Genomic DNA, 72089 nt, shown 5'->3' on the forward strand with positions numbered 1-72089 from the left:
TTCAGAAAAGTGTGGTCGCCTCTATGAGATGAAATTCTATATTCATTATTTGCAAAATTTTGGTATACAAGAATGGCCCTGTCCCTGAAATCGGAAAAGTGTGGTTGCCTCTATGAGATGAAATTTTATATGCATCATTTGCAAAATTTTGGTATACAAGAATGACCCTAACCTTGAAGTCGAAAAAGTGTGGTTGCCTCTGAGATGATTTCTTTATTCATCATTTGCATAATTGGGGTATTCAAACCCTATATAAGAATGACCCTGGCCCTGTAATGAGAAAAATGTGGTTGCCTCTATGAGATGAATTCTTTATTCATCATCTGCAAATTTTTGGTACATAAGAATGACCTAAACCCTGAAATTGAAAAACTGTGGTTGCCTCTATGGTACACTGCCACGTGAAATCGAAAAAGTGTGGGTGCCTCTACCAGATGAAATTCTATAATCATTTGCAAAATTTTGGTATACAAAGATTGGCCCTGTCCCTGAAATCGGAAAGTGTGGTTGCCTCTATGAGATAAAATTATATATTCATCATTTGCAAAATTTCGGTATGCAAGAATGATCCTGTCCCTTAAATTGGAAAATGTGCTTGCCTCTATGAGATGAAATTCTATATTCATCATTTGCAAAATTTCGGTATACAACAATGACCCTGACCCTGAAATCGAAAAAGTGTGGTTGCCTCTATGAGATGAAATTCTACATTCATCATCTGCAAAATTTCGGTATACAAAAATGACCCTGACCCTGAAATCGAAAAAGTGTGGTTGCCTCTATGAGATGAAATTCTACATTCATCATCTGCTAAATTTCAGTATATAAGAATGTCCATGTCCCTGAAATCGAAAAAGTGTGGTTGTTTGCCTCTATGAGATGAAATTTTATATGTATCATTTGCAAAATTTCGGTATACAAGAATGGCCCTATCCCTGAAATTGGGAAAGTGTGGTTGCCTCTATGAGATGAATTTCTATATTCTTTATCTGTAAATTTTCAGTATATATGAATGACCTTGGCCCTGAATTCAGAAAAGTGTGGTTGCCTCTATGAGATGAAATTCTATATTCATTATTTGCAAAATTTTGGTATACAAGAATGGCCTTGTCCCTTAAATCGGAAAAGTGTGGTTGCCTCTATGAGATGAAATTTTATATGTATCATTTGCAAAATTTTGGTATACAAGAGTGACCCTGAACTTGAAGTCGAAAAAGTGTGGTTGTCTCTGAGTATTTCTTTATTCATCATTTGCAAAATTGGGGTATTCGAACCCTATATAAGAGTTACCCTGGCCCTGTAATGGAAAAAGTGTGCTTACCTCTATGAGATGAATTCTTTATTCATCATCCGCAAATTTTTGGTACATAAGAATGACCTAAACCCTGAAATTGAAAAACTGTGGTTGCTTTTGAGTTGGATTCTTCATTCATCATCTACAAAATCTGGGTATATAAACCCTTTAAGGTTGACCCTAACCTTATAATAGAAAAGTGTGGTTGCCTCTATGAGATGAATTCTTTATTCATTCATCTGCATAATTTGGGTATATAAATCCTACAAGGTTGACGTTGACCTTGTAATTGAAAAAGTGTTGTTTCCTCTATGAGATGAATTCTTTATTCATTCGTCTGATAATTTGGGTATATAAATCCTACAAAGTTGACCTTGAACCTGTAATCTAAAAAGTGTTGTTGCCTTTATGAGATGGATTCTTCATTCATCATGAACAAAATTAGGGCCCTGATCCTATAAAAGGAAAATTGTGGTTGCCTTTATGAGATGAATTATTTATTCATCATGAGCAAAATTAGGGTATATAAACTCTATAAGGTTGACCCTGACCATTTAATGGAAAAGTGTGGTTGCCTCTATGAGATGAATTCTTTATTCATTCATCTGCATAATATATAAATCCTAAGAGGAATTCTTTATTCTTCATGAGCAAAATTAGGATATATAAACCCTATAAGTTTGACCCTGACCATGAAACGAATAAGTGCATTTGTCCCTATGTGATGGATTCTTTATACATCGTCTGAAAATTAGGGTATATAAATCTCATAAGGCTGACCCTGAAAACGGAAAAGTGTGGTTGCCACTATGAGCTGAATTCATCTGAAAAATTGGAGTATCTATAAGGTTGACTCTGACCCCCTAAACAAAATTTTTGGTTGCCTTTATGAGATGGATTCTTTATTCACTTAAAAATTAGGGTATATAATGATGACCCTGACCTTGAATTCGGAAAAGTGTAGTTGTCCCTTGGAGATGGATTCTTTGTTTTAAAAAGAGATGTTAATTTTGAGCCCCAATGACCCGAAACCAAGCTGCATGTTTAAATCTTTGTTGCATGACTTCAAATCAAAAGGCATGTTTTAAGGTATATAAACCCTTTAAGGTTGACCTTGATTCTGAAATCGAAAAAGTACAGTTGTCTCTATGATGGATCCTTTATTCATCTGAAGTGTACAGGCCCTATAACATGATCCTTGCCCTAAAAATGGAAAAGTCAGCTGTCTGTATGAGAGAGATTCTTTATTCATCATTGAGATATATTGATTTTGGCCTGAATGACCCTAAATCAAGCTTCATGATTAAATTTTTATTGTGAGATTTTAAATCTAGATACAATGCTTTCCTGACCTAATGAAAACTATAATATAAAATGTATTATTGATGTCACCTAGATGGTAGGTATGATATGATGGCCCTGAATGCATTTTTTATATGAATGAAAATCAGTGTAAAAATTTTGTTGTTATGCACCCCAGATGGAATTACCAAATTGCGAATTTGGGTTTGATTCACTTGTTATTACTTGAATAATTAGATGGGGCAAAGGTATGAGACATTGCATTTGATATACTTAGTTTGCTAGAACTTCAAAATAAATTGTACTTGTGACCTTGCACTTTTATTGTCAAAATCATGAATAGTGGTTCTTGAAAGTGTATATTCTTTGAATTTGATGTAGACTACCTTAAAGACTCCTTCCTTGAATCTTGAATCTTGAATGATGACAATTTCCAGAACTATGGGATTCGTGAAAACTTTGTTTATTGTGACTTACGAATGTAACATCTATCTTGCAGTTTTTTTATCATAATTGTTTGTATTACTGTATGGAATTTGATGTGGTGGTGGCTCTTAAAACATAATTCAACTGTTGTTCTAACTCTCGGAACTTTCCTACTAGTTCACAACAGCTTTTGCATTTCAAGTCGCACATATAGAGAAACCTTCACTTGCAAACACTTTTAGGCGTCAGATTTTTTCCACTCGTTATTACAATTTATACATGAGTTATACTTGGATATTAATTATGAGTAGCTCAAACTTTCTTTACCCTTGGAAGGCATTTGTTAGAGGATAAATTTTTTATTTTCTAGGAATCATAGGTCGAAAAACTTAGTTTCCCATGTTTGATATCTATTTTAAAAGAAATAAAATTCCTAGGAAAATTCCATGTTTGATAGTTCTATGGAAGTTAAACGAAACATTGATGTTTTAGTTCTCTGTGCTTTTCATTTTTTATGGATGCCATTCAGGTTTTTGTCAGGGATATTTTCTTCTATTGCATTTTATGCCAAATAAAAATATGTCGTGGAAGGAAATTATTTGTGGTTCTAATATCTTATATATGATTATTATTCACAATAAGAAAAGCCTTTTACCCACAATAAAGTTTGTAAGGAAGTCCTTTTTGTGACATCAAATACTTATGGGCCTTCTGGGTTTCACTATTTCTATTGTTATAGTCTGGTTTTCATTGCTTACACATAATTTTTTCTTACGTTTTTGTGCTTTTACTCTGGCTTGTAGCAGCAACGGTATATAATTTGTCGCATTCTGATTGCTTATAATATTTTTTTTCCTGAATATACTAAGTAACATGTGGATTGGTGTTTAATGGACAGGTTCAGAAGTATCATATTAAAACAATGGAGTTATCTTTTAACAAGGTCGATGGAACTATGATAGATGGGGTGGATTTGATTCAATATCAAGCTGCAATGCAAAGCCTCCAGGTGTTGAATTGTGGGCAGTTCTTGATGTCCCTGTACATTAGGTTGGCGCATCTTGGAAAAATTTAAGCCATTCACTATCAGGTCTCTTTTGTGCTTCAATCAACTTCGTGGAGTCTTCTACCACTTATTCTGCTCCTGAATTGGCATTTCAATCAGCTTTGAGCAGTTTAAGATATGGTACACTGCCACGTGAAGCTGTGTGCACTGAGAATCTTACACCTTGGTTGAAACTCCTTCCTTGTTGAGATAAAGCTGGACTCTCTTCCTTATTGGAGAGACCATCTATTTACAGAAGCTTTTACCACTCTCAGCGGTTGCACTTGACAATGTCCACAGATCATTTAGATGGGTCAAGATCAGGAATTAATCTAGAACAAACAGTTACAGTTGTACTCCAGCCTAATGATCAGAAAGCAGGTATGAACCATGTCAGTGAAACAAAGATACAATACAACCAAGCTGGTCCCTGAGTTCTATATTTGGAAGAAAAATCAGTGGAAGATGTGTTCTTTCCAAGTTGAGTAATGTTTAACTTCATGCTGAGAGAGATCTAGTCTCTCAACTTGATAATCTCTAGAAGAGTACTGCTAAATTTGCTGTTAATGACACAGGTCCTGAGGATTTTAGAAGGAATGCTGGCTTTGAATTATCTGTTACTCCCAAAAGGGTGCATGCAGAAATGGAAACGAGCTCCTCAATTCTGTATGAATATTCAATCAAAGAATACACAGAGACTGAACAATTTGATTTAGGCCTAACGTGGAAGCATCCAATTGTTTGGTATAGCCCACATGCACCTTTATATGCCAGTAGATTTTCGATGGGAAGTGGGAATGAAAGGGGTGCTATTGCAATATCCTTGAAATTGATCCAGGGACTTGTTGCAATCAATAACGTTAAAGAGAGGTGTAAGTTTCAAGCTAATGTTCTCCAAATTGTGCCTTTGGTATGTTAAGGTATATATTATCATACTTTGCAATTAGTAGTTGATGAAAGGCCTCAAGCACTCACAGATTTTGTTGAGAGAATGCGTGTTTCGCCTTCCGAAGACAAAGTATCACCCGGGGTGATGGAGATGGTTCTCCAATGTCATTGTGAAATGAAGTCAGCTGTGTATTGAGTATAGTGTTTGATAAGGTTTGATCAAATTTTTACTTTCCATTTGTACTTTAGTAGTTCTTTTTCCTCTCAATGTTTGCCTCACTTTTTTTTTTGTTGACATTGAACTGTGTAAGTTAATGTTTGTAAACAACCTCAGAAATCTTAATAAGGAACTCATTGTATTATATGAAATAGGAGGAATCATATGAAATATCAATTTGATTTATATTTATAACTTTTTAAAGTAGTGATGGAAGTGAGTGAGCCAGGCCAAACTCTGGCCCTGCTTGAGTAAAGGTGAACTGCCCTTTTAGCTCATGGGCTTCCCTTAAATTGTCCAGGACAGTAAAATATAAGCCTGTTTAACCTTTCCTCTTTTAGGCTGCTATGCTCATATGGGCCTTGTTGACCCATTTATAACATACAGCTAACTACATGTCACCATGGCATAAAAAGTTGATAGTAATGTGGTATCGGAAGCCTTATGTGATATGCTCACTTTAGATTATTTTAGGATGGATGAATAGGAAATTGGTTTGTTTTTCATATCAAATTGGATTTTGACCTGCTTTTGTTTGTCTGCATAGGGCTTCTTACACATTGATGAATACCCTCCAGATGTTAATCAAGGATTTGGCATTCCATCAGCAATAATAAGCTTTCCTGACTTCCATGATGGTTTGCAATTTTCTGATAAATCTCGAAGCAAGTCACCACTGTTGTTTACAGGTTATTTGAATCTCCACTCTTTCTGCTTATAACACGTATACATATGGTATTCGTTAGTCATGCCTCTAACTATCTGGATTTGTAATGCAGGAAAAGAGTCTTGTTCTCTCTTACACAGAACTTTTACTTGTACCCTTGACGACTCCTGATTTCGGTATGCCATACAATGTCATCACAATTACATGCACAGTTTTTGCTTTGTATTTTGGATCTTTGCTAAATGTTCTCTGGAGAGGAGTTGGAGAGGAGGAAAGACTTTTGAAAAACAAAGGTAAACCTTAGCTCATGACGACTCCTGATTTCAGTATGCCATACAATGTCATCACAATTACATGCACAGTTTTTGCTTTGTATTTTGGATCTTTGCTAAATGTTCTCCAGAGAGGAGTTGGAGAGGAGGAAAGACTTTTGAAAAACAAAGGTAAACCTTAGCTCTTGTATTATCTGCATCCTGGGACACAAGTAATGAAGTAATTCAATTTTGTACAACAATGAGCAATCCCCAAGCATGGTGCTATTGTAATTAACAAAGCATTCTTACCTTAACAGCCATAAAAAAGAAAGCATCCTCACCTTTTAAGATTCACTTTTCACTTTGTTCTCTCTCTGCATTAGCTTTCCAGATTGTTGCCTAATACCTTCACTGAAATTAATGATCACATGCACTTATCACAAACTAGACATGAAAAATTCATTAGCAAACTAAATAGTCTACATGATTTTTTTGTGTTCTAGTGGTCCTCTTATATGAATGTCTTTGTGTTGCTAAAGTATATTAATAGAAACATGGTATCTTATCAGAAAGGATAAGAGATTTAAACTTGTAGAACTTTGAGTGTTTGGACTTCCCAATACCCAAAGGCCCCAGTTCTCTCACAAATGACAAGATTAATAGGCAACATGCCTTATTTGTTAAACCAACTAACCTCACTAATGGGTATCCATCATATATAGACTTAAGTCTGGTGTGGAGGATTTAATCTAAATTTTGATTTGTAAGAGTAACATGTACTTTTATATCATAAATTTTAATTGTTTACAGGCCTAGTGCTATGTATTTTAGCCACTGCCTTCCCTCTCATTCTTTTGTTTAATTATTCTTATTCAGCTGCTAACGTCTTTGTTCTTCTACCTGTAGATGCCAACAAAGCAGTGTTCCTTCACCAAGTGTTATCTAAACTATATCTGCCAAGCTTAGAGGCAGACCATTGGAATCAACTATGCCCTCTCCCTTGTCATCGTCCTTTGTTAGTCTAAAATTGTTCTTAGAGTACTACTGGTTGCAGGAATTGTCGTTGCATGGCAATACTATTCATAATGATATCTTCCAACTAAGTAGTTTTACTTGTACTATAGTCTAATTGCATGTATTTTCATGTACAATACAAACCTTCCAGTGCCCAATGTGCCTTTACTTTCTGTTAATATATCATCTTGGTACTCTTATTCCACTTTTTTAAAGTGGGTTCATGATATTAGCTTTATAATTTATGTATGCATGGTTTAAAACTATTTTTCAGGATGGTAGCACAACACGGTGAAGAGTTGATGTAGTTAAGAGGAGCTTACTATCATAGAATCTGAATATCCAATGACTGAAAGTGAGTACGTAAGCCTACTTGGCCTTCTAAAATCAAGCACTTGCTCAGTCCTTCGAATACTAGAATACAAAATATGCTTATTCTCTAACTTTCCTTGAATTTTCTTTATTTTGTACAAGTATATAATTTTTCCTGTCTACTAGTTTATAGTTTGATATTTAAAATACTCTCAGTTTCCTTGGATTTTCTTTATTTTGTACAAACTTCCTGTGACAAGCTCTGTTTGGGAAAATTTATGCAAGTTTTCAAAATAAAGGGGAGTTTTGTGAAGTAATGGCATAAATTCAAGGGAGTTAGGACTTAGGAGTAAACTAGGAGTAATTTGTAGAAATTAGTTTTAGAGCATTCTAATATAAAACCTTTCTTATTAGCATGTAAATGTCCAGGTACTTTTAACATACAACATTTGCTGGTTTGTGTTAGAAGTCTTTGTATCACTTGGTTTTTTGTTTTTTATTTTCATTTTACTAACTTAACGGGAAGACAAAATCATATATCTTTAATTATGGGGGCTTTTGGAGACATTTTTGAATCTCCACTAGCACATTTCTTCCTTCATCTTTTCTTTATATTTTTCCTCTCAAGTTTCTCAATTTTTTTTCCTTTTCAACTTCTTCAGGAAGTATCCTGTCTCTGCCCCCTCTTCTCTCTGCCAACATGTTATGTGCTAGGTGAAGAAACAACCTTTCCTTCAGCTCTTGCATTTCACATACATCTGGCACAAGATACAATCATACAACTTCTCCCGTGGATATTGTGCCTTTTTTTTCCAGCAGGTTTTAAGATACCCCATCTATACAGTTGGAATATCGAACACCTCTAGTTGAGCATTCTAATCTCTGCAGTGAAATACTGGTAAAAATTGTTTTTATTCATAAATTTCTACTCAATTTGGTTCCTCAGTTCACATTTTAAGAAGTGATAATGTTATGCACTCTTAATTTAGCTATACACAATAATATCTGTAAGGATCAATTATTCTTGAATTGATTTTTTAAAAGTTTAATTAATTGAATATTATTTTAAGTATATAATGTTTTGTTTATCTATTTTTATCTTTGTATTTTTTTTTTCAATATAGTCACTTATAGAGAGTTGGAGTAGTTTTTAAAGAATCATTGAGGCCATTTGCATCAATTGCGAATAAAGGCTGCATGTTAAATAGACCAATTTGATTGATGAATTTGATTCATATTATATTTATTAGTTCTTATGGCAATTGAAATTCTATATTCATCATCTGCAAAATTTCGATATACAAAAATGACCTGTCCTTGAAATCGGAAAATGTGGTTGCTGCTGAGATGAAATTTTATATTCATCATTTGCAAAATTTCAATATATTAAAATGACATTTCCCATGAAATCGAAAAAGTGTGGTTGCCTCTACGATATGAAATTCTATAATCATTTGCAAAAATTTTGGTATACAAGAATGGTCCTGTCCCTGAAATCAGAAAGTGTGGTTGCCTCTATGAGATGAAATTCTATATTCATCATCTGCAAAATTTCGGTATGCAAGAATGATCGTGTCCTTGAAATCAGAAAAATGTGGTTGCCTCTATGAGATGAAATTCTATATTCATCATCTGCTAACACTGTTTACTTTCACAAGTACATGAACTTCAGGAGAGCTTATAATAATATCCCAGGTATTTCTATAAATGGGGAGTGGATCCAGCAACCTAAAGCAGTGAAAAATGAAGCTGCCAACTTCTTCCATAATAGATTCACTGAGCAGATGCTTTCTAGACCTACCTTGGATGGTGTTCACTTTAAATCTATTTCTCAGAGGCAAAAAGATCAGCTGACTGCCCCATTCTCTGACCAAGAGATCAAAGAAGCAATGTGGAGTTGTGGAGGGGATAAATGTCCTGGGCCTGATGGCCTTAACTTCAATTTTATTAAGGAATTCTGGGATGTGCTGAATCCAGAGTTTAGAAGATTTGTGGACGAGTTCTATGCTCATGGTACCTTTTCTATAAATTGGGAGTGGATCCAGCAACCTGAAGCAGTGAAAAATGAAGCTGCCAACTTCCTCCATAATAGATTCACTGAGCAAATGCTTTCTAGACCTACTTTGGATGGTGTTCACTTTAAATCTATTTCTCAGAGGCAAAAAGATCAGCTGACTGCCCCATTCTTTGACTAAGAGATCAAAGAAGCAGTGTGGAGTTGTGGAGGGGATAAATGTCCTGGGCCTGATGGCCTTAACTTCAATTTTATTAAGGAATTCTGGGATGTGCTGAATCCAGAGTTTAGAAGATTTGTAGACGAGTTCTATGCCCATGGTACCTTTCCTAGAGGCACCAATGCTTCCTTTGTGGCTTTAATTCCCAAAGTGTCTCAACCACAGTCCCTAAATGATTACAGGCCTATATCCTTGATAGGCTGCATGTATAAACTGATAGCTAAGCTTCTATCTAATAGATTAAGGTCTGTTATGGATGACCTCATTGATGAAAAGCAGTCGGCTTTCATCAAAGGAAGACATATCCTTCATGGTGTCTTGATCCTTAATGAGGTGGTGGAGGAAGCAACGAGAAGCAAGAAGCCAGTAATGATTTTCAAGGTGGACTTTGAAAAGGCCTATGACTCCGTGTCTTGGTCCTTCTTGGATTATATGTTGCTTAGATTGAGTTTCTGCCAAAAGTGGAGAGGATGGATATCAGCTTGTCTTCATTCAGCAACCATATCAGTTTTGATTAATGGTAGCCCATCTAAGGAGTTCAACCCCTCTAGAGGTTTGAGGCAAGGAGATCCTTTAGCCCCCTTGCTCTTCAACATAATTGGGGAAGGACTCACTGGTATGATGAGGGAAGCAGTTCAAAAAAAAATCTCTATAGAAGCTTTCTAGTTGGAAAGAAGAAGGAACCTATTAATATACTGCAGTATGCTGATGATACTGTTTTTGTGGGTGAGGTTGATTGGCAGAATGTTCATACTGTAAAGGCCCTACTTAGAGGCTTTGAATTGACTTCTGGATTGAAGATTAACTTTGCTAAAAGTCAATTCGGGATAATAGGAGGTGGAGCTAACTGGGGTTTGGAAGCAGCTAATACCCTGAACTACAGGCAAATGAACTACCCTTTTCACTATTTAGGCATTCCTATTGGTGCCAATCCTTCCAGTCTGCTGGTTTGGGAGCCTCTCATCACTAAATTCAAAGCAAAATTATCAAAATGGGCCCAGAAAGATATATCCATGGGGGGAAGGTCACACTTATTAATTCTGTTCTCAATGCCCTTCCAATCTATCTTCTGTCCTTTTTCAGGATTCCCCAAAGCATTGTCCAAAAATTAATTTCCTTACAAAGGAAATTTCTATGGGGAGGAGACAATACTCATAATAAAATTTCTTGGGTTAAATGGCTTGATATTTGTCTGCCCAAGAATGAGGGGGGATTGGGTATAAAAGATATTTCGAAATTCAATGTAGCCTTGATGGGTAGATGGATATGGGCTTTTGCAGCTGGTCAGCAGCAGCTTTGGGTAAGAGTTCTAATCTCTAAATATGGTGGATGGCCTGAGTTCCAGCATGATACAGACAAGAGGGGATTTTCTCACTGGTGGAGGGATCTTAGAAAGCTATTTCACCAGTCAGATCACAATATCTTCAAGCACCACTTGAGTTGGAAGGTTGGATGTGGGGAAAGAATCAAATTCTGGACAGACAAGTGGCTAGGGGAAGACTATACCCTTGAGTAGAAATATAATCAGTTTTTTTTTATTAGTAGGCAGCAAAATTCTCTCATCTCAGACATGGGTGAATTTAATCATGATAGCTGGGAGTGGAACCTTAGATGAAGGAGAAACTTATTTGATCTCATGAAAGTGATTTAGCTGTGCAGTTTATGGAAGAAATCTGCTCTGTCCCTATACAACGATATATCAAAGACTCTATGCTGTGGTTGGCTGAACCCCATGGCCAATATACTACTAAATCAGCATATAGCTTGTGTATTAACCCCAGTACAACAAGTGCAGATGGGAACATTTATAAGACAATTTGGAAGTTGAAAATCCCCCCTCGGGCAGTGGTGTTCTGTTGGAGGCTTCTTAAAAATAGACTTCCCACCAAGGCCAATCTTTTGAGGAGAAATATCAGTATGTAGGAAGACATTTGCCCTTTGTGTGGAAGTGTTCAGGAGGATGTGGGTCACTTATTTTTCAATTGTACCTTGACAAGAGGTTTGTGGTGGAAAGCTATGAGTTGGATCCGGGTTGTAGGCCCCCTTCCAATCACACCGAAGTGTCATTTCATTCAATTCTGTGAAGGATTTGGGGAACCTAAGAATCATAAAACAAGGTATGGGTGGTGGATTGCCTTAACTAGCTCTATATGGCAACATAGGAACCAGCTGATCTTCCAAGGAAAACCTTTTGATCCCTATAAAGTCATATGGACCATGCAATCTTTTTAGTTTGGTCCTGGATGAAGGCTAAAGAAAAAGACTTCACCTGTAGTCTCAACCACTGGTCTTCCAATATAATGACTTCCTTTGTTTAGGATGTCTTCATATTATAATTAGGTTGGGTGGTTTTTGGAGGGCAGCACTTATGTGCTTTGTAATCTCTTTTCAGTACCTCTGGTACTGGTTTGATTTTATAATATATATATATATTTTTGCCTTCAAAAAAAAAATCATCTGCTAAATTTCGGTATACAAGAATGTCCTTGACCCTAACCTTGAAATCGAAAAAGTGTGGTTGCCTCTATGAGATGGAATTCTATATTCATCATTTGCAAAATTTCGGTAGATAAGAATGACTCTGTCCCTGAAATCGAAAAAGTGTGGTTGCTTGCCTCTATGAGATGAAATTCTATATTCATTATTTGCAAAATTTCAGTATACAAGAATGGCCCTATCCCTGAAATTGGAAATGTGTGGTTGCCTCTATGACATGAAATTCTATATGCATCATCTGCAAAATTTCGGTAACCAACCCTAACAGATTCTAACCAATTCTAACAAAATATAGCTTTAAATATTAAGGAGGTGCAGTTAGTTAAAACTAACTACCATTACCACTATATTATGACAACTTATCACTAGATGGGTGATATTAGCAAAATCTAACATCCCTTACAATTAGTTTACAAAACTGTTTTCACAGTTGATTGACAACATACTCTAATACCCCCCCCCCTTCAAACTCAAGGGGGAGAGTTTTCAGGAGAAACACTCTTCACATTGAGTCTTCATATTGAGTTTGGCTCAAATAACTTCAAATTCTGATGCAGAAAGAGGCTTAGTGAGAATATCGGCCCACTGATCTAGAGCTGAAACATGGGCAATCGTAAGCTGCTTGACTAGAATCTCCTCTCTTATAAAAAAAGACATCAATTTTCATGTGTTTGGTGCGATTGTGAAAAATTGGATTAGGTGCAATAAAAATTGCACTCTGAGTATCACAAAAAATAATAGGAGTGGTGAATGATACTTACAATTTTGTTAGCAAAGTATGAATCCAAGTTAATTTAGTGGAAGTATGAGCTATATTGCAATACTTAGCTTTTCTACTAGACCTAACAATGACTTTCTGCTTTCGAGACCACGAAGAAATTAAGTTTGGACCAAGGAAAATAGCAATCCCTGAGGTAGAGTGTCTGTCATCCACATTAGATGCCTAGTCAACATCACAGAAAGCTCGAATAGCTAAGGGTTTTGTAACAAATGTAGGTTAAAAAAGCAAACCATGAAACAAAGTGCCCTTCAGATACCTTAATATCCTTTTTGTCACTTTCCAGTGAGAATTCAAAGGAGCAGCCATAAATTGGCAAACTTTGTTGACAACAAAACTAATCTCAGGTCTAGTAAGGGTAGCATATTGTATTGCACCAACTACAGACTTGTATAAGGTTGGATCATGAAAGGCATCAGCACCATGTCAAGACAACTTGCAGTTGGATACCATTGGAGAAGAAATAGAGTGAGCTTCAGCCATGTTAGTGTTGTGAAGAAAATCTCTTATGTATTTGCTCTGAGTCATAAGGATAGAATTGTCGAGCAGATACTTGATTTCTAGACCCAAGAAATAGAGTGAGCTTCAGCCATGTTAGTGTTGTATCAGTGAAGTTGAACTACCTGTTAGAATAATATCATCTACATAGACTAAGAGATAAACAACATGCATTTGTTGGCAAAAAAATGAATAAGATGAATCACTTTTGCTCCCAATAAAACCAAACTACAATAGAGTAGATTTTAGCTTGTCAAACCACTGCCTTGGAGCCTGTTTTAAGCCATAAATGGCTTTGTTGAGTTTGCAAACCAATGACTTATCTGCAACTTCAAAACTAAGAGGCTGAGTCATGAAAACAGTTTCTTCAAGTGACCCATTCAGAAAAGCATTATTTACATCAAGTTGAAATAATTTCCACCCATGAGACAAAGCTAGAGTAAGAATGATCCGAATAGTAACAGGTTTGATCACAGGAGAAAAGATTTCATGAAAATCCAAATCATGAACTTGATGAAATCTCTTGGCTACCAATCGAGCTTTGAACCTGTTAATGGAACCATTAACATTTTCCTTTACCCTGAAAATCCATTTACAGCCAATAGCTTGCCTATTAGGAGGTAATGGTACCAAGTCCCAAGTGGGAGAATGTAATAATTTTGGTCTTAACATTTTGAAAAATGAAAGACTCCATCAGTTTTGGAATTGAGAAACCAATTTGAATGGCTACTAATGAGTGGTAATGACCACTAATGAGTGATAAGGGCTATTAAATACATACTTGATGGTAGAATGCCTAGCACATGTATTTGGTCCCTGAGTTCATCTCTTCCAATTCATCTGATACACCATCTCACCATCTAGAGAGAGAAAGAGAGAGAGCTTAGAAGGACCAAAACAAGACAACTATTTCATGGCAATGACTGGAGGTATGATTTGATTTTTGTTTTTCTGTAACATCACATGTTAAAAAGTTTAGTATAACAAAAATAACTCAAATGGTTAAACAGGGAAGTAAGTCATCCACTTTGACTCAATTACCCAAACATTATATATTAATTTAGTTTTGAATCTAATATTAATAATATTATTTTCTTTCATCAATTTAATAAAATTAGTTTTGTAGAAGGATGTTTTTTTATCAATTTATTAGTTTGAAAAATGCTATAACAGACAAGGGCTTAGCCAAGAAAGTGACCCACCCAATTAAATTGTGACATCTGTCATTTAACTGTTAATTAGTTTTAACTTTTCTAAATATTTTTTCTTCCAAATTTATCCTTTTTACTTTGCACAAAGTCACAAACACCGTGCTTGCAGTAGATGTTCTTTCCAAGCTTTAACATGTCTTAGATCCCTTCATTACTATGCAGCGAGAGCATTATGTGACCAGCACCGAGTGCTATGACAGAAGCAAATACAACGACCTCAATATCATGATGCAACGTTGCAATAGATCGACTTGTTGCGATGCAGCCTTGTCAACGGTTTGACTGGAATGCAGTCAGTTATGAGAGAACAAAAAAAATCCATTGAGGCACTCTCCGTCTTCAACGGCCAACATCACGATATTGTTGAAATGCAGATCACCAGCGGGGAAGAAGAATCAAATTGGCCAAATAAAAGGGGGAAAACTTTATGAAAACCAAAAAACGGTCAATAAGGATTTCAAGATTTTGGTGAGATTGCGCCAGTTGTAGGGTGGGTGGAGGGGTGAGGCCAAAGGTGAAGAAATGCCAAATTTGGAAAAAGAAAGACATTTTACAAGTTAAAAATAATTAAAATTTGATAGACATATATCACATTTTGAAATGGGTCGTTCACTTTTTTCGAAGTAACTCTTTTTTTACATGCCGAAGACGATACATATTGAGGCGTGGGGAATACTTTTTTTTTCTTATATTGGACAGCTTTAAGAGTTTTCAGCTACTTCCTTTGTTTCTTTCTAATTATAAATTTTTTTAAAAAAATTATTTTTATTTATCTATTGTTGGTAAATTTTAAGATTATATTCGTTATTTTTTATCAATTATGTTCTTACTTATCTTCTAATCTTTAATTAATTAATTTACACATATTTATTGTGAAGTGGAAAGAAAAATGAATAAAATAGAAAATCCTATAATTACTCTTTTTATAATTAAAGAAATTATATTTCTTAATTTTTTTTCATGACAACTTAAAAGACACATGAAAAGTAATGGAGGGAGTGTCATGTACTAATGTTTAGTCATTTTTAGTGTCACACGTGTCTTTTTCTGTAGCCTTCTCCCGTCTTGAAGTCTACTTTCATTTCTTCCATTTTCACCAACTTGCTTTTTTTGTTTGGTTTCTTTCTTCTTCATTTTTGTGGTTTGTGTCTTGTATCCTCACTTCCAGTTTTTGCTTTTATTTTTTGTTGAGTTTCCAGCTACTAAGTTTTTCATTTTGTGATTTTGTTTTTGTTTCGTTCATACTTGCAGGAGAAAACCCATCTCTTCCTTCTCGAGTTTTCTTCAACTTGGTGGTAGTGCAACGTAACGACGAAGAAGCATCCAGCAGGTAAGGTTTTTTTTTTTTGCTTTGTTGTTATGTATGTTTGCTTCCTTTTGGTAGTAACATTGATCTAGCCTATTGAATGTTATTTTCCTATTGAATGCTTTTTTCTTCATTATTTTGTTGGTTTTGTTGTTCCAAGTTACTCCATGGTTTTGCGACCTCTCCCATGAGGAAGTATCCAACATACTGACATTGACTCATATCTGCACATCAGCAAAGGTTTGTAACTTTCAATCTTCATAGATACTTGAGATTCAACATTTTTATCCCTAAAGTTTCAATTTTTTTGCAACAAGCAAAAAAAACTGAAATAGATTCACGGGTAGTTGAGATTCAACATTTTTATCCTTAAATCTCAATTTTTTTTAAAACAAGAGCAGAAAATTAGTTGTTGCTTTGTTCAATGGGGAAAAAAATGAAGTTTTGAACAAACACATGTCTTCTTTTTACTCTCTCTTAATTTTTGTTATTTTTTTGTTTTGATTAATTATTGTTATTATTATTATTAATCTCCATTCCTTTCTCAAGACCTCACTCTTCCATTCCACCCCTCCCCTGCAACGTAAACACCACAATCATTGGGACTCCGTTAGTTTCTCTCAATCCCCTTCGCTTTATCTTTTCGTCATTTGATTCAACAACTTCTCTTGATTTATATCAATTTTTGTCTCTTTTAATTAGTGGGTCTCACCACCCCAAATTTGTGTTTCTTTTTTATTTTGTATCCATTTTTTGCAATTTGAGAACTTTTTGTGTAATTCAACAATGTTATTTTTATTAAATTAATGAGAAGGTGTGGGGGTTCGATGTAATTTGTTTATGTGAAAAGTGTTGTTTACATGTTTTGTTGCTGAGAACTATTTAATTGCAGAGAAGGAGCAACCATACGTCCAAAAGGTTTAGAAGGGTGCAAGCAAAACACAGAGTAATGGACAGTATCAATGAATATGCAGAATCCCTCTTTCAGGTTCATGATGCCTTTCTCAATTATTATTATTATTATTTGTCTTTCTTCTTTGCAATTTTGCTTCTTTGTTGTGACTTTCTTTTGCATCATTTTTGTCTCGAACCTTTGTGGTGAAACACATTTTTTAGTAACACGGTGACTGATATTGATTGTAATATGTGTAATGTTCTTGAAAAATGATCATTTTTGTCTTTAGGGGTCTAGTTTTATGGATAAGTTTTGTGAATATGAATAACTTCTTACTATTTTGTGTGTTGCTCTTAACTTTGAGAATGTATATGTACTGAGTGTGTCGCATGCAAATTTAGGGAGTGCCACATACTAATGTTTAGCCATTTTTAGTGAATTCCTTTTTAAATGAAAAGAGGGCAGTTGATGAATCAATATAACAGTTAGTACAATATGTGGATAATTAATGCATTTAATGATTAATGTTCAACATCGAATGTATTTAATGTTGAGCGTTAAATACGTGAAAATGCGTTAAATGTATTTTGAAATTAATTTTCAGAAAGCAATTAATTCTTGAAATTAATGCTTTTCAATCCCTAATGTATACAATCGTCTAGAAATTCTTGAAATGCGTTTAATTTTTAAATTGGTCCTTTCGCGTGATATGCTCCAAATTACAACAGGACAAAAATAAAATAACTTTTTTGGTGCGTAAAAAATATATTTGTAAACTTGAAAGAGATGTTATAATTTTTATTAATGCGTCGTTAATATATTAGTTCCTAAAGTATTAAAAATGGTCTCTCCCAATTATTGATTTTCTCTTTCAAATTAATCCCTCAACGTTAATTAAAGATATCAATATAGAGAATAAGGTTATATTTGAAAAAATATTTTAGTTAGATTCTAACTTGTTTATCTATTTAGTAAATAATTTGTTTAATAATTTCTAATATTTTTTGAAATATTATTTAAAATAATGTTTTTAAAAACTCCCGCTTCTAGCTTTTAACTTTATATTTTTTTATCATTAATAGATTTTATTATTTTTTAGTTATTTTAAATTTTTTATTTCAACAACTAATTTTATCAAATACTTATAATTTAATAAATTATAGTTTTTCAGTTTCTAATTACCAACTTTCACCTAATTTTATCTATCATAATCTAAATTGATGAATTTTCAATACATTATATCAGGGATTATTTGTATAATTTTATTATTTTAAGAACTATTTAAGAAAGAGGATGATACTTGATTTATTCTTGTTAGGTTTATCAATTTATGTGGTGTGTGCGTTGCATTATAAAAGCCAAAATACCCAACATTATTATTCTCAATCCAATATGTTAGGAAGACTAGTAAAAAACACGTGTGACAACGTACAAACGATATTTTTAAATTACGATAATTATATGTAAGAAGCTTTCATCTACTTGATTAAGAAGTGACCAGATTCTTCCAAAGTTGCCTAATTATTTGATCTTGTTACTTGGTATTGTATATTCTTCATCTGTGATCATATTTTAATCTCAAAAAAATGTAATCTTGATTATTTTTCTCCCCGGTGATTAGGAAGAGAAATCCCAATCATCAGGGTGCGTTTTTTTCCAATTGGTGTGAAAAGCAGTGATTGTTGTTGTAGCTAGTAAAAAATCATTCACGACAATATAAACAAACACACAAATTTATGTCAATGTCACAAGACCCAGTTGCCTTTGTTGATCTGTAATGTACTTTGCAATGAGCGTTGCAAGGATCATTTTCTAGGTCACAATAATCATTACGCAATATTAAATTCTCACAATGTACATGTTCAGGTACCACCGCCATGTGCACTTGATTTCCTACACCATACAATATATTCAGTCACATACATAAATTAATCTAGTGAAAAATCACTGCATATATACAACTCAGAACTGAATATCTTAAATTTGTGTGAAGTATTGCTTACCAGAATCAATGAGGAGAAGAAGCAGTAGGACAGAGAAATAAAAAGGAATTTTCATTTTCTTGATTTAGAAAACAGTGTTCGCTTAGCTTTCGATAGTGAGTAGTGACGCGTATGAGGTACATGAATAAATAGAAATGCAATCATATCATACAATTAATTATATTAGATATAAAAATTAATTAGGGGTACTCTGGTACTTTTACCTGAGTGTTGACATAAATGAATAAGTTTCCTTTTGCCTTGTAAAATAAAAGGTTATTAAAATGAGTATATATTTTAATTAAATTAATCATCGCTTAAATTATTAGTTTTTAAATATATTTTGATTTTATATAATATATTAATCAATTTATTAGATTTCATGGAGTGTTTTTTTCTTAATTATGGTTTTTTTAAATGGTATTTTTTAGTTTATAATCATAATTTTATAATAATTATGATAAATATGTATTATAACGTCAATAATAAATTGTCGTGTTACTTTAAATGCTAACGTAGTAAATAATCGAGAAATTTACCGTAATGATTAATATTTTTTTTATCATTATTTTATAATAATGATTAAAACATAAGAATGATCTCTTAATTTATTTTTTTATTTTTAAATTTATCTCCTAAAAATTAAAATGGATGGTAGACTTTTGGTCCAAAACTGCATAAAATAAACCGAACTCCAATAAGGCTATTGCTATTTACATTCCCCTCTATAGTAGTGTACTCCCCCGGCCCTTTTCATTTTTTATCCCCAAACTGCCCGCCAAAATTAAATTATGTGCATCTAACCTTTAAAAGACACTGATCAAAGCAAAAATTTTAAAACTCAAGGAATCAAATTGAAAAAATATATAAATAAAACCAAAATTATACTTTTTTAAGAAAACTTAATTATACTTTATCATTATAAAATTATTTATTTATATAAAATTATATAAATAACATAATTTTTCTTCTTTCTTACAAATAAATCGTTGTTGTTGTGAAGAAAGAAGATCAGCGATTTGAAAAAATAAGTGAGTAACTGTGCTTAGACAAACTAAAACAAATATGTTGTAATGTCAAATTAATTTTAATAAAAATGTATATTTATTATTATTCTTTTTAAGTTTAAAATTATGTTTTTTAAATAATAAAAATATTACCCACATTGTTCTTATCGATTTTGACAGAACTTTGTAACAAAAATTCTTCTCCTTATACTCCGCCCAGTACGATTGTGAGGGTGTACTTGTGAGGACACTTCAACGTTTAAGTTAGCAGGTATAGAGGTAAGAGCACATATCCTAAGGAGGTTGTATTAGAGTTAGTTTACTTGAACCTTGATAATTCATTTTTTAGAGGTGAAATTGAATGATATATATGATCTCAGTTTCCCTCTCAAGATAATGTAAATAGAAAAAATATGATTTTATCTTATCGTTCATCTAATAATAGATAATATTAGATTTTAGGAGATATTTTTATCTTTCTGGTAGATAATGTAAATAGGAAAATATTTGATTTCATCTTATATTTCCTCTAATAATAGATAATATATGTTTTAGGAGATATCTCCATCTTTCTAGTAAAAGATAGAGTTTCCTTCTTACCTTAATTATATCTGTCAAATTTTATGTATCTCGCTTAAGCTACTCGGTTGGCCATAGAGTATGGAGGCTTGTTGAGTCCACATAGTACGTACATCTGACTATGAGAACTTTGTAGAAAATTTTAAGTCCTCTATTCTCATGTCGCTATCAACCAGTCGAATTTGAGTACACATATTGATCTTATAATAGTCAAGTCTAAGAGGGATCCTAATTTCCTATGAGCCAAGTATTACCTTAATTTTAAAGGAAAATGAACGAGATAGTTATCTTCTATTAAATTCATTTGATTGAATATTTGAAGAGACATGTTATCAACGTTACTTTTTAAGTTTTAAATTATATTTTTTAAATAATAAAAATATTACCCACGCATAATTTGTTTGTGCATCACAGGTGATGTGTGTACTAGTTTTTTCTTTTTATAAAAGAAATCCCACTTTTTGTTAAACAAAACTTTGGTTCTGATTATAGTTATTTTATATAAGCGTGCACTCTCATTTAACTTCAAAATTATATTTAAAAAAATTATTTTATTTTCTTAAATAAATATTTGTTGAAAAAAATTGAGTCCTATTGGTGCAAAATATCACTGAATTTAATAAATAGTTATAAGTAGACTTATTCCCTTAAAATGAATCTCCTTAATGCTAAAGGAGTTAATTCCACAGCAAATATCTTGACCTTGACAACCTTTACAGATTCTTTTGTTGGTAGACAATCTTTTTTTTTTTTGACAAAAATATAATGCACCTTTTTTGGTCAGTAAATAATCTAGATTTAAGTAATCATTGATTGGCTTATCGATTTATATATGTAGCTCGTGCATGGCATAAAATAAGCCAAAATACCTAACAAACTTAATAGAATAAGTTGTGCATGAAGACTAATTAATTAACGAACGAGTGTGACAACGTACGAACGGCATTTTTAAATTATGAGAATTGTAGTTAACGAAGCTTTCACATATAGAAGTGGGTACAGTTTCAATTCTTCCAAAAAGTTGCCAAAAGCTGGTTCACCTACTTGATTAAGAAGCTGTGACCATTCATGCATGATGATTGTACAGATGGTTGACCATGATTATATATAATCCTTCTCAATCCGTGAATGAATTCAACTCAGCAATTGATAATGACCAGTCATTATTGGTAAGTGGTAACACGAACCATATATATATATACACACATGTTGAGCAAAAGGGCTAACCACTGGCAATTTTAACCAAGCTCATCAAATCATCGTATGTAGGGCAAGTCATATTAGAAAAGGCAATGCACGATGTTGGTGCTAAGATTCTGGACATAAATTAGAATTTAGTTAGAACTACATGTATGTTATGCTTCTCCCCTAGCAAATCAATATCATGTGTTTAGGAATGGTTATTTAGCTAGGTTTCCATCAGATAAGGACAAGCATATAACACTAATAAACAAGATTTCATGCAAAGCAAATTGTTGCACCTTCCAGGACCAAATAAATGCCCTAGTTTAGTTGAACAAAACGTCAAACCGATTGGCCTCTGTTATTATAAATTTTTTAAAGGGAAAGGATATCAAGAGTTTTTTTTTCTTCTTTATTTTTTCTTTTATGTATCATTTATAATACATCATGCATGAAAAAGTAACAATTTTCCTTTCTCTATTTTTTTTTTAAGAAATTCAAACCTGACTGGTTCGGGTGAAGATAAGACAATAATACCAAACTCGTGAGTATTTTAATGTTTACGTGAAATATAAAAAAATATAAATTATATAAGAGTTTTTTTATAATTAATTGAAATAAAATATAAATTTATAAATTAAAATATTTAAAATTAAAATCATGTATGATTAAACTTAAAAGAATAAAGTTAAAAATGACTTGTTATTTTTCGAAGAACAATAAACTAAATTTTTTAATTACTTTTTGAAAGAGTGAAATATTATTCATATAAAAGAATAAATTACTAAATTTCAACTGCACTTAAGCAATTAATTATATATTTGAAAAGTAAAGCCAATCTTAAATAAGTTATATTATTTTGCATTAATTTTTTGAATTAGAGAATATTTATAATAATGTGTGTGACGAGTTTATTTTGGTAGCTTCTTACTTATTTTTATAAATTATTTTTTAACTAGCTTATAATTTATAAACTTCTAGTTGCTGTTGTTTTTTGTTTTTTTATCTCTCTAACATACTTGAAATTATTTTTTTACTTTAATTTTTATTTTATATTTATATCATTTTACATTATTAATTAAATTTAAAAAAAAACAGCAATATTTCATTGACAGATAGCTAGGCACACAAGACGTGTTCCCAGCCTAAAACACAGCACAAGATACGTCAGTATTTAGTAATTCTATTAGAAGTTATCCCGGGCTAAGAAACTATAACATAAGATTTTTCACACACAATTCCTGGTATGAGGAAAAGACTATACCCCAGCCATATAATAATCCTCATCACCCTCCCAACACCAGAAACACAACAAAACAATTAAAAATAATGTGTCAATTACATAGCAATCACAGTAGAATCTTTTTCATTCTCAAAATGTACGTGCGATTAATACCTTTACAATATTGGAGAAAAATGTTAACAAAAGAGCTATTTTTCATGATCTATATAAAAAATAAATAAAAATTGTGTGCACCATTAATTTATGACAGAGAGATTTTATATTATTGTTCATGATCTGCCAAAATATTGGTACAACAGAAATAGAAGTAAGAAGTCCCTACAATATTATTAAATAAATCAGTAGGTGCGTAGACTGTTGTTGGATTGTGTTTTTAATCCCAATGAATGATACAAATCAGGACTTGTTTTCGTGTGCGAAGTTTAGGACACGGGTCATCATTTTGCAGAGATTAGGTCAACTATTCAGACGATATGATGTATAAAATAGCAAAATGTACAACAAGAAGGGTACAATATCTTGTGCCGTCTATAACCACTTGCATCAGGAAAATGAGTTAAGCCAAGAAGATACCCACTCAATCTTGTGGGCATGTGGCACCCCACTTTCATCAAATTAACTTCAAATAGGCTGGTATGAATTCAGATTGATGTAAAAATTTGATGTTCTTTTATTACATGAGAACTTAATCTAATTTTGATTATTTATATTAAATTTTTAAAAGCTTCATAATAATAACATCATAAATTGGAAGTATAAGTGTCAAAATATTATAGTGTCACGTTAACAATTTAACATACATTTTCTAATAACATGTATTTTTTATTAGAAATGATTTTATTTAAGTTGAATAAAATTATTATGGATAATAAAAAAATTAAATATTTAATATAAATATATACTTAGTCAATAGAAAAATCAAAATTACGAATTAAGTAACATACAGAAATCAAATTTATATTTTAATAAAAAAATTTAATATTTAAAATACAAAAAAGACCTTAGGACGAATGACGATCTCTTATTGAAACATGTCTTCATACCCCTTAAGCAACTTATAGGTTCAAATTGTGCATTATCATTTACAATATAAGAATAGATGAAAGAATATAATTAATATTTAAATAAAATTAAAAGCTAGACTAAACTTAAATAAATAAAAATTTTAATTTCTATGATGGTGTAAAATAATTTTATATCGTCATTTAATTATAAATCATCGTTTAAACTATTTTAAGATAATTAGTTTAGAAATCAACAAATTTATCATATATGATAGATTCTGATTAGATAATTGTGTAAACAATTTTATACGGTCAGTACATAAACTTTCTTCTCAAATAAAAAAACACTTATTATTTGTTTATTTTTCTTTCTCCGATTTCCTTTTTTCTTACTTCTAATTAGAGAACAAACCTTTAACTTTTAATTCTTGGTAATTGCAATCAAGGTTGACTCAAATGTAAAGTAATTAAAGTTTAGGATTTAGGCCCCATAACAAAAAAAAGTTGTTATTAGTTTCTTAAAGTTAAAAAGTCACATATATCAACAACAAAATCTCATATATAGCTCTTTTTAAAATAAATAAGTCTCTCTCAAACTTCACTTTAGACCTTTTCTACTATTGGACCGGCTGTCATGGCAATTGTTGTTAGATTATTGGTAATTGCAATTTTCTTGCTTAAATTTTGTGAGTCCTTAAGGATGTGTTTATCATTGGATATTATTTTATTGGAAAGTTTAAAAAATTGGACATTTTTTTATGCCCAACAATCATGAATGTTAGGAATTATGATTTTTATAAATGATTAAAATATGTTTAGTTGATCACAAATATTCTAAGAATATTTAGATTTAAATATATTTTAATCACTTAAATGTGAGTCTTTTTTTTAGTCCTCCAAATTTAAAGTTACTTTTTTTAGTCCTTCGAATCCTCAAAATACTTTTTTTAGTCTTTCTACAAAGTTAGTCAAACAGAAAATAAAAAATTTACAATTTTTGACATTTTTTATTGCTCGAAATTGATTTTTTATTTTATATTTTAAAATATGATTTTCTCATGAATTGAAACTATCAGAATCAAGCCAAGAAAACAAAAATAAAGTAGTTTTAAAGCAGTTAATGGGTTTTTAATTTTTTTATCAACTTGATTATGACAGATTTTAATCGCAATAAGCATACTTTAAAATAGAAAATAAAAAAAATCAAATTTTAGTGGTTAAAAGTTATCATCAATTACGAATCTCGTAATTCATGTTTGGCTCGCATTATGGGAAGAACTAAAAAAAAAACATTTTGTGGATTTCATTAAACAAAGCAATTTTGTATTTGGAAAACTAAAAAGAGCATTTTGAGAATTTCAAAAATTGAAAAAAAAATTGAATTTGGAGAACTAAAAAAATACTCAAACTTGAATGACTAAACAATATTTAAGCCGAATACTTATATGTTTCTTGGGAATAAAAAAATTTCACATTTAGTTTTACTATAACTTTTTCAAAAACTTTAATTATTTATCATATTAAATAATCTAATATCAAAGAGTAACATAATATTTTTTATCACAATATAACTTTTTCTCAACTCGAAAAAGTTAGATTCTTCACACCACCCCACACAAGAACAATTTTGTGAGAAACATGAGTAAATTAAACATTCTTAACTTTGGATTCTTGGAAAAGTAAAAATATTCTTTGTACGAAACACCCAAAAATACTTTGATTGTGTTTGTTCTAGTTTTAATTTTTTAAATTAATATGGTATTACATTATAAATTATTTTTTTCTTTTTTCTTTTATAAAAACATTAAAAAATACATTTTATGTCTATTTTTTTCCATTAGGGATCTACTTCAGGAAAAAGCTATTTGCGTTTCTAACTAAATTAATTTCAAGTGCCAAGAAGTGAACGAACAAGGTGTACAACAGGACATATTGGTGCTTTTGAAGGGTGTTAGTATGGTCCATTCAGGCTTGTTGTTATCACAATTGTGGTGGGTGTAAGTGGATCCAACTGGTAACTTTGATGGATGTTCTGGCGTGTAGGATATATAGGAATTCATTTTACTTTTGAAAGTGCTTCAAACTACAAAAGATTTGAATAATTGATGTTGATTGCATAAAGTTTATTTAATTTCATATCGTAATATTCCTTTAATTTTGACTTTTGTAGTTTGTGATCATGAATATCAAAAAAAATATATCCAATAACAAAAATAAATAAAATAACAAAAAAATGCATTTTAGAATTCATTGAGGGTCCTCATGCTTATTATATACATACATACATACATATATATATATATATATATATATATATATATATATAAATCACATGTTTTCCTGTTTAAAATAATTACTTAAAATCGAATAGTGTTAACGTAAAATATTAAAGAAAAATAAATAATCAAATGATATATCTTAATAGAGTGAATATTAACAATGTAATATTGACATGTCTCCCATACTTAAAAACTCAAAACTTATTGTTGGATATTTTAATTTTTGAATCAAACAATTGGATAATTTTCACTTTTTTTCTTTTTTATTCTTTCTTTTCCAATTTTGACTTTGATTCTTCTCTCTGACTTGACTTAACGGTCAATCATCATGGTTATCCTTTGTGTTTTCGTAACCATCAAGAGTTCATCCTCAACCATCATGGATTGTCACCAACGACACTATTATAATAATCATGCGTGATAAATTCATCACCATCATAATTGACACCTTCCATTGTGCACTATCGATCAATCTCCTCTCACCTCCATCTCGCGGCATCGTCACTGTTGTGTATGATAATCTATTTCTTTTGATTCTTCGTGCGAGCAAACATTACTGTAACACTCACGATCTCCCATGGCCACTGCAAGTGTAGTCCTACAGAGTATTAACTCTTCATCAAATGCTTCCTAAAAACCTTACAAAATAGTTTACAAACTACACTAATTTGATATATAATTTTATGAAACCACCTAATTTAGTAAAAAATATAGTAATTACTTGCATCTATTCAAAATTATTGAGGGTCCTAATTCATTTTTTACTCAAGAAGGACCTTACACCATTGTGTTAAGTCTGATTTATATATGTTACTCCCTCTAGGCTTTGTAGTTTGAAAATTATTTTGTAAATATATTACTAGAGCTAATACAAAATAATAACAAATCAAGAAAAAATTTACAAGTCATTTTATAAAAAAAATTTACAAGAAATAAAATTATTTCCGATAAAAGATATACATGGTTTAGAAAAAAAACATATTTTAACAATGTTTTTAATAGAACTTAAATTTGGTTACTGAAATTTAACCATTTTTTTCATTTTCATTCCTACAATTTTTTCTTTGTCCTTACCAAATGTGTTTATCTTTTATTTTGTTTTTAAAGTATTTTAAATAACACTTTAAATGGTAAATAAATACTTTGAACAGTAAAAAAATATTATTTAAAAAACTTAAAAAACAAGAAATAAAATAAATACATTTTACAAAAACTAAAATGATTTCCATTTTAAAAATATAAAAATGAAAAAAAATTTAAATATTTTTAAGCCTTTTATTTAGTATAATGCAAGACCAAAACATTCTGTAAGATAAAACAGAGCGCGCGGGTAATGGAGACGCGACAAAAGAGCGCGTGAAAGCAGGTGGGTTGCAATGACATAGGAAGAAGAAAAAAGAAGGAAGTGAAGGAAAATTATTCTTTCCTCCTTCACTACTCCTTCCTTCCCTTCCCTCTCATCTCTTCTTTTCTCTTCTCTTCTCTTCTTTCTTATCATTTTGTCTCTATTCCTTCTCTCTTTCTCCTGCAACAACAACCATCTAAGGTTCGTTTTCCGATTTCCAATTTCGCTCTTCTCTTCTCTCTCACTTTCTCTCTTTCACTTTTTCCAAACCCTTTCATCATTTCTTCTTCTTCCTCATAACGCTGCTGCTTCACTTCTCCCACTTTAGGTTTCGAACGAATTGATACTACTCTCTCTGTCTCCCTTTTTCCATTGCGTTTGTTTCCGTTTCCTTCTTCTCCCATTGCGTGTGCTTTGTCAATTTGAGTTGTGCAAAGCTTCAATTAGGGTTCCTGCTGTTGCTGCTCTCGCTGATTGTCAATTCGGATTCGTGCTCCGTGGCTTCCGATTGCTTGCGGATTTGTGATTGGAGTTTTTGGTGTGTTGAATTGCTAGGGTGTTTTGGGAATTGGGGATTTTGTGTTTCGGTCGAGTTGGGTGTCGTGGATGCATTGTATGAATAGTGTCGAATTTGAAAATGGTTGAGAGATTGAGTGGCTCTGTTGTAAACTGTGGACTTTTTTTTATGGTTTTGTTTTTGGTGTTTTTGCTCATGTGTCTGCATTTTTTATTAACTGCTGCAGGGATTTCGGGATGCGTTTCTGCGGTCTGTTGATTGTGTTGGTTTGTTGAGTGTGGCGTTAACGTAATTTGGTTTTGAGTGAAGATGATTTTGTGATGTGGTTGAGTGAGTGGTTTTTGTAGTGGAAGGTTTGTTACTTTTGTTGTTGTTGTTGTTGTTGTGTTGGTTTATTTTGTTGAAGAGTTCGGAACATAGTCGGCGGACGAGAAAAATTGGAATTTTTGGATGGGTAATAAACTTGGGAGGAGGAGACAAGTGGTAGATGAGAAATATACGAGGCCGCAAGGGTTGTATAATCATAAAGATGTGGATCACAAGAAGCTGAGGAAGCTAATACTAGAATCGAAGTTAGCACCTTGCTATCCCGGAGATGAAGAAACCGCATACGATCGTGAAGAGTGCCCGATTTGCTTTCTGGTATGGTTTCTATCGCATGCCTTTAATATTTGTTTCTCTCTACTTATCCTGTTACTCTAGCTTTTTAGAAAAAAAAAAGAAAAAGAAAAAAGAAGCAAATATGTCAATTCAACTGTTCACACTTATTTCAAACTGCAAATTTGGCCTCCTGAATACCTTGGTTGGATTCAATGATTTATTAATTGACATCTTTGATATTGAAACAAACTGATAGAGAATCTTTCTGGACTGTTTTTACTTCTCCTTAAAGTCTATTTCAAATTGTGAACTTCACATGTGGATTTTCTAATCATTCCATTGTGTTTTGTTTTTTTTTTTTTTTGCCTGAGTTTAGTATTATCCAAGTCTAAACCGATCAAGATGTTGCACAAAGAGCATTTGTACAGGTAATTATATTATATGGTTATCTTCAGTGGGTATATATTCTGTCATTAGCATTTGTATGCAGCCTGATTATTTTCTTTTTATCAGAGTGCTTTTTGCAGATGAAAGTTCCAAATTCAACCCGGCCTACACAGTATCCTGCATTACTAGTTGGTTGTCTTCAATACATTGAATACATATCTCATAGTTGTCAGTCTCGCAACTTCAATCTTTTGTTGCTTTAATTTTAGAATAATTGTCTGCCTTAACGACTTAAGATGTCCCTTCTGCAAAACGGCAAATTATGCTGTGGAGTATCGCGGTGTGAAATCTAAAGAAGAGAAGGGATTGGAACAGATTGTAAGTGGTTACCTAACATGATTATTGGGTTTAGGAATGCATTTTCAGAAATATTTTCACAACGAATCAGGTTCATGTGCATACTCATAATTATTCAGGAAGAGCAACGTGTTATAGAGGCAAAAATTAGGATGCGGCAGCAGGAACTTCAGGATGAAGAGGAAAGAATGCACAAAAGACTGGAAATGAGCTCCTCGAATGTGAATGTGGCAGTTGCAGATGTTGAATACAGTTCAAATGCAGGTAATCTTTCAACACAGTTCTGGATTTCATCTGTATATGTGTATGTGATTAATCCTAGTTGTATGAATTATTCTTTTATTTCAATCTTGTAGTGTCTTCATCTTCAGTTTCTGTTGTTGAAAATGATGAAATTGTTTCTTCTCAAGACTCATGTGCCACATCAGTGGTTAGAGCAAATGCAACCACTAGGACCAATAGGTATGCTAGCCTTCATTGCCTTTTTTTTCTTCCCAATTTCTTAAAATTTTCTTATTATGTCTCTTAGCATATCTGCATCCAATGCTTTCTCACTGACTTAGGGTATTAAATATTTAGAAATCAACAACTGGAAGAAAATGAGTTGTCATTTCTAATTGCTGAAAAGTTGTATGGGGATTTAACATTGCTTCATACTGACTATAATCCCTTTGTGTCTTATATTTTCCCATGAATATTGCACCAGTTGGATTATACTATTTTCATCCAATATTGAGTTCATTAAGAATGAGAGAGAATAATCTTCTCAGTCTTGTGTGAATTGAGCCAGTAATCTGTGATCCTGTGCCTATAGTTGGTCGGTGATTTAGACCAAATGATCGATAAGGTTATGAGGAGCATACCTATTCTTCATCTGGACTCACTATAATTATGACTTGACTAAATTTAATCATGTAAAGGGTATATAAGTTCATATGTAAGCTGAATTCAAACCATAAACTAATGGAACACTAGTTGTTGCTTGGGTCTACAAATTAGTATTGTTAGTACCCTGATTGACTATCGTTTGCATTAAAATTAACTCCTAATCACTCCCTGAAAGATGATGAGTTCGGGAAATTCATTGAACATTTTAAGCTTTTGTTTTCATTTAAATCCCCCTATAAGATAAGCAGTAGCACTTGATCATATTAGAACGTGAAGAGGGAAACTGAACGATCTTGAGTTATATTGTGACGATTGTTAAGTGATAGTCTTATTGAATAAGAAAGGCAATAGATCTTTAATTTTTTTTTTTTATCATAATTGAAAGGAAATATTCTCAAGTTTTCTTCAGTGTTACTGTTCAACAGTTCTAATCCAGCATCAGGAAATCTGCCTGCTTCTATGAGCTCTGCAGAATAAATGATAATTAAATTCAGCAGCTTCAAACTAGTTTTACTCCAACTAGAGTTTATGTAATTTTTTTGTTGATGGTTGTTTAATTTTGTACTTGCTTATCTTCTGAAGTAGATCAAGAGGGAAATTGGTGTTATAAGTTAGTTATTATTTGATTCCTTGGTTTTGATTCAGTAGCTCTTCTTGAGCCAGTGCTACTATGCTAGTCTTAAAGTTTTGATTCAATGGATGAATATGGTTAGACGTGCAAGAAAGGATGAGTTGCATAACTGGACAAATGTTACCAGTGATTAGCTTTTTTAAAGGAGGATTCAAAATGCAGACCAATATGTGGCAAATCCAAGATTCATTTATTTTTTATTAGAACTTAACCAGCTTAGAGTGATGCTTTTATTTGTGAATATACTTGTGAGTTTAGAGGATTTGCCTTGCTTTTTATGTAAGAGATTATAAAAGCTCCTTCAACTTCAATATCCCAGTTCAAAGGAGAAAACAAATTTACAGGAAAAGATAGCTAAACCTATGCCTTGTTTCTTCTATTTATTGCTGCTCATGTATGCATAATTTGAATTAATAAAGTAATGGAGACAATTATTTAAGAGGTAGAATATTTTATGGATTTTTACTATGTTTTAGTTAGGTTATCACTATCTGCTAACCATTTTGAAACTGACTCCTGTACTATACACTCTGCACATCTTATAGTCTGAATTGATATGTAGATTCTTTAAAAAAAAACCAAAAAATTTAGGACAAAGTATACAAGATTAATGTATTAAAAAACAGTACATGATGAATGCTCTATGTAGTTAGTACAAAAAATTAATATATTTCAATGTTATGTCTTACAGAGAAATTTTTATTTTATGTTATCACCATACTATGGGTTTAGGTAGAAGCCTTGGGTTACCTACTACCTATATAGTTACAATTACTGAACTATGTCACCCCTCGACTTTTGCTCACTATTTTACCTTTCTCTCCCTCACTGTATCTGTGATCTTTGAGAATCTCATTTGCATTTGTATCACAAAGTGGAGTCACTTGTGCTTGATAAACTCCCAAATGGTCAATCCTACTACACTTAAACACTGTTACCGACTTCATCTAGCTTTAGCCCATCTTCATATGTTGAGCCATTTTTTATCTCCTTCAACTCATTATCAAATGGTTGCGATGTAGAATCCCTTCTTTTCTCATCAAGAGGCGTCTCTCTGGTTCAATAGAAACACAATCCCCATTTCTTAAGATGAAGGATTGCTAGATGCTTATTGAAAATGGTTGCAGCTGTGTAAATCACTGGTAATGTCACAGTAGGTAATGTCACAGTAATTGCTGGCCAGTTCAAGAAATCCAAGTCTTAGCACAATTTCAAATTTTATTGGGTTCAGATGAGGTATGCAAGTTCATATTTCCAGTAGGAAAAAAAAGAAGAAAGACAAGATACATTGCTTTTGGGGGCCAAATTTCCTTGAAGTCTCAGCATTGTATTGGTGAAGGTTGGCTGCATAAAAAAAGCGCATGAGAGTGAAAGAGAACAGTTGTACTGTTGGGGGTGAAGTAGTTTCTTTTCTTCCCCCCACACCCCCATTCATGCATCTTTATGGTAGATCGTAAGTAGAAGTGATGAGTGTAAATGTACATTTTTCTTTTGTTTGGTGGTATTGGACATTTGGACTTGTTGGTTTCTCTTTTAGGCTGTCTTGAACACCTGTTAATATGTATGATCCAGCAGTGAAGGAAGCACAGATTCTTTAAATGGTTGCTATGTTGGTATTGGATACTTCTAGCCTGCCTGGTTGCATCCTGTATTTATTATTGAACATTTGTGCCAATGTAGGTGAGATATCATAAGAATTGTATGAATTATGTCTACAGTGACGAGTGTGAGGCTGATGACATTCAATTTGACGCTCTTATTGTTACTTCACATGTATATTTTTGAAACTTCTTGCTGAAAGAGATTTTTTTTTCCTATACTTTTTTCCCTAATCATTGATTGGACCCAACTACTATTTTTAATTTATGATAGCTATAGAGTATGTTAGGTGGGAAATGAGAAGTAATCTTGACCATGCAACTATACATGAATGGAGACTTGTTATTGTATCTGTGTGTATGGGTGCTTTATGAGATGATGTAGCCATATTTTTGTGTTGTGTGTGATACCACACCTATACTTGTGCGACACAGGTGGAGCCTTGTCTCTGTTATTGGTCGTTTAGGCGGACATCCTATTAAATAAATATTAAATACTTGTGTTTGTTTGTGTAAATAATTGCACGAGTTCTTTCATATATTTTGGAAACTACATGCTGTGGGCTTACATTGTATGTTCTCCCAAATGCGGAAAACTGCAGAGATGATGAATTTGACGTTGACCTTGAGGACATCATGGTCATGGAAGCAATTTGGCTTTCCATTCAGGTAAAGACTTTTTTTTAATATGCTTATTTGTAAGTAAGATATCAATGATTTAATTTGTTACTAAAAAGTGAAGATCACCGTGGAGAAAAATCCTTTATGTTTAAATTTCTTTATTTCTTGTGCTTGTTTTAGGTAGCATTATCCAATATTCATACTTTATATATAAATATTTATGGAATTAAATAACTTTTGAATGTGTGTCTGTGTTTGACAGTATCCCTCATTCATGTCTGTGTCTATAACTAATAGCTTTGAACCAACCCTTTATTAAAAATATAGAAACTTTTTGTGCATTATCAAATTTTTATCCTCTTAATTACCTGGTGATCTTCAATGTAAGTCACATCATTAGAAAGAAATTTACTTTCTATATATACCTAGCTCAAAACGATTAATCATTGTTGATCTGTTAAGGTGAAAACAAGTTATTCATACTTAAATGATTTTCAGTTTTTATCAATTAGGTATAGTATGAATGCAAGTTTGCATCTTGTCAGTTTGCAATGGCACTCCAAAGTCCAAAACAGAGGCCCATCTTTTATTATAATATGATTTTGGGTAACTGGTAGATTTCTTTGGAAAGCAGCCATACTCTGCAATCCAGATCTTTCCTAATTTTTTTAAGTAATGTTTATATAGACTTGGGTTCACTGTGTAGTCTGTACACAGTAGCATATCCACCGTTCAAAGTATATTACAACTATAAATATGTGCATATTATGAAACTCAATGGTGGGTATACTGTCACAGTGCCACATACAAGGTTCAGTGTACATATAAGTCTATATTAACACTGCTGCTCAATGGTTTGTGTTTGTCAGTTTGTTTGATGATTGTGATTGACTTAAAACGTATATATTAAAACTGCAGGAGAATGGCAGGCGGAGAAATTTATCTTTTGTCGATGCTACTTCTGGACACTATGTAGCTGACGGCCGCTATGTTTCATCCGTCTCATCTGTCTCATCCGTCATGGGTCCACCAACGGGATCATCCTCGTCTCCATCTGGGGGTCTCGCTTGTGCCATTGCAGCTCTTGCTGAGCGCCAGCAAATGGCTGGAGAATCATCTATGAGCCTCACCAATGAAAATATGCCATCATTCAACACCCTACCGGGTTCCAGAAGATTTTATAACAGACTTGGTAGGGATATGGCTAATTATCCGCCTGGTGACAACCTCAATGAGGAGCCACTGGATGAAGCTGTGACAATGACTAGGAGTCATGGTGAATGGGACATGGACCATGGGACACAGTTGACTGAAACAGCAACCAGCTATACAAACTCTGTCGCAGCAGAAGATCGTGGTGAACTATCATCTTTGCCACGGTCTGATGACAATGATGGAAGCCTTCAAAGTGCCACAGAACCCATTGTTCCCGAGAGTTTTGAGGAGCAGATGATGCTCGCCATGGCTGTCTCTTTGGCTGAAGCTCGAGCCATGTCAAGTGGACAGAGTGCTTCTTGGCAGTAGTTTTTGGTTGAGGTGCTGGTTTAATCTTTCTTAAATTGGTGATGCTTGCCTTGGCTATTTGACAAGCCAAGTCCAAGGTTGAGAATTTGAGGGAAGTTCACTCGTATGCAATTTGTTCAAGGATCAGGTAGTGATCTCTTCTCACAAATTTATATATATAAGTATCAAAAGAAAACTAATGATTCTAGTTGGTGAAAGGTTGCTGCTTAATGCCATTTTTTTTACTTGTGCTCGATGTCCTCTCCTGCCCCCTCATTGGTTTTCTGTAAATAGTTTGTCTTTGATAGATGTACTCTCATTCTTACAGTAATATATGGCACATTTTAGACACGTACTGAAGAAGAAAGGGAATTAAAATTCTGTCATGAAATTTTTTTATGTGGTTCTATTCATTGAGATCTGACTTTATATAGAAGTTATGCTTGTAAGGCGTGACACTTAAAATTTATCTGCAGAACTCACATAAATGGGTAGATCTGTGGGTGGATTTTGTAGCTTTTTGGACCTAGGAAGGAAAATGAGTTAAATGTGGTTTCTCAAAGAAGCTTCCCCACCCGTCCTCCCTTTTTTTTTTCTTTGCTTTACACGCATAGGTGAAAGCAAAGGCGGCTGTAACTCATGTTAAACTGTTTTATGGTAAGCTGTATAGTTACCCTGGGAAGCAGTTCTCTATGTTCATGAGAATTGTGTGTGAATTTCTTTAAATTTGAGACATGTTATTTGCACAGATGATGCCTGTCACCTGCTATTAACTTCTCATCTCATTTATCTGTTTCTTCCTTTCTTTCTTTTTTCCCCCAATCATCTGTGTGTTTTTTTTTTGTCTGTATTTAACCTTTATCATCACTCCATGTATCTTTTCCCATCTTGATATTGTTCGTGGGTGACATTGGAAAAGAAAAGATATGGCAAGCAACTGTACTTGTGCAATTGGCATTGCCAGTGAGTAGGCATCAATTCCCGAGCCATAACATTTCCATGCTTAACTGGCTAAGATAATAGTATGTTAGGCAAGGACACTTGCCTTATTATGCCCTTTGTGCGATGAAAGTAATTGGATTGAGACTAACGTGCACAATGAATAGATATAGTTGCAGACTAATGCTTCATTGTTCATTAGAAGCCATAGCAAAATATCTTCCAAGTCTCTCTGCTTCCACATTGCCAACTTGCTCTCTATAAGAAAGGGATTCAGAGTAATCGAGATGATTGATCACCTAAGAGCTCTATTTTATTTAAAAAAAATAAAAATTGAAACGCTTGTAAGAGGGTTTTTTTTTTAATGTTCTTATACGGGCTGATAATTTCGTAATCAAAGAAGTTGCTTTGGGCACCAATAGAATTGCTGGTACACCTAACAATTTTTTAAAATTCTCATTATACCCCTTTGTTATAAGTGGCTTTCCTTCTTCACTTGTTATTCACACGGTGTTTATTTTTTCCTTCACCTTCGTTCATTGGAAGAATTTGTCGTTTGTTCTTGTGGTTGAGGTGCATTTCGTGGTTTGTCATCGACAAGTAGTTGTGTCAGGTAAGTTCTTGTTTTTTTTTTTTTTTTGCGTAATACTTATGGATTGATAGTCCGTAAGAAATTTATGGATTGAAAATTCGTAAGAAATATATGAATTTCATAATTCTTTTTATAGATTGTTAATCTGTAAATTTCTCTTAAATTTATTTTTTTATATAACTTTTTTATTGTTTAATTAGAAAAAAATTAAATTGTTAATTAAAAAACATTTAAATAGATATAGTTTGAATATTCATTTGAAAGTTGTAGTTTGTATACTTTGAAAGTTATTAATGTCAAAATTTATACATAATTTTTTCTTTGTTTTTAATATTAATAAATGCAATAAAAAACACAAAAATTATATGATAGTATAATTACTGTGTGGTTATGGTTTTTTTTAATATTTTGTTAAAATGAACGAAGATCAGTGGATGTATGATAGTATATTGATGTGAATGAAGAACATGTTGATTGTTCATATGCGTTCATTATTTTTCATGTATTAATATGATTTATTGTTATTAAAGTAATTAAATGAATGTCCGTTGAACACTAAACTTGTATGGATTTCTTTGAAAAAAGAATGGTTATCAAAGCTAACATTTTTGAATTGACTATAGTGAAATTGGTTAATCACAAACAAGATTTTCCTAAGAAGAATGGTTATCACCGCTTCTGGAAGATATGAATCATGTGAATTTAATAAACAGCAAAAAAGTTGAATTCAGCTCCAGCGTATGGGCACCAACTATAAAATTTATTCTTTTAGCATGATTTTATGATGCAAGCTTTTAGTCCAACTGTATGAAGTATGAACAGTCTTTTTATAAAATCTGTTCGTGATGTGAAAAGAAAATGATGATGATGATGATTCATCTACATTTTTTTGTATAAATTATTCATGTGTCTCATAACTCTGAATTATTTTAAAATATTGGTAATTTAAAAATACTCATACACTGTATAGTATATGTCTTGAACAGATGATATATGGGGGGGGGGGGGGGAGTAGCACAATAAAACGCTTAGAATAAAAATTGTGAAAGAATAATTTATTTACGAAAATTACTACCAGACAAAAAACTCGGTACTATTAGCTCTGTTAGGGAAAGTCCGTGTCTCAACATTTTTTAAATGATAAAAAAAATAAAAGTTAAATATAGTTAATAAAAAAATCAATAATATAAAAGTTATCAGAAGTTAATATAAGTTAAAAGAAAAAAAAATTAATTTAAGAAATAGTTAATAAAAGTGAAAAGTAATTAATGGGTGTTTATCTAATTTAGTTAGTGAGTCAGTTTTAATTTACATAATTTAATAGAATTAATTATTGTTACTATTTTAATATTATTAAAAATAATGATAAAATAATCTAAAAAATATGAAAACTAAAAAATAGTTACACAAAATTATATCCTCTAAATATATTGGTACAGATGATTATGATTATTCACGTCGTACGCTTTATCTTTTAATTAAAGTGGACCCATCATCTTAAAAGTTCCAAACATATAATTAATTTGAGCTCTATATAGAAAAGTCCATAATCATTCCAAAATTATGCATTATGGTTTTGCTTACCTCTACCTTAATATTTTACCACAAACCTATGCTTTGGAATATTATTTTATTACTCTTTCATTTCAAAGGTAGACCAAATTTTCAAAGATCTCATACACACATACTAAAGATATATTGATCCAATACCATGATGGCCACTGTCTTTAAAAAATATTTATAAAAAATTAAAAACAAAGAAATACTAAATTGGTCACCGATTTGATTAATCTAGTGTTGCGTGTGAGCATGGTCACTCAGTCAACTAATAATGAGGTTGGGCCAATGAAATGGTTGAAGAGATATCATAAGCATTTAAGCTTCACATGCATTGTCACAAATTCTCAAAACATAAGAAATCCCATCCACCTCCTTCCCCACTCACATGCATGATCTTTAACTAACAGTATGTTCTATGGAAAAAATAAAAATAAAAAAATGGAATGAAAAATGAAACTGTTCTATTACCTATTCCTTATTATTTATTTATTTATTTGGAAACAAAAAACTTCAATGATAATAACATCTCACGAACCACACTCTTCTACTGGTGATTATTTGACTAGTATCAAATGTGGCCCTGATCCTGGGTCCTGTACCTTATATTAAGAACAGTGTTTTAACAATGTAGGGTTCTGCACTAGGAAACATACATGGGTATGGTAGTACATCCCATGTTGAGATTGTCATGGAAAAGTAGTAGTACACTGGCATACCATTAATTGTGGCAAAAAATTGCATTTAGATCCATTGAACATCCATTTGTAAATAGCCACCTGAGTTTTTTTTTTATTCAATTAATTCCTAAAGTATAACTATTATCACAATAGATTCTTTAATTCATTTTCTATTAAATTGAAAATAGTTGTTAGTAATGTTATTTCCACATAATTATTTACTTGCTGACTTGACAAAACTATTAGTATCTAATAAAAAAATGACGAGGTTTTCAGCAAAATTCAGTTCGCAGGAATCTGGAACGCAATGGGAAATTTGAGATTTTATAGTTTTTATTTTAAATTTATGACGAATAGTGTATATATAAAATTATAATAAAAATCAACAAACCCTATCAAAGTTGGTAAATAACTAACCATGGGCTTGGTTGAACATCGTAACTTTCATTACACATGTTACTTTGAAAGTGATTGTTTCTCGTCATCTTTTCTTTCCAGTAATATAAATATGGGAATATAGATTTTTTATATATATATGCATGAGTACTATAATTAAATCCTTAAAAGTCTAAAGAAATTTTGGTGAAAGTAATCAAACAAAATTAATTTAGAGTAGAATTAATTTTACTCTTTTTTGCATGTTTGAGTTGAAGGAAAAAATATAACTTTGGCACTAAATTGAAATTTTTATACTATTATATACTTTTGAGATAAAAAAATTCAAACATAAATAAACTCACTGTAATTTTACTAAATCAACATCACCCAAAGTTAAATTTGTAAATTTTCACTCCACATTAAAGTTGAGTATTCACTCTTGAACAAAAAGGCTTTTAAGATATTTCTTTTTGGTAAACAAATTGATTTTTCCTAGATCAAATATCCCACATTTAATTTTATCTTTTTTACATTTTTTTATTTCTCTCAAATACTATTACTTAAATTTAGTTAAACCTAATTTGAATGTTGACATTATCAAATAACAGACATAACTATGACTCTTTGAGTTTTGATTAATAACTTATTCCTATTAAAATAAAAAAAAATCCTCACTAATGACAATAAAAAATCTTCTTTTTTCAGTATATAGAAGGAGTGAAAGACCGGCCTTCTTTCTTAAGATGTATAGTTTCAGCATGTCATCATGATTTAACAAAGATGATATGCGCATATCTCTTTAATTTTATTTAAATTAAAAAAAATGCTGGTTGTTAATTTAAGGACAAAATAAAAACATATTATAGTTTAGGTTACTGGTTGCAAATAAGTCAAAGTTGTGCCCCAAAACTAGATATGCAGTAAGTAGTGATTGAGACTGAAAACAAAAATAAAATTATTCAGAGAAGCAAGACACGAAACAAATGATGGGAGGTCAGTGTCTGGCACCAAGGTCCCAAGTGGTGCTACCATGGAGCCAATTATGATGACTATCATGGTACTATGGAAAAAGACAAGTCGAACATGGTGTTTTAGTTTGCAAGGCATGTGGAAAGGAATTTGGTTCGGCATTTTCTTTGTTAAACTTCAAATGGGGTTTCTCCGTGCCCCTCTCATCTAATACAAGTTCACATATTTAAGATCATATGCAGAAGGTTAAGTTCAACTGTGCTTTTTAATTTAAGTTAAATAACTACGGAATTTTGTGTTGCTAGTGAAGTTCATAATATGAATATTTAATTTACTGTGTTGGCGTGCGAAACGTAGAACGTAGATCTTGGTCGTCTACTCGTTTAGGTGTATACTTGGGTAACCATTTCAAATGGATGTTGGAATCAAAAAGATGTTTGCAGAAGCATCCCCCACCTTCCCAGACCTTCTTTTTGCATTTCGTTTGTGTTAAGCCATTGGACGTGGTCTTAGATTGCAATTCAAATATGCTCTAGCGTGGTCAGAGACATCAAACAAATGAAGAAATTCTTAAGAGTATATTTGGTTAAGAAAGGAGAGGTATATGAAAGGAAGAGAAAATAAATAGAAAATCAGATAATTTTTTAAGTTGTTTGGAAATATATGATTGATTTAGTCACAAAAGAAAAAAAAATGTTTCAAAGTCAAATCTTTTACTCACAAAATTAATCATACTAACAATTAATATTTGTTGATAACAAAAACTAAATTTGTTTAGTTAGGTAGAAATGTAAAAGAAAAGAAAAAAATCGTATATAATATGACATAAATGTCTTTAATAAAAAATGATATAAAGAAGGATATTTGTGTTTTTTTACATTGTTAAACTTTTTTTCCTCTCTTCCAATTTGGATGCATGAAAATTTTAGGTAAGATTTATTAAAATACAATCATTCTTTACTGTAACACTCTAAATAAAGGAAAGAAGCATATTCTTTTCTTTTTCATCTCTTCCATCTTCCAAGTAGAAGATAAAAGATTTTTCTTATTTAAATATGTGATCATGCAAATTGAATGTATGTTGCTGAACCAACTTATAAATTATTAATATTAAAATAATTATTTGTATTTTGAAATTTGACACATATTAATTTTAGTGTTACTTAACTTTTATTCTTTGATAAAATATTTTATTTTTCTTTTATAGTTATTATTGTGAAGATAATAACATTATTTTAACTTCTTAGATAAATATTCTATTTTCCTTTTATAGTTATTATTGTGAAGATAATAACATTATTTTAACTTCTTAGATAAATATTCTATTTTCCTTTTATAGTTATATTATAGAGATCATTATATTCTTTTATTTTTGGACAATATATTTCAATATTATTTGTTAATAGTATTTTCATTTTACGCTTCATTGTTTCGAAGTCTATAAATAATTACATTTACAAGACTTTACTAGTCTTTTTTTATAATATATAATTCGTGAAAGTTCTTGTGTTATGTGAAGTGATAAATGCTCGTAATATTTTTTTAACTCAATATTTGTATTTTTTTTGGAAAGGTAATATTTGTAATTTTGGATCTTAAAAACATTTAATTTGTCTTATGATACTGATGATCAACATTAATAATGTTTTGATAAATTACTATCATAAAATTAACATTTTGAATATTTTATATAAAATTTGATATATATATATATATATATATATTTGTAAAATGAAAAAAATTAAAAAATATCAATTTACAGGGACTAAATTTTTTTAAAAAATAAACTTATAAGAATTAAAATTAAAAATTAAAAATACAAACTTACAGCAAACAAAAATATATTTAAACCTTTTCTTTGACATGAGACTTAAGATTAGGGCTAAAATTAGTACATACACCAATCACAACGGGTGGAAACTAATACACTCATAATCATCATAAAATTTACATTTAATATAACTAATTATATTGTAAATTATTGTGAGACCTTGAGAATTTAAAACTCAAGGCCCTTGCAATTAGTAGCTCTTTTAAAATTTCGGTAACAACCAAGCTTCAAAGAAACCAATGTCTATTTGTGTAGTAGAGTTTCATGTGACACTAGTTTGCACACATCTTAATTTTAAGCATATAAAAATAAAAAATAGTGCTACATTCGTACCTAATTATTAATTTAATCACTAGTAGCATACATAAATCCACAGAGTTCTTAGATGATTCTATGTCAGGCACGTGGACAATTTGGCTAAGAGATTTCGTCCACTCATACACATTACCTAAACGGAAAGCAAAGTCCATTCTTTATACGCAACATTTTTCATTAATTGTTTTATACTATAGTATTAAATTGTTATTGTTGTTTATATGGTTAATAGTAGTGTGGGTAAATAATTATTTTTTATATGAATGTGTATTTCGCTGATAAATGTATCACTGAAAGATGAAAATAAAAAATTTAGTTTATGAAAATGTAATAAATATATTTGGTCGTTAACTTCCGTCAGTCACCATTCATAAAATAACCTACATGACACAAAAGCATGAATTTGTTATTGAAATGATTGTCAATGTGACTATGCTGACTAGATTGGATGAAAATGTCAATAAGATATCATTTTTGGACGTAAATGTTAGTAATTTTTTGTTGGATGAATATGTCTATTTTTTATTGGAGGAAAACATCAGTATGTTCCATTGATCAAAATGTTAATAAATTATCATTATTGGACGAAAATGTCAGTAATTTTTTATTGGACCTAAATATGTATGTTTCTATCAGACTAATTTGTTAGACCTGAAATTTTATTTTATTTAAGGGTAAAATATAATTTTTGGGTAAATTTTTGCCATTTTTTATCGTTAAAAACATAACATTACAATAATCACTTAAAAAATATATTGACAAACATAATTTAAAATAAACATAATAATAACAACGATAATATTGTCAGCGAATTACACATGTAAGGATAAAAGTGATTATTTATCTTAGCCCTATTCCCCAAAGATTGGGAAGAAGAAAAATCAACAAAATATTACATGACAAATATGTTCTTATGTTGACAATTAAAGATGGTCACATAAGTTATTTTATTAACCGTGACAGACATATATATTTATCGTATTTTTAATATTTTCAAAAATTAAATTATATTTTTATTTTTCGTATTTATGAACGAATTATACGTTTAAACATAAAAATCACTATTTACCTTGGTAGTATTATTCAAACCCTTGTGAGTTTTGAAATGCAGAGCTCAAAGCACGCACCCTTGGACAAAACAAGAGGAAAATGTTAAAAAACTGGGAAAGATTTTTGAATTGTGGAGAAACTGACAAAAAGACAAGAGCTCTTGTGTAAGATACACAAGTTAGATTTCCAAGATGGCAATGCTCTCATAATAATATTAGAAGACATTAATTATTGTGAAGAAGAATCATTTTTCCCAAAATGACCCTTTTGTTTTGTTTCTGTACTCTTCCTCCCCCCAAAGAGTTTGAAAGTTGCACACTCATAAATAAGCCACCACCTAGATAGTGTCACAGTTCATAACAGCTTTAATTCAAACTTTCAAAACCCCATTTTTATTTTTTTTTCTTTATCTCTTTCTTTCTTGTGTGCCTTTCTAGCGTCTTGGACTTCCTGGTTTTCTGCTTCTTTCTGGGGTATGACTTTTTCCCTTCATCATTTTCTCTCTTTTTTCTCTCATTTTGTTTCAAATATATATATATATATATATATATGCAAATACAAACCACTTTAAGTTCATTTCCTCAACTTTGTGTTTATTAGTCTTTGTTGAGAGATTTTTCTCTCTTCCCATTAGTGATGAGATGCTTTGAGATCCTTCAACAGTGTTAGCTGATTGACACCATTGTTCTCTCTTCTCGTGCAAAATAGTGTCATCAAAGGTGAGTGTTTGAAATCTAAAGTATATTCTTATCATTAGTATTGTTCATTAATTTCATAGAACAATAGAACATGTTTTGTTTTATATTTCCACGATGCTTTTGAAATCTATAGTACATTTTTTTCCATTGTCATTTCTCTTTACTTTCTGCAAATATAAGCAATTTTCTTATCACACGTGTGGTGGGCTGACTTTGATTTTTGTTTTTGGAGGGGAATGAATATTAATTTTTTATCCTCAAAGTTTCCAACTTTCTATTGTTTTTCTTCAGTTTTTGAGTGTTTCTTTGCCTACTAAACTCGTAAATGAACACACATTCGGAGAATGCTCACCATGCCATCAAGATCTTATCCCTTTCAATTGTTCCTCTGCAGTGTGCAGTGGCCATTGACCCTTGTCTTCTGAATGCCATTTTTTTTATAGTATTAGTTTTTTATTTGTCAAATCATTTCATTTGTATATCTTTTAAAGAAAGTTTTTATGATGCCTAATAAATTATACTTTTAAATCTTTAATTATTACCATGGTGTCTATTAATCTCAGAAACAGATACAATAATTTAATGGTATTTAATAAATGTTACTTTTAAAACTTTAATTATTACTACTATGGTTCCTATTAAACTTCGAAACAGGTACAATAATTTAATAATCATTGATACCATTAGGAGAATAAAAATATCCATTGTATTCTTCAGATCTTTATATGTCTGCAGGTGGAGTAATTTTTTTTTTTCATAAGCGATTTTTACAATTCATGAGCAATATTTTTACAGTGTTATATTTCATTTTGCTGTACTGTGTTTCTGTATCATTTACTATTTTGAAAGGTTGATTTATTTTTTCACTATTTTTATTTTTATTGAATCTTGTATGGCATGAACTAATTTTTTTTTCATTAGTCTCACATTTCACGCGCACGTGAGTGCGTGATTAATAAATCAATGCAATTTGTCTTATGTTACGTTTGGTTGCATGGTTTTCTTTTCTCTTTGAGTCCATCTGCCAAACATGGCAGTAGGGAATGTGGTGTTGTGTTGGAAGGATTTGAGAAGAAAAGTAAAGAAAATGTGATTAATATTTAAGGACATCGAAGACCCTCTTGCTCTTTGGAGAGCCAAAACTTCCGAACAAATTGCTTTTATCTATGTGCTATTCCCTTGGATGTGTGGTTACTTTCTTTGTCTGAATATGTGTCATGAAGATATTAGTTTCTTGAAACCACGTTTTTGTGAAAAGGGCATATTCTACTATACACATTATTCCGTTATCTATTTGTCCTCATGCAAGGTTTGTAAGAGTTTGACAAAAAAGGTACTTTATGCTATCTTTTTTGACTTTTGCCTAAATTTGTGAAAAAGAAAAAAAAACTAAAATTTATGCTATCTGAATTTCTTTAATTTAAAAAGGAGAAAAAGAAAACTCATGCTTAGAACTCAACATTTAAGTAGTACAAATGTTTTTTATGAAATATTTATGTTATTCACATGTTGCATAACTTTTCACACATTATCTATATCTAGTGTGAAAGAATTGTCATTGTCATAACAATTCATAGTTTTTAATTGCATTGGTTCAAAAAGAGTTGTATGTGGTCACATTATGTTTTTAAGGCTAAAGGTAAATGAACGAAAGTTCACTACTACACTACAAGAATTTGAATCTCTCTCTCTTCATATGCTTCTGTATCCACTATGGGGTAGTGGTGCCATTCCATTTTATAATGTGGGGTCTTGATGGGTTCGGTTTCCTAAAAGGGAGAGACAATTCCAGAGAGAAAGGATATTCTACCATCTGAATATCATTTTCATTTCTGTGAAATGTCATTTGAATCATATAAATAAATAAATAAAAAGAGATAATAAACAGAAGAATATATTTACCAAATAACTGTGGGCTCCAACATTACTTTTATTTTTTCTGGTCTGTGATGGTCAGTCCCCACAATTTTCATAATGACACAAGATCTTGATACTGATTTTCCTTCAATAATTGTTTTACCTACTGCTATCTACAAGTTACATGGACTGATTAACTTCCCAACTATTGATTTTTTTCTTAACAAGTTTGTTTGTGTTACAATTATTCTTTTTTTCTTTTGATGTTAATGAGCTAACCTTTGATGCTTGCTATTAGGCTCTCATCATTGCTAAGCTACTGATTCAAAAAAGAAGTCCATGAATAACAAACTACATTAGACTACAAATCAGAAGCCAAGGTAAAAAAAAGCACTGATATGACTACTATTTGAGGTGTACCCTCTGTCAACACCATTATATACCCACTTGAATATGTGGTGGGCCTAGTGCAATTAATGAGGAAGTGAAAATAGTGTTTACTTCTTTGCTAGGAATATCAGGTTGCTTATATATATATATGGGTCACATAAAAATTCTTTTTTGCCTTTCTTGGGGTGATTGTTTTGTATTGTCTCTATGAGTTTTAAACTGTGGACCATTGTTTTGTATTAGGTTGCATTTACTCCGTTTGTGTAAAACATGCAACATTTACAGCCCTTACATGCTTTTAAACAAAGCAAAAAGCACCGAATAAAGTAGGTTCTGACTCTGCATGCTTTCTTGCTCTTGGGGGTGGTATTAAAGGCATACTTTTATAGCATGTCATTGTTTGAACACAGGACCAGTGTGCGATGTGGGGCTGCTGCTTTATTCATCTTTTTTTATTTTTATTTATCTCTTATTGATTTTTCGGAAAGGGTCTTCTACCTTCCTAGTTTCTAGTGGAAGATAAATTTTGGTGTCTTGGGTTTAAATCAATTGCCTTTTAGTTAAATAGTCACGGTTGTAGTGAGTTGGCTCCTTTATGATAATGTGGGCTCAAGACTTCCAAGGTCATAAATGTACATGGCCATTGTGAATTTCTTTCTCCCTCTATATCTCCTCTTACCTAATTATGGTTTGAAGGAGGTTGAGGCTGGATGTGGGAATATAAAAGCCTAACTGCCATTTACTTGAAACTACTCCATTTGCTTCTTATAGTGCTTGTAGAGAGGGATAGTGAAATGTTGAAGAATGTTTTCTCATTGTCATTTCTCTACTGTTAATAAAAGTTGGCAAGTGCTAAATTGCTAAAAAGGTTCCATGCTCCTACTCCTCACCCCTTTTGTTATAAATGGTGCATTGTTTATCTTGTTGTACCATTTATTCTATCTATATAAGTAGGCTATGCTCCTTCTTTTATAAATATAATTATGTATACTGCTTTTCATGTTTCTAGATTGGATGGGGCTCACTTGTTCATACAGTTTATTCATTTGAACTTGCATTTTTGTTAGCAGGTGAGACTTTTTTAGCCAACAAATCCTTCACAGTATTTCATCGTTTGCTATCTTCAAGCATATCAAATGCCAAGATCAAGGTGTGATAGTCGTATACCACTTGTAGTATGATATCCTATTTCTTTCTGTTTTCCTTGTTCATCAACCAAACAATGCATACCACTGTTAGACCTTAGTGCTGTCTCTGCTGCATAAAAGAAATCGTGGTGCATTTGTAAAAATCATATTGATATTTGGTTCTTCCCTGGTTCCAATTTTATTGATATATCCGCACTATATAGCTTTAACTCTCCATCTTCTCTAATGAATAAAATCTGTATGATGAATGGAAATGTATCGTATCTGTTAATGATGAAAACTACTTCTGAGCCAGCACTTTTAAGCTAAGTTTTGGGTTACATTGATTGTTGAGTGTTTTAGAGCCTCTTTGAGCAATTATTGTCACTATCATTGAGAAATTCTGCATAACATACTGATGCCTTGTAAGATAAAAATTATTCTTTGGTGCCTGATGGAACAAGCCAAGTTTTGAAGTTCAAAGTGTTTTGACAATATCAGTACATGATGATCAATGTAAGGATGAAGGTTCAGATCACCATTGTGAAGTCTGTTGAAACCGAAACGTGGTTTCTGTCTGTTTTTGCCTAAAGTATACAATGTTATTGTTGATCTCTATGCTATTAATCATGTTATGATATATTATTGAAAATTGGATTCTTACAACACAAGTTTGATGTGGATATTTACTATGTTGTGTCCCATGATGAGAAAAGCCAGCCAATTCCATATCCATTTTTCAGTTAACTAGTAGTTTCTTTATATAGTTTTTGATGAAGCCTTCATTTCCAACCAGGGGGTCAGAGTTGCCTCAAAGGCAGTCTCCACGAGGTGCACATCAACATCGGACATCAAGTTCTGACTCTGATCCATTGCATCATCGGCCGATTGCTGACCGAAGTCCAAAGCTAGGAGATCGGCGTTCCCCCAGAGGTACTCAATCTGAGGGATTAAATCAGAAGAAGCTAGGAACTCGCATTGCAGATTTGGAATCTCAGCTTGGTCAAGCACAAGTAGAGTTGAAAGTTTTAAAGGACCAGCTAGCTTCTGCTGAAGCCGCAAAGAAAGAAGCTCAAGATGAGCTAGTGAAGAAAGCTGTGCAATCAGTAGTGCCAGTGGTAGAGAAGCTCCAAGAGAAATCCACTTCCAAGAATGCTCCAGAGACTAATAAAACTGAAAGCAAATCCCAAGATATTATACCTGATGACAACCAACAAGAGACTGATGTGTTTGAAGTTCCAATTGAGAAGTTGACAATTGAATTCAGCAAACCTGCTGATCAATCAGAAAAGGAAACTCAACCATCTGAAGACTCTAACGCACCAGCAATATCAAAGCCTTCTGTGGATGAACACGAACTAACACTAAAGAATGACGAAATTGCATTGTTGAAAACCGGTTTGGAAGAGAAAGGAAAGGAGTTAGAGTCCATGACTAACGAAAAGGAGAATCTGAAGAACCAACTGAATGAAGCAGTTTCAAAAGTGTCTGCTGCTCAAACCAAGGAAGAAGAAATGACCTTGCAGTTGAACCAACTGAGAGAAGAGTTGGAAGCCAGTAAAGCCAATGGAGACAAGTTGGATGAGAAGTTGAAATCTATGGAAGCAAGAAAGGAGGGGTTGGAGTCAGAGATGAAGAAGCTAAGGGTGCAAACTGAGCAATGGAGAAAAGCAGCAGATGCTGCAGCAGCAGTGCTTGCTGGGGGTGTGGATATGAGTGCAAGGATTCCTGAAAGGTGTGGCTCCATGGATAAGCACTTTGGTGGCACATTTGAGACACCTGCTGGTAGATACAATGGCTATGTGGGGTCTCCCGGTATGGCTGATGTCTTGGATGATGGTTTTGGAGGTGGTAAGAGGAAGGGTTCTGGGATTAGAATGTTTGGTGATTTATGGAAAAAGAAGAGCCAAAAGTGATTTATGGCTTATATATTCAGTGAGTGAATTAGTAGTACTTTAACTAAGGTCATGTTTTGATGGTAGCAGAAACTTCCAAAGCAGTTGCTTACTGTTTTGCATCTTTCTGGTATCTTTAGTCTTTTGTGGTATTATTAAGGCCATTAAGCGTGTAGTGTTACTGTTGCATCATCTGTGCAAGGTAGTGATGTGAACTTTTTGAAAGATGGATTATATATTTCACTTCTCCTAAAGCTGTGATGAGCACTTTTACTTGTTTTTAGGCATATTCTCCGGTTTTGCACTACTTGGAGTAAAGAAGATGCTTCATTTTCTGTTAACTTTGGTATGACTCTAAAATAACGTTAATATATCTTAACTGTATAGTGTTTGCCAGTGAGCAACTTTTTATTGAGGTAAAGTAGATTAGTGTATCAAATAACAGCACTCAATTTTGTGGGAGAAGCAAAGCTAGTCATGAACAGAGGAAAATAATATCTAGAAAGGCGAGTGCAAGATTCGTGATGTGATGCCTAACTGTCCACGTGATTGCAGTAAAACTTTTAGATGAGCTTTCTATTTCTAAGATGAATAAATCACGACCAATAATAATTCTGCAAAATTCATTTGAGGAAACAGGTTTGATAATTGTCTAGTGGCGTCATTCTTGAAAGGCTACTTGCTACTTGAGTGGTGATTATTAATCTTGCGGTAATGGATAGTTCTCTAGCAAAATTAGTTCTATTATTTGTTACACAGTACACTTATATTTCTTGTTTTGGATTTCACGAAACAACTAAGCTTAAATTAAATTAATTTTTTCCTCTAATTTATTGTTTTGGTCCAATTTAATTCTCTAATTTATTTCAAATTTAATTTAATCCTCTCATTTTTAAAGAATTCAATTTGATTCTCACATTTTATTTTCATCTAACACTGTTAAGTTTATGTCCCCGTCCACTTAAGGGAGGGATATATCATTTTACCACAGATTTCACCGTTAATAATTTTGACGAAATGAATGGTAATAATCAAATTGAATCCTTTTTAAGAATTAAAGGATTAAATTAAATCCAAAAAATCAGAAGACTAAATTAAATAAAAATAATAAATTAGACAAAAAACTAATTTAACCAACAACTAACCCCTTTTGCCAACTTGAAAAGTTCTCATGCAGACAGGTCAGTAGTGTGTTGTGCATCTATATGTGCCTGTCAAAAATTCTAAACATTGTCACAAATTTAAATTTATATCAATTTTTAGCCCAAAACGGTAATGTTTAAAATGCTTAATTCATACTCATTGTAACTCAGACTTTTTAACACCAAATTGTAACAATCACATCTAAATGCAATAATAATCCAATCCTACAGCAGCACATATAACAAATCTATGCTCTATATACAAATAAAATAAATTAGTCTAATTTATGCTTCTTTTCTTCCATTTTCCTTAAACAACTTAACAACATAACAAGCATTTCTGCAAATTACTGTAAGAGCTTGAAAACTGTGATTTCTATTCTAGTCATAAAAGAAATATGTATATGACACCCCATTCCATTGTAAGTACAACTTACAATTACAATCCAATGAGAGCAACAGTTAAACAAAAAGTCATTCAATATTTATGGCTACTAGTCCTCATCATCACTTCCATAGTTTTGACACAAAGATAGTAGTCCACTAGTAGTATTTGTTTTACTATCTTCCTCTTCTTTCTTTTGTTCTGGTTCTGCAGGACTTTTAACATCTGAGGTCACTGGTTTCTTAATGACAGAAATCCTCACTAAAGAATTAAGCTTTCCACCACTGCGTGAATTTTCTGCAAATAACCAACATATGGCATAATGAGCTACATTCCCAAGTTGATAGTATCATTAAACATCTTTTCCAAGAAAAATAACAAATACATAAATAAATCAAACTATAGCCAACAACTACACATGAATCAAAATGAAACAATGCACATGTGAATGGTATACACCCCCTTTCTGCAAATCATACTAGTGTTAAGAAAAAGGCTACACAATGATTATGCAAACAAAGACCAGATTTGTGCAGAGCTCAAATCAATATATTATTACAAAGCAATCAAATCTGATTTTCTTTTTAATAGGCAGGAGGGTTGCCTGTATAACATCAATGTCAAGTCAAACCGGTAATGGGGGTTGGGTTCCTTGACTAATAGTACCCATTGAGAGTGAGATAACAAATGTAAGGTAAAAGCAGATCAATTTATATAATACACAATTGAAGATGGTCCATCAAATTGATCTGCTCTCATGTTAATCCTCTTTCAATAGAAATGACTTCAATGAGCGATAACATTACTTAAAATTCAGTGTACATGATGCATTGGTAAAGTTTGATGTATCTATCTAGTTGATAAACACATTAATAAAAGTGCACATACCTTGTTTGCCATAATCATCCAAACTGGCTTTTGTCAAAGTGTCAGTTGGTTTGCTTGGAAAATCTTCTGAAATCTTTTGCCTCTGCAGACAGATACAAACATAAGCTCAAACAGTTCTACATCATTTTGTCATCTTAAATAAACAAAACACCAGACACCTAAATAAATGCTCAAAGCCTCAATTTTGCAAAGTCAGAAAAACTTCAACTATATGTCGAAAGTCAAAACATTTGATGATCTTCACATGTAATACCATATTTCAAGTTTTAAAAGTCCAGGTAATGTAAATATATAAAAAATATAAACTTCCTTTTGAAAAAAATAAATCTAAGCAAATAATTTTTTAGAAAAGATACAAAATTAAATGGTAAAAGACAAAAGGCAAAGATCAAGAGACATGCAACATGGCATGCTAATATCTCTCTGAAGATCTAAGAAACCCCCTTAAACAGACCAATAGAAAAACACTCCAAAGAAGCTAGAAAATATGCATTTAAATTTTAGGGAATGTTGAAAGTCAGAAATGCAAGTTCTAGATTATCATGTTTTGTTTTTTTGCCGAAGTAAACAAGTGTGTTTAACAAGTCTTTTAAGTGCAGCTTCATTTCTGACACTTAAAGAGAAAGAAAAAAAAAACCCAAGTAGCCATTTTTATGTTGTGGGCACTGTTGAACTTCATATGTAAGTTCTCCCTTTTTGTTTCTTTCCCGATCAAAAATGTTTTTTTCCTACCACTTTGTTACTCATTTTTACAATCCTCTAGGTCATTTTGTACATCCTAATATTAACAATCAGAAACTTTACAGAACCTGACAAGAAATTTCAAAAGAGCCAGACAAATTCTGAATGAATACTGAATAGTTCAATCAAATTCACAGATAACAGCTGGTTTAGAAAAGGAGAGTAAAAAAATGACTCAACATAATGGTGACTGAAAATAGGAGATATAAGAGTAATGTCAGGTTGAAGGTTAAAGATCTTGGATTTCAGAAGTTCAGAGTGGGACGAAAAAAGATCATAAGTGGGGTGCATGATGCTGCCGTAATTAATTAGCCTAACAAGACATTATAGAAAAATCTATTACTACAACACACACATCCACTTGACATCATCTTAACTTAGGATTAGAACTGGATGTTTCGCCATGTCCATTTGAAAACTGAACCAATTCCTCCTCTGTTTCAATATCTTCATCACGAATTCTTCTGACAAAACCGTCTGAATTCTGTTTAAGATAGTATAAAACAAACCATATAGATTAATTTCAAAACAGAAATAGACTGAAAATAAAAGTAGCTAGAAGTCTAGAAGGAGGAGAACACGAAGTGCAGGATAGTAATACTTGCATGAAAGACAACTGATTTTATCAGAGCTTCGTCTTCTTCTTCCAGCCTTTTCTCCTGAAAGCATTATATAGGTTAACTAAATTATCAAGGGGGGAAATTGATAATTAAGGAATGCTTCAAAATTACACACTATAATTCTGCATACCCCAAAATTAGAAATAATAGATAATCAATGTTGACACTGGTTGTCTAGAAATAATAAAAGTTCAGGGGTAGCAATTAAAGGGTGTGCATTCAAGTTTGCAACCCAAGTTCTTGTCAAGAGAAGCAGGATTTTGGTTCCAAAAGCACTACTGATATAGCGCTGCAAGAAAATACCAAACACCAAACCAAAAAAGCTGTTTTTGTGATTATCAAAACAGGTTTTAAAGAGAAATTAAACAGAGTTGAACAAATACTAGTACGAGAGACTTTAGTATAACTACACATAAATGAAGCCATACTATATCTCTAATACGAATACCAATAAATTAAAAAAAACTTCGTACCCCATTGCCCAGAGGCTCTTCGCTATGCGAAGGTATGGGGGAGGGATGTTGTACGCAGCCTTACCCTTGCATATGCAAAGAGGCTGTTTCCGGATTCGAACCCATGACCAACAAGTCACCAAGGCACAACTTTACCACTGCACCAGGGCTCGCCCTCGAATACCAATAAATTACATTTCAAAAAAAGTTTAAAAGTTTCAAATCGTATATATTCCTGCTCCTTTTGTAATCAAGAACTAACCCTTGCTTCAAACAGGAAATTTCTTGAGCAAAGTAAATATATTATATACCAACTTTTATCATACCTTGTCAGCTGCTGTGCGCTGCAGAGCCTCCAGCATTTCATCAACACTGACAGTTGCATGCCTAGACTGGAAAATGAGCGAGTCGTGTTAGCAATTACCATAGACAGACTTCACATTCATGCACATATGCAATTATTGGAACAACTCATGCAAAATATTAGTCATACTTTTACAGCAAAAAAGCACTATATTCTACAATTATAATGCCCAAATCCCTATAGAATCATTTATGCACAGGTTTAAAATTTAATACATCATTGTATACAATGCAGTCACAGTAGCAAGTACCTTCATTGACTTCATCTCATCCAATGCAGCAAGGATGTCCATCTCCCTCTTAGAATCCAGGGTTCTATTTTCCAACGATTTCATAGCATCTCCCATCTCTTCAGCTTCCCTCTTCTCCTTCATTTTATCAGTTTCTTCATCTTCTGCACGCCAAGGTTCAAAATTTCTGGTCGCACCAGATTCAACAATATAATCCGAATTCTGCGGATCAGTCTTCATGGTAACCTCGGCTGAGCACTTGGTGCATTTAAAGTAGAACCTGAATATTTGAATTCCCAGATATGTCTGCCCAAAATAAATCAAACAAAAAGTTCAATCTCAATGTCATAACTGAATCAAATGACACATAAAGCAAGAAGAAATTATGAACCTCCGATTTCTATGAATATTTTAAACATAAATGTATAATCAATCATTGAATTGAAGAAACCCAATACAAAATTCCAAAGAGACAAACATTAGCATTTCCTTTTAAAATGTATACAGATTAAACTGAAATGCAGGTACTAAAGATTGAAATATTGAAACTGTATTATAATAATAATCAAACCTCGCCAATAACATCTTCCTTTCTGGAATTGAACTTGGTTCCTTTGTAGATGTAATTGCCGCAAGTGTTGCATCGAATGCTCATCGGAAGCATCATGCGGACCTTGATCTGCTGGTTCTTTGGCCTTCTTGCTCTGGGAAGCTTGGAGGGATCAAAGTCCGGTGGGTAATACTTGTTCAACACCTTCCTCTCTCCCATCTTTCTTCAAATTTCTTCCTGCACTTACCAAAAACCGAGTTAATTGAATTCAACAGCAGGAACAACCTCGGATAACTGTGTGACAACAACAATAATAACTACGACCACAATATGGATGATTGGGGCTGAGTTTGTGTTGGAAAAAATGCTCTTTCAGACTTACATCTTTACACTCACAAATCATATCTCTCTAATTAGTTTAGTGAGTGTTTGGATGTGCTTTGGCAAAATTGATTTTCAACAAAATTGATTTTGCACATTTGCACAATTGATTTTGGTTAAAACTAATTTTGAAGTGATATGATTTATGTTTGAATGTTTTTATTATGAAATCAAGTTAGGAGAAAAACTAATTATAAAAAATTTAATCCAACGAAGTTAACCAAAGTTGCTTCAACTCAGATTCAATTCTGGAGCTAGAAGCACTTCTCCAAGGTAAAACCACACATGCAGTTATCCTATTAAAATATTAAGCAAATTTTCAAGAATTCCCCAAGAAAATACGATTTTAGCTCCAAGAACTACACATGGGCAGGCGTAAACCCCCAAAAAAACAAGAATCAAAATTCCCTATAGCTTTAATCCCCTTTCAATCAGAACACGCAATGCTTGAAAATTGAACAGAACGAAGGCAAGACAAGTAGACAAAGGAGAAACCCTTGGAATGATTGAATTAAGAGAGGTTCTGAAGCGATTGCAAAGAAGAGGAATCCATTGGTGAGAGGGAAAGAAAAATAAAATAAAAGAAAGAAAAGGAGGAGGAATCGGCATATACCTTCTAGAAGTCCTCGCGTCGATGACGGCGCCAAGGTTCGAGCGGGAGCGGAGAGTGTAGGACTAGGATCGCAGATAGCGGAGGGAACTCGGAACTTGAGTTTGGGTCAAGTCGGAACTTTACCTTTATCCACCTTAACGATGATACCTGAAAGTTAAAAGTTTGCGGTAGGTGGCATTAGATAAAATTAATTATTAAAATATTTGAAAATAACAAAATTATGGTTTGTTTAGAATTTAATTAAAAATATATATTAAGAATAAAAGTGAAAAAAAAATATAAAAAATTAATTAAAATGTCTTGATTAATATAATTTTAGTAAAAAAATTTAAATTTTTCCTTAGGAAAGAAAGTCCAAGTTAATTGGTTTCGGGGTTCACGAGGACAAACAAAAGCAATAAATCTTTATCCTCTCCAATTAATCAATTTTCAATCGTTAGATTAAATTGGGATATGAGATTTGATCACATTTTCAACTTAATTTTTTTTGTTTTTAAAAATAGTAAAAACATCTTTGATTCTACCCACGACAATATTGAAAGAACTCTCATAATTCTTTTCACTTAAACGGTGGAGGAGATAGCGATCAACTTCTCAGTAACATCATCGAAGAGGTCGTGGATTTTGTCAAAGAAGGAGGCCGTATGCGACAAAATTCACTCTAAGTTGTCGAGTCAACTCGTTGAGCGAGTGATTCAATTTAGAGCACCGAGTCTAGAGCTCAATGGTAAAGATGGGAGCCTCCGCGAGAACGCACTGTGTGGAGCCTATGGACGAGGAAGGAAAGTGCAGAGGGAGAGCAATGACAAGGTGAGGCAACTTTTGGAGTCACTCCATCATGAAAAGTTGAATTTAAGTGGTTTTTGAAGATTTTTTATCGTCCGGTGTGGTTAATTTCCAATGAAACACACTTAGAAAGAATGATTGAGTGGAAAAGATCAAGAGTCAAATACATTTTGGAGTGGAAAAAGTTATATAAGAACAATATTGTTATTTAAAAAAATATATTAAATTGAACATATGATCAAATCAGCCTCTAATCTAATCTAATGATTGAAAATTTGTTAATTGAAGACTCTCCAATTATTTTCAATTGAAAAGGTTTTGGATCCACACGCATAAGGTTCAAAAAATACTTGAAGTACTTACATCAGTAAGATTCTCACATTGGCAACTAACATCAAACACATGTTATTGAGACATGAATTTATTCCTTACCAATTGAACCAATATTTGTTGGTAAATTTTACACTTTAAAAAGTGTTTAAAAATTATTTTTAAATTCTCTTAAAAAAAATTATTTCTAAAATTACTTTTAAAATCAATTAATTTATCATATAGTATGTCAATATGTAATAAATTTTTTATTACTTTTGATATCTATTAAATCTGTGATTATTTTTATTGGTATCTATTAAATTAAAAGTGTTTAAATTTTTAAAAATTCTTGAAAACAAAAATAAATATTTATAAAATCAATTTATTATTTTTTTTGGATTTTTTTGAGTTATTTTTCAAGCTTCTTTTTGTGAGATTAAGTATTAAACCTATCAAAATCAAATTTATCTGATAATTGGATTCCAATCATAATTTGAATTTTAAATTTTATAGATTGAATTTATTTCATTTTTAAAAAATAAATACAACAAATAAGAATTATGATCGGTAAGCATTTATTAAAAATTTGAATTTTTTATGTGCATTTATTCTCATTAATATCCATTTATTATCTTTAACCTTTTAGTCCAATTACTAATCATACTCAATTCAAATTACCTTTTCAAAACACATTCCTCTCTTCACACACATTATTATCCTATTATTTCCTCCTCCACCGTAATTTCATGTTTCTCTCTGTCTCTATCCTCTCCACTTTCTTCTTCAACTGTGACGTGATTCTCTCTTATCTTCAAATGTAAATTTTTGAAGTTATAAAAACTCTCAAAATATTTTATATATCCTGAAGGTAGAAAGATATTATGTTTAAGTTAGATATTTATTTGTTCTAGAAGTAAAAAATGACTTGATTTGTAAAGGCTTGGGAATAAACTTTTTGTAAGAGTCAAAAGTGATTATGAAAAATATTTGTATTTTTATTTGAAAGACAGTGAAAATTTGGTGGATTGTAAAGATGAAGTAATATAAATTTCTCCGTGTATATATCTCAGACTTACTCTTGCTTGCTAAAGACTTAAATTTGATTTTGCTTTAAAACGTTTTCTTAAATTTGATAAGTATCGTTTGTCTGTCTATGACTCCTTGTTTGTTTGCAAAATCTTTGTTTTCTTTCTGAAAGTTAATAGATGATAGCTTCGCGTTTCAAAAAGTTACGAATTTTTTTAAATCACAATTCAAATTTCTTTCTCTTTTTTTTTTTTTTTTTGTCTTTACACATAAAAGATTTAATGTCTAGTTAATTAACTAGTTCAACACTTACACTATTTTTTAAGGAAATTCCCTCCTCTACTAGAGTTCAAGAGGTGGCATTTACCTTCAAATCAATAACAACTGCTGGGTTTGTTGATTCTTCTTTATCCAATTTGCCATATTTCGTGTTATCACCTTTAATTGAGCCACAATATTCTGAATATAATACAGTTTAAATATTTAATCATATATTAAAGTATCCAATTGAGCTCACACACACAAACAATGAATCTCAACGGGATTCATGTTGACAACATTAAGAGTGATTGCCAGAGCGGATGATTAATTTATGACGCTGAAGAACATTACCACATCGATTATTTTGTCAAATGTGTTGCTTTATATGGAGAGTTGTGTAGGGTTTTTTTTTTTAATTTTTAAACGAAATTATGAGAGGAGAAAGAGACGAGGGGAGTGTGTTTTGTGGGTAGTTTGAGAATAAAAATAAGAAGGGAGTGCATTAGTATAAAGAGGAGTGTAAATAGCAATATTCAATTTGAAAAGGGGAGCTGCTATTACACTACTTAGATATGTTATTTACACCACCCATGTGTGCTTTAAAATAGTTTTTTCTGAAAATTTTCTTCTCACATAAACATGATTCCATTGGTAAAATATACAGTGAAATGATGTTTTTGCTGTATAAACGGAAACATGATTCTGTATTTTGTAAACAAAATCTTATTTTTGTTGTGTAATTTTTTTCACCACATTTACACAATAAAATCATATTTATGTTGTTTAATTTATTTCACCCCTTTAGTAAATAACAAAAATATGATTTCATTGAATTATTGAGGAGTGAAATTGTATTTCAGTTGTTTCATTTTTTTATCATTACTAAACAAAAATATAATTTTGTTGAGAATGATAACCTTCCTCTACATCATCTCCTATCTTAACACCACCAAAACTTCTCAATGGCTCTTGATGGCATGGGGTGGTGTGGATCTCAGCAGGGGCGAGGTGGTCGGTGCGACGCAAGTCATGACAGCAGGTGTGCACGATTGTGATGGAGGACGACATCGAAGTGCACCACAGTGCTAGAGGATGACAATGGTGGTGGCACGCAAGAGAGGCATGGGGTAAAGGTTTTGGATTTGGGCTAGGTGGGGTGTGCACAGTGATGGCGTGCAACATAGGCATGACATGACAATTGTGTATTTGGACGAAGGTGGGGGTGGTGTGGCAAGGTGATGCAAGGAAGAAGTTTGAGGGGAAGGGGAGGGGGTGTAGGGATTTGGAGAGTGGGCAAAAGGGAGATTTCACAAAACTTGGTAGTTTAGCAAATTGGACAGTGGAAATAGTAGCTCCCTTTGAAAAGTTTTTTTTTGGTGAATCCTTTGAAAAGGGTTTGGATTTCCTAATTTAGGCCCATTAAAACCAAATTCGGCCTTTTCTACTTTAACCGAAGACAAATAAAACCGAATTACTTTAAATATTTTATGGTTCTCAATCTTCTAAAATATTATAACTTCGTACAAAAGAAAATTTCTAACCCTGCTCAAATAAGTAACTAAACGATAAATTAGGACTGATGAGTTTAAATTTTATATACCCTACTACCATTTAATAATGTACAAATGTATTATTAAACGAGTTTTTTTTCTCCAACGGATTAAAAGTCATATATAGCTGTATGTAGAAGGTAAACTTTTTTTTTTTCTTAACCATAAAATTAAATACATTATCAAACGATTTATAATATTCATACCTCTTATTTAATTCTTACTAATAATTTTTTTTTGAGACAAACCACTTTAGTAATAGACACCTTATATGTGCCAACCATTGGCAAAAGAAAAATTGCCTACCATCGTGGCTTTCCACCTCATAATACAAATTAATAATATTTTAGAAAATAATTTCCCTTATTTCCACCTGCGTAAGCACGTTTAAGGGTGGGGAGGCCGGAGGTCCCCCCTGATTTTTCTGTAAATTTTAAATTCAATTAGTTCACCGTAATTTTATATATATATATTCGTCTTTTGTTTACTTTTATGCACCTATATTTTGTATACTTATTTTCACCTTGTACTGGCAACCTTATTAATAATACTCTCAGTAAAAAGCCCACAGTTACAACTCTACCAGATCTATGGAAAAAGTATTAACTAAGTAACTAACGTTGCAATTGCATAGAACTACAATTATCGATGCAAAATGGGTCATTTTAAGACAAAATATGAACCATTTTGAAAATTGAAGAATTCTAAATTAAAAGAATTAATAGGCATATGATATTAGTGTAAAAAATTTATACTATGAAATCAATTACAATCTTATATTTTTTAAGAAGTTTTATTTAAAATATTTTATCAAATTTTAGTTATTATAATATATTCTTTTATTCCCTGATTTTTTTAAATTATAAAATTAATAGTATTTTTTATCCTTTTAAAGAAATTTTATGAGAAGATTATATTTTATTAATTTTAGTTATTATAAAATTGTTTTTACTTCTTGGATTTTTTTCCTTATCTTTAAAATAACCACAATTTTATCTTTTGTTGTCATGGGTCAAAGACAATTTGTATTTCCCAACACACATTAGTTTAGAGACTAATTTAGCTAGTTTAAGAGAATTTACATATGGTATGAATTAAACTGGGATTCTCTTGTTAAATAAATTATTTATACACATAAAATAAATGTAACAGAATATTATACCATTGTATCAACCTTTTGGGTTAATATTATCTTTTTGTTTTTTTAATTATCTTACAATCATTTTTTATCAGAATAATTTAGCTTGTTATTAAATATGAAATACCTTAAATAGTTAATTTAATTATTAATGTAATTAACATTTTAGAACATCAATTTGTGAATATTTTACATACAACTTAATGATATATTTACTAGATAAAAAATTATTTTTTATGGTTGATCCTTTTTCTTTCGAGTCTGGATCCCTTCATATTTAATTTTATAAAATATCTCATTTTCACGTCTCTCCTCATGAGAATAAAAATATGAAAAAGTATGATAAAAAATAAAAAATATTACATTTCTAACCATCAATAACATGTGAGAATAATTTTCCAGAACTTATAGCAAACATGAATGTATAAAATATTCTCATCTTACGTTATCGGAAATGAACTTTTAATTCTTTATACAAATGCACTCCAAAGATTAATGAGAGATGTTTAACATTACTTCACCTTCAAAGAAAGAGATTTTGGGATGAGAAGAAGGAACGTATGCTTTCAAATATTATTCCTTTTGATTTGAAATTCATAATTTTAATTTTATTATAGTGATAAAATACTTATATATAATTTTACTTCTTTTTATCTATTATTTCATTCATCTAAATAAATAAAAAATATTATTCAATTCTCATCTTATTTTTGTTCATCTAAATAGGACATCTTTTTAATATTTTTTTCTTTTTTCTTTATCTATTTGTTATTGTTATTGTTTGTAATTTTCAAGAATAGACAAGATTATGGACCTTGCCAAAAATGTACGAAAAGATGAGGATCATCTCTGAAATTCTTATCTTATACAGCTGCCTAATGTTTCTAATGATGCCCCTCCCTTCCCCCTTCTATTTTTCTTTGACTATTGGCACCACCCATTGCTCTTCTTACATTACACCCACCTTTTGAGAGATATATATATATATATATACACCATGTTATTAACGAAGAGTATTTATTGGTTTTTATTAATGATTATTTTTTATCGAAAAATTTGATTGGCCATTTTAATAAAGGTCTCTTCTTTTAATTATATTTTTTTTCATTTATAATATTTAAACTTGAAACTTTATTTTAAAAAAAAAATTCTAGTTTAATATCACTTCCACCAATCATGAATGAATATCCACCTTTTTTATTGTGCTACTTCTACTCTTCCCAAACATTACACACAAGTGCTTCTAAGAAAATACTACCTCCAATCTTATATATAAATAACAAATGGTATTTTTTTTTTGGTTTTACTTGTAAGTAACAATGATCTGTTTTTAAACTTATTTAGAGTTAAACATTTTTTATATTCTTAATTTATTGTTAATTTTATTTATTAGACATCCATTTATTGAATTATGGGTTTAACTTTAAATGAGATCATCGTTTATAATATTTAAATTTAAAAGTATTTTTAAAATAAAATTTAAATTTACGATAATATTTAATATATGATCATTATTTTTCTTAATCTTCGTGATCTTTACTATATTACTTATCTATATCACCAAAGTGCTACTACTATTATTAGAGCATATTAAAATCCCTATTTTTATTGCGGCGTTATATTATCCATTTCTTGATCAGTTAATTAAATACTAATATTAAAACCAACAATCATTTCATTAATGATATGTCCTCAAGCAGGTATTATTATAACATCATTATGTCATGATATTTGTGCAATGATCCTTGATGTGTTCCAACTAGCTGATCATTGTCCCATCATCTAATCTATAATTCAACCGATATAATTATTGCCTTTAGCACTACTCATGATACATACTATCATTATTATTTATATTTTATACTCTTCCAACATGCTAGTTGATAATTTATATTTTATACTCATCCGATATGCTAGCATTATTTTAAAGAAATGTTCAAATTTAAATAATATAATAATTTAAAAGTATTAGTGTTTTTTTTTTATATTTTAGAATAAACATATCACATGTTGTAATAAAGAATATTAAGTGACCTATTATTATTCGATGTTACTAGTTTTTGAGCTCTCAATCAATTTTCGTGAATAACCATATCATATCAAATATAATAGTGCGATATGGAAACTGTTGTTCCTAGCTTCTATTAAAAACAATCCGCAATGTTATGATTATAGTAGTGAAGTGAGGATAAATCATAAACAACACATCCTGCAAATAGGTGTACGACTGAAGCTTCTTATATCACAAAAGTATTTGTTTGGATAATAATATAAAAGATAAAGTCACATGCTCAAATATTAAGACAATTTAAATAGGTGAAAAAATGAATAGGAAAATTATATGTATATATATATATTGTTTTTACCTTTATATAGAGATAATGAACGAGAGGTAAAGAATATAAAAACAAGAAAAAATATTGGTTTTACAGGAAAAGAACAAAAGTGTTTTTTTGAGCCTAATAAAAAAAAATTATTCTTCATTCTTATGTTGTATCAAGCGATAAAATTAAATTTTTCTATGGTCTTACCTCTATTCTCTTTATCTCTTTCTAGCCTAGCTATAATTTGATCCAAAATAAACACAGTATAGGTCGCTTTCACATATGAGGCTACAACCTCAAATGGAAGTTAAATTCAAGTTAGAGATCAATATTTAGGCTTTGTCCTATATTTTTCTTATTTGCATATATTTTTTTTATTAATAAATATTAATTATTAATTTGTTAAATTTTTTAGTAGGAAAAATCGAACCCTCAATATTTTTTTCATTTTCTTCTTTTTTAACCGCTCAATCAACCTTATATTTTCTTCTTATTTGCATACATAAAAATGAAAGAAAAAAGGGTACATTGAAATATAAATAATATCACATGAACATGGCATTTTTTTTACAGCAGGAATAGGACAGTTAAGAACAATGTCTTGTATTTTCGTGTCTGTGTGTGCATATACATATGGGCCATATTAAGTAAGAGTGTGAGATACATAGAAGATGATCCAAATTGTTCTAATTAATTTTTATTTCTTCAATTTATCTAAATTATGCGGTTGAAATTAGCTTATCTAACGTATCACACTCTCACACGATACGCTCTGGATATATGTACGTGTCTTATTTCAAGCACAAAGAGATATTTCCTTTTATATTTTTAATTAATTTTATATTTTTCATCATTGGGATAAAATTATTATTTTTTAAACTGAAGGTATGAGCTGAAAGTGAAAAACTAATCCCTAAAAGTATTTGGATTTATTTAGAGCATTTAGCAAGAGATTTACTTAATTGTTGTTTAACAAAAAAATATATATATTATTTTAGTGTGTTATGTGTTATTTTGAGTTGTTTAAAATTAAACAAAATTATTTATATAAATAATTATTACTCATGAGTGTTTAACTTTGTATTAAATAAAATATTTATGAGTAAATAATTTATTAATAAAAATACTTATTGAAAAAAAAATTAAATGACTTAAATTGAGATAATATAAATTAGATTATTTATATTAATATCATTGGAAATACTCTTAAAAAATTAACTCCTTTCAACAAATATTTATTCATAGCATCCATTATAAATCAAACTCCTAAATCCTAATCACATAACCACATGCAATCATTTTACAGCATATAAAGTTAATAGTAGCCGTTTTATTAATGTGGTGTAATTAGACATTGCAAGATGTGAATGGGCAAACGTGGAGAAAGGATAAGTGAGAGATTTGAGTAGAAGAAAGCACATCTAGTGTTGCAAACATGTCAAGTATATTTAGGGGTGTTTGGTTTGGTTGTTTTTTGTTTTCATTTTCACTGAAAACAGAAAACAGTGATGAATATGTGTTTGGTTGGATTTCTAAAATTATTTAGTGGAAGTTAAAACAGGAAACAAGCCGAAAATGAAAATAATAAATTCTTATTTTCAGTGTTTTCAGTTGAGGACAGAAACCTCATTTCAGATAAAATGAAATTACGATGATAATGAATATAATTTTAAGCAAATCTAAAAAGACAAGAAGTCAATATATCATAAATTTTCAGTATTTTTATTTCATAAAAACAGAAAATAAGAAATCAAACCAAACATATTTTCAGAATTCTAATCATTTAAAAATGAAAATAGTTTTCCAAAAATAAAAATAGGAAATAAAAACAGAAAATGAAAATGCAAATCAAACACATCCTTATTTATTTATTTGGTGAGACGGTTCGGGTGCCCCTGCCAATGATGAAAAATAATTCATTCACAAATAAACATTGATGTATATCTTTTGCTAGCAGTGTTCCGTAGTATTTCCTCCGTACCACTTTATATAACGTTTTAGTTAAATGATTGTTTCAAATTAGTTATTACTATTTTTATAAAATTAATGAAACATTAATTTTTTTCCACAAAATACTATTAGGAGCATTTATTTCACGAATATTTTTTTAATCCTCGAAAATATAACATAAAAATGCCATTCTCATATATTATTAAAAATATATGTTTTATTAATTATTAAAATTAGTTAAAAATATTTTAATATTCCAAAAAATAATTAAAACATATATTTGCTTAAAAAATTACTAAAAATAATTAAAACATATATTCCAAAATGAGTTATTTTTTCTTAAAAATATATATTATAATTAATTACTAAAATATTCTTATAATTACTATTGAAATATCCTTACTAACATACAAAAAATTAATTGACAGTAACTTGAACAATATTTACTCCCGAAGGAGCATTGAGAGGGAATGAAATTGGTCGTAACATGAATAAAACTGGCGCAACATGTAGGAACAAAATTTGTGGCAAAAATAAATTATAGCACATAAAATGAATGAGCATTGAGATGAGAATAGGGAAGTGGGTAGTAAAAAAGTATATTTGGATTTTTATCCATGAAGAGAGATTTATGTCAAATGAGAATAAATTTTTTCTATCCCGCATAGTTGTGATTAAATATTGATTGAATATGAGATTATAATTTATTCAGGAATAAAATAGGTTTGAGATTAATTAATTTATTCCTTTATAGCAAATGTAAGATAATTTTTTTACTCCTATACTCTTGGGATTAAAAAAACTACCCGTAAAACAAACTCTCCTTTAGTGGAAGTAATTGTTAACAGGTAATTAACTAAACCGATAAATGATATATTAGAAAATTATATGATATATTTTATGAAATTCAAGATATTAATTACATTTTTTAATGTTTGTGTCAAAATCTTAAACATCATATATATGTATTGGACCCTTTGTGATATGTATTTTTTTTTCTTTTTGTGGCATGTAGTTGACACTTGAGTTGTAATAAAAATCATTTGAAACATTAAGAGACGCTAGAATATATACTTTATTCTTATAATATTATTAGTGTGTAAACTATTTACTATAAAAAAGGGTAAAAAAAATGCATAGAATATAACTTTATTCTTATAATGCTTTACTGCAATTTGTGTCAAGTTTTTGACCATTAACAAATGTCCCTTGATAACAACATTAGATGTCATTCACTAGCATTTAAACAAAATGGATACATATGTTATCATGTCTATGAAGCCTTCTGATTGATAAATAACCTTAAAAGTAAAAAAAAAAAAAAAAAAAGCATTTATAGTATACAAACTACATATTGTAATCTCCCATTTTGTATTGACAAGTGTCTCAAACAATTCTCTAGAATATATATTACGAAGCTGCAATTCTTTCAAAATGTTCAAGTCTATTTTTAGATAATCTTGAACCGTAGATTGATTTTTTGTACTCAAACCAGGTAAACTCTTTATATAGACTTTCTTTTCCTTTCATGAGAGAGGATAATGGTGCTATTTTCTCACTCAAAGGTGGACCTCCAAAGTAAATCATTGAAAGCCTGGACTTGAACCCATTTGCCAACACTCTGTGTCTCACACTTCGGAACCTTCCATTTGTCATAACCTATGTTGATGCACCGAACAAAAATAAGGGCAAAAAAGAAAAAAAAATGCAATGAACACATTAGAGTACTAGACTACAACACATTGATAAATGAATATATTAAAATCATATGACAAATCCCTTTTGAATAAAATATTATTCCACACTGACATAACTTGGGAAAGAAAACTTTTTGCTTCTTCTTTTCAATTTTCCTTTTGAATTTTTTTCATAATAAAGGGGAGGGAGTTAAATGACCGAATGAAAATGCAATAATTAACAACTTAACCAAAATTTTAGCACACATTTTCCAAAAGGCACTTAAAAGAGGAGTTTGTATATTTATTTATTTATACTTATCCATAGAAATATGAAAGTCATAAGGAGAAAGAAAAATGAGAATTTTCTCATTTAACTTTTTAGTATGCATCAATAGCATGCTTTATGTTGTACCTGAAGAGAATCACCAACGTTAATAAAAAAGGATTTGTCATCTGGTGGGACTGAAATCCAATTTCCATCTCTAAGATAAATCTGAAGGCCTGAAGTGTTGTTGGATCTTAACAGAGAGATGATTTGTGGGTCTGTGTGTTCTCCAAACCCAATCAAGTTCTGATCATTCAGAGTCATTTCAGGACAAGCAGGGTAATGATTCACCCTGAAAATAGAGTCACTTTGTTTATCCATTAGAAGCTTGCTAAACACATCCTTTTGCTGAATCTTCAACCCTTCTGCCATCAACTCAAGAATCTCACATGCCATCTTCCTCACAGAAGACATGTAACTGTTCAACAGACACCTGCAATATAACAAGAGAAAAAATTAATCATTTTTTTTTTACCATAACTTTGCTAATTTATTTATATATGTATAAGTTGGTTCATGTTAGTTATTTTTTGGTATGATACCTGAATTTCTCAGGGTTTTTGCCATAAACAGAGAAGTTGTGTTCTTGATTGGTGTTGAGAAGAAGGTACTCAATCCAACCAACGTCCCCATTGTGTCCAATTTTCTTGCTACCATACCCAAATGGATTGGGAGGTCCTACTTTTTCCTTTTCATTGAGTGACATAGAGAAGAATTTGAAGGCTTCATATTCCAATTCGGATATAGCTTCCATGGAGACACCATGATTGATGACTTTGAAGAATCCAAACTCCTCACAAGCCTTCACTATAAGGGTCTTTGCATCAGGTTTGGAGAGGTCCACTATGGGAATTGTTGAGGAAAATTTGGTTGGCATGCAGTTCTTAATGTAGGAGTATTGTTCTGTTGTTGCTTTGGACAACAACACCATTTTTCTTGTTGTTTGCTCGGCCGTTATTCTGTTTTGTGGTGTTAAGAAGTGGAGTGAAAGATAGGGAGAAGGTACGTGAGAGAGGAACAGAGATATTTGAAAAGCTTTTGGGGAGTCAATAAATAAGTGAAAGAGAGAAAATTTGGTTTGGCTTTGAGCAAAGGAAGTCTGTGAGAAAAACGGATGATTTCTTGGGTATTTATAGCAAAAAATTGGTGGGGCATTGAAAAAGAAAGAGAGAGGAAAGTATAATGATTCAATGTCTAATTTTTAAATTAGAGACATCATGTGATATTATATATATTTTATACTCATCCGACATGCTACCATTATTAAAAATATGGTTGGTACTGGTCTTCGTCGACGGAAGAGAAAGGAAGTAATGGAGGCATCAAGTTAAGGAAACGGTGAGGGAGGAAGAAAGATTAAAGGGTGTTTTTAATCAGCATAATTAGGACTTTAAATTTATTAATGAAGCCAAATATCTTCTATAAGCTTGGATCATTTGGACAAATTATAAGACCAATTATCTGTAAAACTTAGTTACATTTAAAGCATTTTATTCTTCCAAAAATATATTTTGTGGATAGATATTCGATCACAAAATCAGTCAGGTAAAGTGAGCTACACCGATTTTTCCAGGATCATTGCGGTAAAATTAAAAGCAATAGTATATTCTGACACAGCACTCTATTCATAACACGCGTTTTTTTTCCAAGTGAGACACGGAGTTTGAGCAGTCCCTATCTTGTGAATGAGTAGCACCGTTTTACTCATGTGCTGAAATTGGACATTGGTCAAAGAATCTTCAAGATGTGAATGCCAATGGGCCAACGTGGAGAAAGAATAAGGGATGGATTTGAGCTAGAAGCTACCACATCTAGTGTTGCAAACGTGTCTAGCATACTTATTTATTTGTTAGGTGAGACGGTTTGGGTACCCTGCCAATGATGAAAAATAATTGATTCACAAATGCTCATTTATTATAAACATTGATGTATATCTTCTGCCAGCAATGTTATGTAGTATACATTTATGTATTGGACCCTCTGTGATATGTAGTTGACACTTGACCAGATCAACTAAAAATGGCCATATTTTCTTATGCATCACTTATCATGGTATTTCCCAAGTTAAAGCAGGGATTGGCATTAAAAGAGATATGACAATTTCAGAGTATTGCTTCTGTGTCAATCTCAAAAATGTAATTCGATTACCACAAAAACATAATAACAATATAAAGAGAAAGTGGAAGTGATTTTAGTGTCAGGTCACTGTTAATATAAACTTTAAAGTAATTAATGTAAAAAAAATAACAAACTTATTATATAATAGTTTATGATAGAATAATAATATCAAACTTTTTTATATTATTAATGTGTAGACTATTTACTCAAAAAGAATATAAAAGGGTAAAAAAATAATCAAATTCTTAACATATATAACTATTAGGTAATAAATTATTAAATATTAAAAATTACACATTTTATTCCCCAAATTATATTGAAAATGGTTATTTTCTAAAGAACTGAAAAAATATATCTAAATGAAATCATTGCTAGAAATAGATTGATATTTGTTTAGCTTATTTCATGCATCTCCAATCTTAATGTAATTTATTATGTTTATCTTTACAAAGAAATTTGGGAAAAAAATAGATAAATTAGGTTTTTCATGCGAAAAACCAAAAATAGAGTATATTAGTAGATGCATTAACATTGCATCACAAGTAATTTTGACAAGCTAAACTCCAACATATTTGCATTCTGAACTAAATTATCTTTTTATCATCACTTTTATCTTTTACTTTTCTTATCTTTAAATTTTTTATCTTTTCTATCTTCTATTTTTTTATCTTTAAATCTCTTATCTTTTCTTTCAAATCTTTATCTTATCTCCTACCTATTTTTATCTTCTATCTTAAATTTCTTATCTCTTGCTTATAAATTGAGTTTGAATTAATCCAAGTACAAATAAAATTCTTATACATTTGACACTCGAATTTTCAAGTATTTTAATACCTGATACAATTTGGAATGAGTTAACAAAGTTGGTCCATATTAGTTATGTTTTGAAATGGTACCTAAATTTCTTAGGGTTTTTGCCATAAAAAGATAAGTGTTCTTGATTGGTGTTGAGAAGAAGGTACTCAACCCTACCAAAATCTCCATTGTGTCCAATTTGATTTCTACTATACCCAAACAGATTGAGAGACCCTACTTTTTCCTTCTCATTGACTGGCATAGAGAAGAACTTGAAGGCTTCATATTCCAATTGGGATATAGCTTCCATGGGGACATCATGGTTGATAACTTTGAATCTTTTTAATTTTTTTTTATTTTGAAAAATTAGTTTACCGTTATGATTTGAAAAATATTATAGATTCATAAAAAATGAATGAGAGAAAAAACGTGTCAATAAAGTTAAGAAAAAACGTGTTTATAATACTTTAGATATTTTTTATATTTTTATTTAGTTGTAATTAAAGTTTTATTAAGTAACTCATATAATAATGTAGTACAAAAAAGTAACTCATGTAATAGCGATTGATATTAAAAGTCAATATTAATTATTAAAATGAAAATATTTTTTAACTGAAAATAATATTAAAGGCACCTAAATCATTAAATTAAAAATCCTCTTGAATTTTATTGTTGTGAACAATAAACAAACATAGAAGCCATTCTATACAATAATAATATCAACCAAGAAAGATCTTATAAAATCAAGGTAAGTTTTTTTGAATAATTTAATTTTGCTTAGTTAAGCTATTTTGCAACTTTTTTTCGGTGTTTTTCTTTCAATTTCATGTATAAAAAAAACTAATATATTGAAAAAATTATCTAAAAAATCTTTTTAAGTTTAAAACATGATTGCCTACCGAGAAATGCTAGAGCCTGCGAAACATTACAGCCGATAAAGGAAGTTATCGAACCACTTCCTTCATCGTCAACTCTTTGAATATAAAATATTATTTGATTTTAACTTTTTAAAGTTATTTTCTTTTCCATACTTACCCCTAAATTTATTTTCTCTGCTCTTTCTCTCATCCGTATGAAATTCTCATTCTGAATGTCATTTACTTTCTTTTCTTTCTCTCTTTCTTAGGAATATCTTTCTCAACTTTTCGTTTTCTTCTCTCTTCCCTTCTTTCTCATTTATCTCATCTTCATATATTGCAGCGATAAAATGTTGGCTTACTATATTTTTCCCTTCTTACTGCTCCCTTCGTGTGACCATATTTTAGTGTTATTTATACATATAAGAGTATACTTGAGTGTAAGTACAACTTGAATTCTTAGGTCCAATGATGAAAGAAGTGAGAGATTTTTGAAATTGATTCTGGAAAACAACACTTCACCGCTGGTTTTAATCATCACACTAAGTTTGAACTTTGAACTGCACAAAAGAGTCAACATCTCTTCAATAACGTCCATGTTGTGAAGTTCAGTCTTACAATTCACAATTCCAGTTGCTAAATCTTCATCCAAAACACACATTTAATTTAAGATATGTAACAAGAAAAATGAAGTTCAGAATGGAAAAAGGCACGAATATGCGAAGCTGATATATCCATTGATCTTAAGAAATTTGACCAGCCCCGTCGTAGACCACTCCAAGTCTTGGACGAAGGGCGCTCTGGTATGAGCTCCATCACTCTCATCCCATCTTCAGCGATGCATTCCTCCTGTTCTCTCGTCTTCTCTCAATGATATTGTCGTTTACTATTCTTGGGTGTAGACATTGTGTTCTGTGCAAACAAGTACAAAGGATAAATTTGAAAAAAAAACATCAAATAAGTTAAAATTAATTAATATTTGTTTCACTTAATCTTTATAGCTCTTCCCAACTGATCAAATAGTAAAAATATTTGTAATGAAAATCTTTATATGAGTTGTTTAATTTTAAATAATGTTGTTTAACTCTTTTTTTTATTGTAATGGATGATATAAAGTTGCTTATATAAGTATCATTGCTTAAAATATTTATACAAAAAATAACTTATAAAATTAAATTAAACATCCACATTATTAATTTTAACATTGAAGTGAATTTTTGTGTAGGTGTTTAAATTTAGGTGGAATTATAAGGCTTACAAAATTAAGATAACACAATCATCTATGCAAATATGTATTGTAGATGCTCTTAGAAACAACATTTTTTCATTAATTAAAACATATTATCTTAGAATAAAAAATTATTACATAGAAGGTAGACAAGTAACTTTGCTCCTTACATCTTCTACTCTAGGTGTCTTCCTTCTTTGCAATTTCAACAAGTCAATGGGTGGTGTACCTGCAAAAGATACTTTGTAACATTCCGATGAATTACACTAGAAAGAGAGAGATCCAGAGACTGTGTAGTTATAATATTGTATAGTTGATGATGACTTGAAGGAATTAATTAGTACTACCTATACTAACAAGATGCATATACTTTTCAGTAGTTCATCACATAAGAACTACATAGTTATGCGTGTTTGACTTTGAGTAGTTATGAGATGAGTGACTTTTTGAGAAGTTTCTCGGGAAAGAGTATGAAGGAGAATAAAACATGCTGAAAAGTCTTGTGTTGGTTTGTGAGGATAGTCATTAATCTTAAAA

The 72089-nt window shown here is 31.3% G+C and overlaps 4 protein-coding genes and 1 pseudogene across 13 annotated transcripts; 3 read left to right on the forward strand and 2 right to left on the reverse strand.

Annotated features, from left to right (window-relative positions):
- Positions 1-2503: 2503 nt before the first annotated feature.
- On the forward strand, positions 2504-17175 carry LOC114373328 (annotated as a pseudogene).
- A 10368-nt stretch (positions 17176-27543) lies between these two features.
- LOC114374078 (E3 ubiquitin-protein ligase DA2L-like) lies at positions 27544-34977 on the forward strand. 2 transcript variants are annotated; one of them, XM_028331676.1, is made up of 9 exons: positions 27544-27659; positions 28202-28617; positions 28952-29003; positions 29089-29134; positions 29259-29340; positions 29439-29583; positions 29676-29781; positions 33039-33105; positions 33976-34977. In XM_028331676.1, exons 2-9 carry the CDS (start codon positions 28426-28428, stop codon positions 34579-34581), a joined length of 1296 nt encoding a protein of 431 aa, XP_028187477.1. In that variant the 5' UTR covers positions 27544-27659; positions 28202-28425; the 3' UTR covers positions 34582-34977. The 2 variants fall into 2 exon arrangements, with proteins under 2 accessions (XP_028187477.1, XP_028187476.1); XM_028331675.1 differs by having other exon boundaries at positions 27548-27996.
- An 8095-nt stretch (positions 34978-43072) lies between these two features.
- LOC114376505 (interactor of constitutive active ROPs 4-like) lies at positions 43073-49125 on the forward strand. 9 transcript variants are annotated; one of them, XM_028334661.1, is made up of 5 exons: positions 43073-43344; positions 43472-43590; positions 45725-45806; positions 46884-46966; positions 47740-49125. In XM_028334661.1, exons 4-5 carry the CDS (start codon positions 46953-46955, stop codon positions 48857-48859), a joined length of 1134 nt encoding a protein of 377 aa, XP_028190462.1. In that variant the 5' UTR covers positions 43073-43344; positions 43472-43590; positions 45725-45806; positions 46884-46952; the 3' UTR covers positions 48860-49125. The 9 variants fall into 9 exon arrangements, with proteins under 9 accessions (XP_028190462.1, XP_028190461.1, XP_028190463.1 ...); XM_028334660.1 differs by having other exon boundaries at positions 46887-46966; XM_028334662.1 differs by having other exon boundaries at positions 43506-43590; positions 46887-46966.
- A 1104-nt stretch (positions 49126-50229) lies between these two features.
- On the reverse strand, positions 50230-55356 carry LOC114376581 (splicing factor YJU2-like). Its single transcript, XM_028334753.1, has 8 exons — positions 55204-55356; positions 54231-54446; positions 53681-53965; positions 53393-53458; positions 52600-52653; positions 52371-52478; positions 51254-51335; positions 50230-50662 (listed from the first exon to the last, which is right to left on the reverse strand). Exons 2-8 carry the CDS (start codon positions 54426-54428, stop codon positions 50475-50477), a joined length of 981 nt encoding a protein of 326 aa, XP_028190554.1. The 5' UTR covers positions 54429-54446; positions 55204-55356; the 3' UTR covers positions 50230-50474.
- A 10342-nt stretch (positions 55357-65698) lies between these two features.
- On the reverse strand, positions 65699-67669 carry LOC114373639 (gibberellin 2-beta-dioxygenase 1-like). The gene is made up of 3 exons (XM_028331145.1): positions 67097-67669; positions 66642-66987; positions 65699-66209 (listed from the first exon to the last, which is right to left on the reverse strand). Exons 1-3 carry the CDS (start codon positions 67483-67485, stop codon positions 65961-65963), a joined length of 984 nt encoding a protein of 327 aa, XP_028186946.1. The 5' UTR covers positions 67486-67669; the 3' UTR covers positions 65699-65960.
- Between the last annotated feature and the right edge of the window lie 4420 nt (positions 67670-72089).

Source organism: Glycine soja, chromosome 11 (genome assembly GCF_004193775.1).
Source record: "Glycine soja cultivar W05 chromosome 11, ASM419377v2, whole genome shotgun sequence".
Taxonomy (NCBI): Eukaryota; Viridiplantae; Streptophyta; class Magnoliopsida; order Fabales; family Fabaceae; genus Glycine; species Glycine soja.

Excerpts from the sequence above, each read along its gene's own strand:
- LOC114373639 (XM_028331145.1), bottom strand. The coding sequence starts at position 67,485 with ATGGTGTTGTTGTCCAAAGCAACAACAGAACAATACTCCTACATTAAG. Across the intron at positions 66,988-67,096 it reads AAAAACCCTGAGAAATTCAG|GTGTCTGTTGAACAGTTACA; the intron begins GTATCATACCAA and ends GTTATATTGCAG. Across the intron at positions 66,210-66,641 it reads ACGTTGGTGATTCTCTTCAG|GTTATGACAAATGGAAGGTT; the intron begins GTACAACATAAA and ends GCATCAACATAG.
- LOC114376581 (XM_028334753.1), bottom strand. The coding sequence starts at position 54,428 with ATGGGAGAGAGGAAGGTGTTGAACAAGTATTACCCACCGGACTTTGAT. Across the intron at positions 51,336-52,370 it reads CATCCAGTTCTAATCCTAAG|AGGCAAAAGATTTCAGAAGA; the intron begins TTAAGATGATGT and ends ATCTGTCTGCAG. Across the intron at positions 50,663-51,253 it reads GGATGATTATGGCAAACAAG|AAAATTCACGCAGTGGTGGA; the intron begins GTATGTGCACTT and ends GGTTATTTGCAG.
- LOC114374078 (XM_028331676.1), top strand. The coding sequence starts at position 28,426 with ATGGGTAATAAACTTGGGAGGAGGAGACAAGTGGTAGATGAGAAATAT. Across the intron at positions 29,004-29,088 it reads CACAAAGAGCATTTGTACAG|AGTGCTTTTTGCAGATGAAA; the intron begins GTAATTATATTA and ends TCTTTTTATCAG. Across the intron at positions 29,782-33,038 it reads GCAACCACTAGGACCAATAG|AGATGATGAATTTGACGTTG; the intron begins GTATGCTAGCCT and ends GGAAAACTGCAG.